Here is a 72089-nt window from a genome sequence, read left to right as displayed (position 1 = left end):
TTCACATGCGGCCATGAGCATTTGGGATGCGGAAGATCAAGAGCCGATTTCAGGAATGAGCCTGGAAGGGTGTGATCGCATCGAAGCTACAAAAAACGGAGTAAGGCTGGTCTTATCCACCGGCCTCACAGAGTAAAGGAACAGGAGGCAACATGTGGTAGCGGAGTCATAAAGGCCGGTTCTTGCAATCGGCCCCGAAGGAACGAAGTTGTAAATATAAATGTGTTTCGTAGGCGTTATAAAATGGCCAGCATTAACAGCCGGCCCTGTTCTTCTTACAAAAACTTGGAAAGTAAGGAGATGTGTGGAACGGCCGATCTTAACGATCGGCCGAGTTTTTTTATGTTGTGTCCTTTCTCCATTTGCAATGTTGATCTAATGGAAGAAGAAGGGAAGTTAGGATATGGTTTCACATCGGCTGATGAACTTGAGGAGATAGACATCGGTCCGGGGGATAAGCCACGACCAACATTCATAAGTAGGAAGTTACACCCAGCACTACGAGAGCCGATGATAGCATTGCTAAAGGGATATGCCGATTGCTTCGCATGGGATTACACAGAGATGCCTGGATTAGATAGGAAAATAGTAGAGCATCGGCTTCCCCTCAAGAGTGGGTTTCGACCGTTCCAGCAACGAGCACGACAGATGAAAGCCGAAGTTCTGGTCGAGGTGAAGAAAGAAATAGAAAAGATGCTGGAAGCCGGATTTATCAGGACTTGCAGGTACGCCGAATGGATTTCGAGCGTCGTGCCTGTACAGAAGAAAGATGGCCGATGGAGGGTGTGCGTGGACTTCAGGGATCTTAATAGGGCCATTCCAAAAGACGAATACCCGATGCCCATTGCAGAGACACTAATCAACGCTGCCGCCGGCCACAAGATTTTGAGTTTTATGGATGGTAATGCAGGATATAATCAAATCTTCATGGCCTCTGAAGATATACACAAAACTGCGTTCAGAGTGCCTGGAGCAGTGGGCTTGTTCGAGTACGTGGTTATGACTTTCGGCTTGAAGAATGCTGGTGCTACATATCAGCGGGCTATGAACCATATTTTCCATGATCTGATCGGTAATCTAGTAGAAATTTATATCGACGACGTTGTGGTAAAGTCAGCATCGGTCGAGGGACATTTAGACGACCTGCGGCGGGTTCTGGAACGAACTAGAAAGTTCGGGCTCCGGATGAACCCAAAGAAGTGTGCTTTTGGTGTGTCGGCTGGGCAGTTCCTGGGATTTCTAGTTCATGAAAGAGGGATAGAGATTGGCCTAAAAAGTCAGGAAGCCGTACGCACCATGGTGCCACCCACCACCAAGAAAGAGCTCCAGCAGCTCATTGGTAAGATTAACTTTGTCAGGAGATTTATTTCTAATTTGTCTGGACGGATCGAGCCTTTTATGGAGTTAGTCAAGACTAGAACGACTGACGAGTTCCGCTGGGGGGCAGACCAACAGCGGGCATTTGAAGAAATCAAAGAATATTTGTCGAATCCGCCTGTGCTGGTGCCACCACAACAGGATAGACCGTTTTATATATATCTATCAATGGGCAACACTTCTATTGCTTCAGTGGTGGTACAATTGTATGATGGCAAAGAAAAGGTGGTCTTTTATCTCAGCAGAAGATTGTTGGATGCGGAAACAAGGTACCCCGACATGGAAAAACTTTGTTTATGTTTATTCTTTACATGCACCAAGCTTCGCCATATCCTGCTATCGGCTGAAGTGGTCGTCATCTGCAAATCGGATGTCATAAAACATATGTTATCGGCTCCTGTTTTGAAAGGCCGATTGGGGAAGTGGATGTTCGCGTTATCAGAATTTGATATCCGATATCAACATGCAAAAGCAGTTAAAGGGCAGGCGTTAGCGGATCTTATCGCCGAGAGGGTTAACACCAATATCGCAGCACTGTCTATACGAGCCTGGGCCATGTACTTCGACGGATCAGTTTGTGGGGATGGATGCGGCATCGGCGTCTTACTGGTATCGCCTCGGGGGGCAACGTATTCTTTTTCGATCAGATTACCTGTCGCCTGTACCAACAATCTTGCAGAGTATGAGGCGGTACGAAAAGGTATGGAATTGCTTTTAGAGGCCGGAGCTGAAGCAGTGGAAGTTTTTGGGGATTCAAAATTGGTAGTTTCCCAGCTTACAGAAGAATACAGGTGCGAAAGCGAGCTGCTGTTCCCAATGTGGGTCCAATGCCAGGAGCTGATAGCCCAGTTCAGGTACATTAATTTTTATTGGATACCCAGGGCTCGGAATGCCGAAGCCAATGATCTAGCACAGTTGGCTTCAGGGTACAAGCCGATGGGTCAGTTCATCAGGTATACTTTCTGGACCAGGGAGATTGGAGAGCCGATATCTTCAATTACTTGAAGGATTCGGCCTGGGGGGCACCCAAGAGGATACGATACAAAGCTATGAAGTATGTTCTCATAGGGGATGATATGTTCTACAGGACCTTAGAGGGGTTACTGCTTAAGTGTTTGGGGCCAGTGGAGTCCAATCGGCTCCTGCATGAAGTTCATGAAGGAACGTGTGGGACCCATCAATCGGCACACAAATGAAATGGCTAATTAGGCGATCAGGATATTACTGGCCCACCATGCTTGAAGATTGTTTTAAATACTATAAAGGGTGTCAGGCATGTCAGAGGTTTGGAAAAATCCAGATGGTACCAGCGTCCGTTATGAACCCCATCATTAAACCATGGCCGTTCAGAGGCTGGGGTATGGACATGATCGGCAAAATTAATCCCCCATCTAGCAAGGGTCATCAGTTCATCCTAGCTATCACAGATTATTTTACTAAATGGGTGGAAGCGGTTCCGATGAAGTCAGTGACGTCCAGGGACGTTATTCAGTTTGTCAAGGAGCACGTCATTCACAGATTCGGAATTCCACAGACTATTACAACGGATGGTGGCTCGGTTTTCATTTCAGAAGAATTCAAGAAGTTTGCTGCTGATATGGGAATCAAGCTGATTAGATCATCTCCATATTATGCTCAGGCAAATGGACAGGCCGAAGCGTCCAACCAGAGTCTTATCAAGTTGATCAAAAGGAAGATTGATGAGTACCCTAGACGTTGGCACGAGGTCCTATCAGAAGCACTTTGGGCGTACCGCATATCATGTCACGGAGCGACAAAAACTTCTCCTTACCACTTGGTCTACGGGCAGGAGGCCGTGTTGCCGTGGGAGGTTACGGCCGGATCAAGGCGTGTAGAATTCCAGAATGATTTGTCCGCTGAAGAGTATGCTACCCTGATGAGCGACAATGTGGAAGATCTCACGGAACTCAGACTATGGTCCCTAGAGAAAATCAAGGAAAATAAGGCTAAAGTGGCCCGTGCATATAATAAAAAGGTTAAGCCGAAGGAGTTTCAGGTGGGAGATTTGGTTTGGGAAGCAGTATTGCCATTGGGAACCAAAGACGCGGCTTATGGCAAATGGTCTCCAAATTGGCATGGGCCGTACAAGGTCGACCAGGTCCTACCAGGGAATGCGTACATGCTTGAAGAATTGGACGGCGTTAAGTTCCCAGTAGCAGTCAATGGCCAACACCTTAAGAGGTAATTGTGGGCTAATGAACAATGAAGCCGATGATACCCATCAGGCCACAAGCCGATGCGACCAGTAAGCCAAGTATAGGAGACGAAGAAAGAACAACAAGTATTGATCGACCCGATCAGATTAGAACAGCCGATGCGGTGCCACCGGCTATAGAATTGTGCTTATGGTAATCAGGCGTCACAGGTTACCAAACAGCCGATGTGCCACCATCGACTTTAGATTCGCTACATAAAAACACTACAGGTTTACCACATAAACACAAAGTTTATCTCGGACAGGGCTGCAGAAGGAAGGCGTCGATAGCGGCGATAGCATCAAGACGGATGCGGTCAACCTCATCAAGCACTGCTTCGTCCTCTTCGTCTGCCCCGGCACCACCTGTTTGTTCAAGCTGTTCAGCTGGGCCAAGTCCGTCTTCAGTTCAGTGGTTAGGATTTCTGCCTCCTGCTTGGAACCCGCGATGAGATTCTTCTCCTCTTGGATGCGCTGTTTGGTGGCCTGGACCCTAGCTTCAAGGTCTTCCAATTCTTTCTCCAAGAGGTGGAGCCGATGGGCGGAAGCAGATGTATCGATCTTGGCATCGAGTGCGGCTTTCTTCTTGTTGATCGACTGACACATTTCGGCGATAATGGTCCTCAAGAGTGATTGGGAACGCCGGGTCTCGATCCTGCGGCGAGCCTCTGCTACTTTCGCTTGAAAGGAAGAAAGGTACCCTGCTGGCAAAAGCTTGACCTGGAGGCTGACAGGGAGCTGGGAGCTAACCTCGTCGAGGATCTGCTTGATCGCACTAGAATCCTGGATCAAAGCAGAGATAGGGCCGACAGAAGATCCTTCACACGGAGAAGTTGATCGGCAGCGCTGGTTGGGCCTGAGGAAGAATCATCGGCCTCCAGTATGGTTGACCCAATCGTGGCAGGGTCAAACGCAAGGAGCTCTGAAAGATCCAGGTTCTGAAGGAGAAGAGAGTGAGACAGGCATTACGAAAAAGACCAAAATAGTTACAAAGAGAAGATATACCTGTCTCGAGGAGGAAGCAGCGATGGCCAACGAAGGGGTGATCGGCTCCCGGGAAGGTGTCCTCCGAGGAATGAGCGGTGGCGGTAGAGGCCGCATGGATTGCACCTCCAGAGGGAGGAGCGGCAACCGATGGAGCAGCAGTCGGCTTTACAGAAGCAGCAGCCGATGAAACGGCGATCGGCTCCGTTGGGCGTACCTCTCGTGCAGGGGAATCAGCAATAGCCGAGGCGGGGAAGGGCCCTTCCAGACAGGAGTCAATGACCTGCAGACCTAGCGGAGCAGTTGAGGCAGCAGCCGATGCAGAAGGGCCTCCCGAGTCTGTCACACCAGGATTGCAAAGGGTGATCAGGGCCCTGATGGGTACGTCCACGCCCTCCGGCGTCTCCACAGACGAACCTTTCTGACATGGGGGCTCCTCCCCGCTGGAGACTTCTACAACAGCAGGCTGCAGGAAAAGAGAGTGTCACTAGAAGGGGGATGAACAAAACCCGATTGCGAAGCGGGAAGAGGGCCAACCTGGTCGGCGACTGGCGGTGGTGGATTAGGAGAGACGGCGCAGTTTCCTTCCGGACCTTTCTGACAAGGGTCTTCCTCATCTTAGCACAGACACGGGGGGCAGCAGCCTCAGAAAGCCGTTTCCGCTTGGGGGTCAACTTGGCGGTACTCGGCTGGATCTGCATTACACTCTTCGAGGGAGGGGGTGCATTCCTGCCAAAAGAACCACGGGAGCAACCGCCTGGAAGCAAAAAGGGGATCCATCCTCGTTTTATTGGCTCTAGGCATCTTCTTGCTGCAGCCGTAAGGTGGACTCAGGAGGGATCCAATACAATTTAAAGAAAGAATGCTAGTCCAGAAAGGGGTACCTCTCCATCGGGGATGTCATATTCAGGGTCGATCTGTTGAAGCATCGGACCAGGCTCCTCGGAAACATGAGTTTTCCACATCGTCCACCATCCATCGAAGTCAACAGCCGAGGAGGTGAAGGTGAAGTTGACAGGAACAGACAGGGGAAGGTCTGCGAACAGACTGTAGCACCTCTGGGCGGTCAGAGCATCGGGGAGTCCACCCTGCTGGATGTTAGCAGATGGAGAAGGAAGTGGGGAGGCACCTGCGCAAGGCCAAATTGCCGGGCTGCTACGACCGGCTGGTAAACTCATAACCGGGTTTAAGATCCGGTTAGAGGTGCTCATGCCGACTGGGAGAAGGCAAGGCCGAACCATGATGGAATAAGATGCCTGGTGTCAGCATCATCGGCAATATCAGCCAAACGGAAGGTAGCTGGGTTCTCAAAGAGCTCAGAGTCGGCATAAGGAAGGAAGTCTGGGTTATCGAGGCCTTTGTAAAAATCTTGAACCAACGGGAAGCATCTGGGGGATTCAGTTTCCCGCCAGGGAGACTGTATAGGGCCTGCCAAAGCTAGTACATCTAATTTGTCTCCCGCTCAGATCAGGGAAGGAATTACCGACCAAAGAAGGGAAATCAGGATCAGAATTATGGAAGTAAAGACGAGCCCACACTGAATGAACCACCATGGGCCACCAGTTCTAATCTTCTTCTGGGTAAGGAGGCTGGAAATCATCAGATGAAGATAACGGTAGAGTTCCCCAGAATAGTCTGCCGAGGCCAATGGGTTGACCCTTGGCCAATTCATAAGCCAGGAAAGATAGTTTTTGGTCGGGGCAAGGGAAGGGCCACAGAAGAGGAAGTGTTCAAGCCATAAGTTCAGGAAGGCCGTATGCTCCTTTTCCGACACAGGGCCTTTGCTTTTCTGGTGTTGGCTCAGGTATGTGCTCCAGTTAGTGCATTCAGTTTTTGAAGACAATTTGTAAGGGACCACATGGAGACTGTAAGCAGAAGGACAGGCTGAAGATATGTTCAGGCCAGTAATCATCACAACATCTAACAGTGTTGGTGCTAATGGGCTATGCCCAAGAGGAACAATTCAAGGCATCAGACAGAAATAGCCGATGGTCTTCAGAAGGTTTTCATCTTTCTCAAGAGGGAGAGTGACAAGACAAGGCATCGGCAATTCCAATTGATTCCCATAAGGGCTGATAGGTGTTCGCTACCTATTATACCAAGCCATCCAGCCTTCAGGAGGGTTTGGCCAGGCGCGGAGGCTATCCGACCAAGATTCTAGGTCTACATCCTGGCTCACAAAGGGGATCCGGTTGGCCTCACACGAGATCAGATCTACGGGTTTCTCATAGGAGCGAGGTCCAAGGCAAAAGGAATCGGGGGAAGAAGGATGTGGCAGGAAGATATCGGAAGCCTGAAAAAACCCCAAAAAAAAATCAAGATCGCCGGGGGAAAAGTCATTTAACTGCGCAGTAAGAAATGTGCGGACGCAGTGTTAGATTAATGGGGGTCGGAGTTTACCTTCAGACCAAAGGCGGCGGTGGCGGTACGCGAAGATCCTGCCATCGGAAATTTGGATCAAAACCTTGGAGAATGAATCTAGGGTTGGTGGCGCAAGATTGAGTGTGTGTCTCAAGGACTAGGGGAGATCTTGCGGCTAGGGTTTGCGAGCGAAAGGGGATCGGGAATCGACTATAGAGGTTTGCGCTGGATTGATTGGCAGAAGGTAAAGTAAATTGAAGAGCGGTTTCAGATCCGGGGTGGTATACTCTAAAGCCGATGCGATGCCATCGGCTCTTGAATAATTGTTGTGCATAATAAGAGGGATTAATACAAAAGCAGAGTGTATTCATAGCAAGGCAGTAAGAACGAAGAGGAGCTAACTACTCCTGGAGATAACCTAACGGGGGGACTACAATCTACCACCAGTGCACATCAGAGGCTTTGCGGCGCTTGGACGGTGGAGCAATGCTGGCGCCGCTGCTGCTGCTACCGTCGCGGCCATCATCGTCAGCATCGTTCCCATCGCTGCCACTAGTGAAGCCGTCATCATCGTCGGTTCCTCCGCGGCTATCGGAAGTGTCGTCCGATGACCTGTCAAAGAGAAAGTTACCTGCCATCGGATCTTCTTCGGAGGAGAAGGAGTCGGATTCTTCATCTGAGAAAGAAAGGTCTTCTCCCAAAGGACATCATCTTCCTCTTCCTCCAGCTCGGCTCCGAGGAGGAGAGTGAGATCCTCGCCGTCAGTCAGAGAGTCGTCGTCTTCAGACTGGTAGTCGAGTCCCACCCCACTGCGTCCCAATGCAGGGGGGCACGGACCTCATAAGCAGCGATTGGGTCATATTCTGGAGTAGGTTCTCGTGTTGTTCCGGACTCGTAAGAGATAACAGAGGAAGCAGAGGAAGAAGAGGCCATGGCGAAGGAAGAAAGGGAGTCGGCGATGGTTGTGAGAGAAAGTGGGTAAAAAAGGTGCTGGAAACAAGTTTATAAAGCCAACGAGTGGATGAAATGAATCGGCACCGTAACGGTTCCCCAGGAGGCCGTGCAGAGCAGTCACGTCCATCGGGAGCCGAAAGGGCACGGTCGTACGGATCGGAAGACGAAGGGTCAAGGTAGTGATGATTTCGGAATTTCCATTACCGAAACCAGGGGGGCATGTGTTATCACCGTATTTTGACCAGGTCAAAAGTGGGCCACGGAGCAAGATGGGCTTGGAAGGCAGTCGTGACAAAGCTTGCGAATCGGGCCGTGCGGAAGATGGAGGCTATAAGGCCGTGTAAATTAGGAATAAACAGTTAAGATTCGTGTCGTGTTAGGTTAGGGTTAGTTAAAGAGAACAAGTCTACGGACTATAAATATGTACCATGAATAAACAAGAAACAGAATCAATCATCATCAACTCTCGGCGTATCGCCTCCCCTGTTTTAGGGTTTTTCATCGGGTAAGTGCCACGCGACCCCGATCACGTCTTGCGTGATCGGGGTAGCGTCACCCTTGCTCGTTCGTTTATACGTTGCTCGTGCTGAAGCCTTGTAGATGGCGAGTAGCGTTATTTATCCTGGCATGCGTTGAGTAATCTTTTCTTTTGGTGCTTTCATTGTGCTTTATGTGTTGCTCTCGCATGTTTGATCATCGTACCCGTTCCTGGGTATGATGGTTTTATCTCGTTTCATAGTTGTCAGTAGATCCAATCTGTTATGGCTAGTTTCTATGTATTTAGAAGCTTGGTTCAATATGTGCACGATTAGGCCTTGCAAACGAGTTGAATGATCCGATAGAATGCTCTGTATCGGCTTTTTGCCTGAATAGAGGTTGTTCGGGAATCGGCTTTTAGTTGTTCTCTTGCTCTCTGTTTAGATCGTCTTGTCGATGCTTTTGTGTATCTATTAGGCTCAATTACGTGTAGGATGTTCCGATCGTGTAGTGAGGGCTTAGTTGTTGTGGATTGGATTAGATTGTTATTTATGAGGCAAGTTTTATTTAAATATATATGTACGTACCAGTTTCTATATTGCCTGTTCCAAAGATCCGATCCGGTATTGACGCAATCGGCTCTTCATAGCCGATACCGGGGAGGAGGTAATGAGCCGATCACGGCTCGGATTAACTTTTACACATGTCTGTGTATGCAGGAGTTCGACACGTCACACCTTCCTGATCGGGTGTAGGATCAGGTGGCACGCCTAGCGACTCTCAGCCAGGGTGCGCGCCAGATCACTGGGCCGTTGACCGAGGGACCAGGGCCCACCAGCCGTCCCGGAAGCCTCCCGGCTCCTCGTGTTGCCTGTCGCTGCCCGCCGGCGGGTTTTGACCGACAACAGAACCATTGGATGCCGATGCCTGGCTCCACATCATTGAATCGAAGTTCGCTCTTCTGACCATACTTTGTGCGGATTCTAGCAAGGCTTCTTTTGCTGCTCAACAACTTCGTGGTGCTGCTAGAATCTGGTGGGACAATTTTTATGCCATGCAACCTGCAGGGCATGTCATCACATGGGATGAATTCCGGGTCGCTTTCAGAGCGCACTATATTCCCGCAGGATTATTGGAGCGAAAGCTTAACGAGTTCCTGGCTCTTACACAAGGTGCCAACACAGTTCTGCAGTACGCACAGAATTTCAATCATCTGTGCCAGTATGCAGGGTATCATGCAGATAATGATACCAAGAAACAAGACCGCTTCCGTTGAGGCCTTAACACCAAACTCAAGGAACGCCTGAACCTTGTGAAGGCAAATACTTTCAGTGAGTTGGTTAACATGGCCTTAACTCAGGAAGACTGCATTGTGGCGCATTATGCCGAGAAGAAGCGGAAGAACCCTGCTGGACCCTCGAGTGCTCAACCACCGAGGTATCGGGTTGTTTCTAATACGCCGCCCAGAGCACCACAACGCAATGCTCCAACGGGAAGATTGGTTTTTAGGCCGCCCCAGCAGCAAGGCAGGTACAGACCCCCTGTGCCCCCGCAACAAGCACAACCATCTGGCCAACGGCCAAATATTCAACAAGTGCCACAGAAAGGCAGTAATTATCGCTGCTTCAATTGCGGGAGTGCGGACCATTTCATCCGAGATTGTCCGCGGCCCAAGAAGCCTAATCCCGGGCAAAGCTCTACTCAGGGGAACCAGAACAAGGGCAAGAAGCCGGTGATGCAAGTTCGTCAAGGACGGATTAACTTCACCACTCTGGCAAAACTTCTAGATGGAGCTCCCGTCATGTCGGGTACATTTTCTATTTACCATAAGCCAGTTGTTACTTTATTTGATTCCGGAGCAACACATAGCTTTATTAGTAACAACTGTGGTACCCGGCTAGGACTTGAATCTTGTTCTATCCAGGGGTCATATATGATCTCTACCCCTGGAGGAAAAATCACCTCCAACCAAATGAGTAGATATGTGCCAATTCAATTAGGTAGTATAGAAATCAAAACTGATTTGGTTTTAATAAGTTTGGAGGGTATTGATATTATACTTGGGACAGACTGGATGACTAAACATCGAGTCCGGTTAGATATTTCTTCCCGAGTTGTTGAAATTGATTCACCATACTATGGGATCACCACCCTTTATCTGCCTCGGTCAGAGTATCTACACCCCTGCACTTATGCTATCACAGATATCAAAGTCAAGGATATTCAGATAGTATGTGAATTTCCCGATGTCTTCCCAGACGACTTGCCTGGAATGCCCCCAGATAGCTAGAGACATCGAGTTCGTCATTGAACTTCAACCGGGCACTGCTCCAATTTCCAAGAGGCCGTATCGCATGCCTCCAAACGAATTAGCAGAACTAAAAATTCAGCTCCAAGATCTTCTTGATAAGGGATATATACGTCCAAGTGCTTCACCTTGGGGTTGTTCTGCTCTCTTTGTTAAGAAGAAAGACGATAGCCTGAGACTATGTGTCGACTACCGTCCACTCAATGCGGTTACCATCAAAAATAAGTATCCCCTTCCCCGCATTGATATCTTGTTCGATCAATTAGCTGGAGCAAAGGTCTTTTCTAAGATTGATTTACGCTCCGGTTATCATCAGATCAAGATCAGGCCTAGTGACATTCCAAAAACAGCCTTCTCAACCAGATATGGACTTTATGAATATCTGGTCATGTCATTTGGACTTACAAATGCACCGGCATATTTCATGTATCTCATGAACTCCGTATTTATGCCGGAACTTGATAAATTCGTTGTGGTCTTCATCGATGATATTCTGATATACTCCAGAACCAAAGAAGACCATGCTAATCATTTGCGTGTCGTTCTTCAACGACTACGGGATCATCGCCTTTATGCCAAATTTTCAAAATGTGAATTCTGGCTGGATAGTGTGAAATTTTTGGGACATACTATTTCTAGTCAAGGCATATCGGTTGATCCAACCAAAGTTCAAGAAGTTATGGACTGGAATCCTCCCACTTCCGTCCATCAAATACGAAGTTTCCTTGGATTGGCAGGATATTATCGCCGATTCATTCCAGACTTCTCCAAGATAGCTAAACCCATGACTGAGCTACTTAAGAAAGAAGTTAAGTTCCGTTGGGATGATAAGTGTGAGGAAGCATTTCACACTTTGAGAAAACTTCTGACGACTGCTCCAGTACTAGCTCAGCCAGATAGTACCCAGCCTTTTGATGTCTACTGTGACGCTTCTGGAGTTGGCCTTGGTTGTGTTCTTATGCAAAACAACCGGGTTATTGCTTATGCATCCCGAGCACTTCGGACTCATGAGCAAAATTATCCAACACATGATCTTGAATTGGCAGCAGTTATTCACGCTCTCAAGATCTGGAGACATCATCTTATGGGTGCTAAGTGTAACATTTACACTGACCATAAGAGCCTCAAGTATATTTTCACTCAAGCTGATCTAAATATGAGGCAAAGGCGTTGGTTGGAGTTAATCAAAGATTATGACCTTGAGGTACACTATCATCCGGGCAAAGCTAATGTGGTTGCGGATGCACTTAGCCGCAAGTCACATTGTCACTGCTTAACCATATCCACCTTGAATGACACTCTTTGCCATCAAATGAGAAGACTCAATCTTGAGATTATTCCCCAAGGAAGTTTAAACTTGATCTCCGTTGAGTCTACTCTGCGGGATAAAATCGTCATGTCGCAGCTACATGATGAGGGTGTCAAAATTATCAAATCCAAGCTATCCCAGGGAGAAGCTAAATATCAGTGTTTTCACACTGATCATCAAGGAGTCCTATGGTTCAACGATCGGATTGTTGTGCCTAAGGATCATCAACTTCGTAAGCAAATCCTCGATGAAGCACATTTGTCCAAATTCTCTATTCATCCTGGTAGCACCAAGATGTATCAAGATCTTCGGCAACATTTTTGGTGGACCCGAATGAAGAGAGAAATTGCCAAATATGTATCCGAATGTGATACATGCCAGAGAATTAAAGCTAGCCATTTAAAAGCCTCTGGTACGCTTCAGCCATTACCCATACCGTCATGGAAATGGGAAGACATTAGCATGGATTTCATTGTTGGTCTTCCCAACACATCTCAAAAGCATGACTCCATATGGGTAATCATTGATAGACTCACAAAAACAGCTCATTTCCTTCCTGTGCATACTACTTACTCTGCTAAAAAGTATGCCGAAGTCTATCTGGAACAAATCGTTCGATTGCATGGGGTTCCAAAAACCATTATATCTGATCGAGGGCCCCAATTTATCGCACGTTTCTGGGAGCAGTTACAATCAGCTTTAGGGACCAAATTGATTAGAAGCTCTGCATATCATCCCCAAACTGATGGGCAGACTGAGCGAGTTAACCAAATCCTTGAAGACATGCTCCGAGCTTGTATTATTCACTATGGTACAAGTTGGGACAGGTGCCTTGCTCTAGCTGAATTTGCTTATAACAACAATTATCAAGCTAGTCTTCAAATGGCTCCTTTCGAAGCGTTATATGGTCGCAGATGCCGAACTCCTTTGAGTTGGTCAGAGACCGGTGAACGCAAAATCTTCGGACCAGACCTAGTTATTGAAGCCGAAGATAAGGTTAGGATTATCCAATCTAATCTTAAAACTGCTCAGTCTAGACAGAAGAGCTACGCAGATAAACGGAGGAAACCTCTGCAATTCCAAGTAGGAGATTTTGTATATCTCCGAGTATCACCTACCAAAGGCGTCCAACGCTTTGGCATAAAGGGGAAGTTAGCACCTCGATATATCGGACCCTTTGAAATTCTCAACGTTTGTGGCCCAGTGGCATACAAACTTTGCCTTCCATCTCAATTGGCGGCTATTCACGATGTCTTTCACGTCTCTCAACTTAAGAAGTGTGTCAAAGTACCCACGAAAATCGTTGAGACATGTGCCATTGAGATTGAACCCGATCTATCGTACATCGAACAACCTCTTCAAATCCTGGATACCAAGGAAAGACTCACCAGAAGAAGGGCAGTTAAGATGTATAAGATCTTATGGGATCATCACACCGAAGAAGAAGCGACTTGGGAAACAGAGTCCTATCTTCAACGGAATTTTCCAGACTTTCTTCAAGCCAATCCCCAAATCTAATCATTCGGTTCTATTCAGCTTCGGAATCTCGGGACGAGATTCTCTTTAAGGGGGGAAGGCTGTGATATCCAGGTAGTTAGACAATTAGATACTAAGTTTGGGTATATAATATGTAAGCATGTTATAGTGTATACAAGTTGTACAAAGCAATAAGGGTATATTTGTAAATTATGAGTTTTATAACTTCTCATGTGCAAGTATGTGAAAATGTTCTTAAGTGTCAAATTTCAGATGGCTATAGAAAAGAAAAGATCAAAAGTTAAATAAACACTAAGGGGAATAGACTTTATATGAAATTAAGGACCTTTATGTAATTAATACAAAGATATAAGGACTTACATGTGAAATGGTAAAAAGATAAAAGTAAAACTTAGTTTTACCTAAGGACTAAAGTGTAAAAAGAGCTAGTCATGATTACTGCAGAAAAACTTACCAAGAGACCCCAAACATTAGAGCATTTTGTTTAAATTAACACATAAAGTTTATAATTTAAGTTGTGTTCAAAATTTCAAAATAAAATAGTACCCTTTGAGATTTTGAACTCGAGCTCTAAAGCATTCTTATAGGATTTGAAATTCTCTACAACTTTGCTTTAGACATTTTTCTCATTAGGATTTTGTATCAATGGAAAATTTTAGTTTACAGAGGAATTCCTGGAGTTTTTGGAAATCACAGACTAGTCCTTCTGACTCCAGTCTGCTTCGTCTTCCTCTGACTGCGCCGCTTCCCCCTTCTGCTCCGCCCTGCCACCGCCGCTCACCGCCGGCGCAGACCTCCAGAGCTCCACCTCCAGCTGCTACACCCTCCACGCGTCATCTCCCCTCCGTTCCGGCCGCTTCCCTCTCCCTTCCTGGCTGCACGCGCGCGCGCCACGACATCCCCGAGCTTCCTCCGGCCGCCACCTCCTCGCTGCCGTGGAACGCTCACCACAGAGCCTTAACCTTCTCCCTCTCGCGCGCAACAGCACCACTTCAACACACATGGCCTATTCTGTTACTTCCAGAGCCCAATTTCGAGCGCCCGAGCTGCATTCCGCCGCCGCCGTCTTCCTCCGCTCCGGCCGCGCACTGCACGCCCGTGGGCAGCACCACTCAAGCAGTCCCGAGCCACCACAACACCATAAACAGCACCACATCATCACCCTGAAGCTGTTCGACCTATCCATTGGCTCTCTAGTGCACCACAGGATTTTCCCGACGCTCGCCGGCGTTTCTCCTCACCGCCGCCGCATCGGTCTCCGTCGATTCCCCTTGATCCAACGTGTTTTCATTCAATTAGTTGCACGTACACGTTCCCCAGGACTCACTGGTTCTCGTGCGTAGGATCTTGGCCAACATTCACCACCGGAGCTCCACCGTCGACGGTGACCCCTCCGCCGTCACCTCGGGCTCGAGTCGAACTCCACTGTTCCGGCCATCCCCGCCTACGACAAGTAGTGCAACTAGACCACAGTAAGACCCTGAGCTTTTCCCTGCCCTTGGACCTCACCGCCGGTGATCACCGTCGCCGGAACATGACCGTCCCCACCTTACTCTGTCTGGTTCACAGTCAAGGACCTCGGGTTAGAAGGAAACGAAAACCAGGGGGTTAAGTGCGTAGCCTTAGACTCAAAGGAATAGTAACCGAAGGACCTTTTGTGTAAATTAGGCTGTCAACTTAGAAATTCTGTATCTATTCGAGGAAAAATCATAAAAATGCAAACTAAATTTTGTTGGAATCCTTAAGTCAAATTCGACTACTTTTGTTTAGGAAGTTTGAGCAGTAGGTGTATATTTTCTGATGTAGATTAAATATTAGAAAATAAGTGTTTTAATTATATCTCATGTTGTAGGCATGTGTTAAAGCTGAAATTTGGATCACAGATTGTAGGTGCTATGTATAGCACTGTGTAAAAAGTTCGAGTACTTTACTGTTCATTTTCTTAGGTTTCGAGTACTTTTTGTTATATGTTGATAAAAGTTACTTAATTTAATTCCAAATGTGTCCCTTCATATTTAGGGCTGAAAAATTTATCTTAGCTTTGTTACAACAGGAGTAATTTAAGATAAAAATTTGAGAAACAGAAACCTAATATAACTTGAGTTATAAATTTCAAACTTAAATTCAAGGTAATTCATAAGTAAAATTGTTATGCATGAAAAAAATATGTTATGGTTCTGTTTTGTATTATTGCAACATATTATTAAGTTTTCAACTAGGAATTAGATGTTAAATAAATTGGATATAATATAATGGATTTATAATGTAATAGTAACTTAAAGTTCATATAAATAATTAGTGAGGTTAATTTATAAAGCTCTTTAATATAAATATTAAGAACCACCCCACTTGTTGCTTCATACTACTAGTTAGTTAATTAATGTAATTCACCCTGTTGTTTAAATGGATTTAGATAAAACATATAATACTCGATAAATGATTGCCCAGTACAGGGTAACTAAGTTATCTATCGAAATATAACATCCTTTACATGGAATTGCAACTTTATCGTGACGTGAAATAGAAATGTATGCATCCATTAAACTTCATCTTGCATATCATGTAGACTCGACCACTCTCGCTGACAGGGACTATCAGCTGATTCCGGATCAAGAAGGAGGTTATTCTGAAGACTCCGGGAATCTAGTCGCGGATTTCTCTGAAGCCCCGAACCAAGGTTCGGAAGAAAATAGTTTGACTAACCCCAACCCTACCAACGAAGGCAAGCCCCGGACATAACCCCTACTTTATTACACTGCAACCTATACTATTTACGTATATCTCTATGCATTAAGTTCTTAGGAATTGTTTGGAAACTTTAGTTGCATAACTCCAGGTACCTATGTATTGAACACTAGAACTTGAGTCCGATTAGCTGCTCTGCTTGTAGGACCGGTAGAAGTCGAGTGATTTCCTGTCACTCACGCGATATAGGAATTGAAATGTTTACATTCCTGTTATCACTATAAGGATACCGGACGGGTATTTATGAAGTATCATGGTCAAGATGATACCCGTCTGTGTTGATAAATTTGATAAGGTCGCAGTGTGTGGTAGCGGTGGTTAAGCGTTTGAAAGTACTAGCCACATGCCGTGAAATATGGTAAGCGGTAAGCTTAGTAACCGATCGGCCCGAGGAGTGGACATACCCCCCACCACATGTATTTGCTTCTTTGGGTTACTTTGTTCGACGTGTAGGCATACGTGTTGCTGGGCAACCAGGAGTACGGGTTTTGTAGTCGCGCTACAGACGTACGTCCTGCACTTTGGAAGTGCGTATGACCTGCAGTCGCTTGTGGTGGATCTGATCCACGAGTCGGAATGAAAGGTAAACGGTTGCTTCGGAACGACCCTGTGGTGTTCCAAGCGTGTGTGTTAGGTTTACCTTGCAAGGGTTGAATCTCGATTCAGAATCGTCCGCCTCTCACGATGTATGAGACTGCTTATTCCCTTTACCACATAGAGTAACAAGAGTAATTATGTGATTATCTAAGATGATGTTTGAATAAAGATTCTACCATGTTTGACTAGTTATAGGTGCTTACCTAGAATGGTTAATCAACTAGAATCTGAAAGTTAAAAGTTGAAATTAAGGATCTACTCTTTGATGCTTTTCAGCTGAAAACCCTACCCAAAGCTAAAAGCCATCATGAGTCTAGTTATGGGCTAAGGTATACCCAATTTCGGGTAAGTCTTGCTGAGTATTAGTATACTCAGCCTTGCTTTTGTTGATTTAATCCAGGTAATCTCCCTGATGAGCCAGCTTTCATTACTCCGTGGCCCTACCCTTTGCCTGATGGTTGGTCCGTGGAATGGGATCCGTCCCCGGCCAACACTGATTCCGCCGAGTGATATTATGCCAGAGCTAGCATAATATCTGTAATGACGACGTGTATAATAACTACGCTTTTCAAATTCCGCTGCTTTGACTGAAAACTACAACCTGTCTTGTAATAATCTCTCCTCTGTGGGAGCTAATAATGATTTGTATATTTTTGAAATGTAACTGCCTGTGGTGTAAGATATTTTGGCATTGTATCTCTGGACTCACCTTCGTGTGAGGTACCTTGTTGGATCCTGAGTTCGGTGGTTTATCGGGACGTTACCCGACAGACCAATAGTTTTATACCATTTGAAGTACGAGGTAGCCCTTCGGTAAGGACTCGCGTACTTGAGCCGGTGTAATTCAGGTTGGTTCTGCCACAATCCGTCCCCGGCCAGCACTGGTGATATCGAGTGATGTCGTGCTCGGGCTTAGCATGACATCCGTCTTGACGACGTGTTGTAATCATCGCGTATATTCTCCGCTGCCAAAAACCATAGTTTTAACAGTTTGTAATCTTTTCTCTAAATTTGAAAATTCATACATCTTTTGGAAACCCTTGTGATGTAATTCTCTGTGATGTAAAATGTGATGGTGATTGTATCTCTGGACTCACCTTTGTGTGAGGTAACCTTATTTGATCCTGTGTATCGGTGGTTTATCGGGACGTTACCCGACAGGCCAAGGGATTATACCGTTTGAAGCACGTTGGAGCCCTCGGAAGTGGACCCGCGTACTTGAACCGGTATAATTCAGGTTGGTTCTGCCACAAGCCCGTTACAAATGCCAGTTACACGTAACGGGCGCTGAATCGAAGCCCCGTTACCTTTGGACCATATCTGTAATGGTTCTTTCACTATGTATCGTGCTTTAGTTAACGCCCGTTACTCTCTGATCTCACTATGTATCGTGCTTTAGTTAACGTCCGTTACTCTCTGATCAGTTGTTGTAACGTGTTTTAGTTAACGCCCGTTACCTATACGTAGGCCACCCCTACAGTAACCAGGCTATTTTCTGGTTGCATCCTAGTACCAGCCAGGATTTGGTAGCCACCAGATCATTGGCTGCATCCTGGAACCAGCTAGGATTTGGCAGCCACCAGCAAGTAGACATCACAAACACATTCTCATCGCATATATACACAAGCAAGTAGATATCACGTATATACACAAGATCACATCAAGTTCCTCATCAGACATGCAACAAGTTTGAAGCCCTGAATGCAACAAGTTTCAAGTTTCTGGCAACAATAAACTCACGGTGCATCATAAATAGAAGGCACTATAAAAGTTGCCCTTTGGGTCGAGGGTCTCCTTAAGAATGAACTTGCACAGCATCTCCCGGACCGGCTTTAGATCTTCTATAGAAACTGTTAGGGCAGCTTTGAAATCCTGCAAAATACTATCATTATGAGAATACAAGTACAAATCAGTTTCTAAAATCAAATGGAAAATATGAGCAGAGACAAGGCTGAGCAGTATATACTTACAGCAACCTTTTTCATTATAGTTATGTCACCGACTAGTTTTAGCATATTGAATGCCACATAGAATCCACACAAAAAAGTCCCCAATGGTTGTTGAGCGCACTGCAAGAAGGTACCAAAATGACAAGTTAATGCAGCACCAAATAGGTATGAAGGGACCATAAAAAAACCTCAGTCTTACATTAACATCTATACTATGCATGAGTTTAGGTTTGGTTCTTGGCTTTCTCTTATTTGCTTTCATCATTTTTTCCATGCGCGCATCAAAGGCCCTGCATGATCAGCAATACCGATTAGAAACACTAAGAGATTGATTTTTTGTGAACAAAACCTACAAGATACTGACCAGTTCATAATATGTCGGACGTCCGTGAACTTTTGACCGGGAAATAGTTTAGCAGAATCTAAATACCAAACATCTTTGTACTTTATAGAGATGATCACTGTTACCCAGTGGCCACCGGTGTTGTAGGCACCCACCACATAGTCGTTCTTCATAGCATTTTTAATTGCTTGTGTTACAGTGCTAGGCTGGTGAGAAATCACTGTGGCCATGAAATCCTGTGGGTCCAAAAACCCAACACTGCACTGCATCTCTACTGCATTCTCCATCATTTTCCTACAAATAATCCAATTGTTAGCATGCATGAACTTTGTGGTCAAAATTAAAGAAATATATTTTTTGGTTTGAAGGGACTTACAATGTCCACAACCTCAAGAAGCTAACATCCAGAGCATCCAGGGTTATAAGGTCATACACGTCATTGAATGCAACGTTTAACATTAAATCACCATCACCTTGAAAGTAGGCTTGAGCCACCTTTGCTGGAAAGCCAAGTTTATCCTTACTGTGTTCCATGACGTAAGCATGCAACCTAGCACAATTTGGTCCAGCAGCCTCTAAATCCGCTTCTGACAACATAGGCACACCAGGCTTGTATTTTGGATTCTATTTTGTCCAAATAGTGTTAACAAGCCCATCTTTAGGCAGAGGTTTCCTGGCCTGCTTCTCCTCCTGCGGTGACTGCTGCTCAGGCAGAGTTGGCTATGCTCTCCCTCCTTCTGTTGTAGAGGCTCCGATTGTGGCTGCTGCTTAGGCGGAGATTGCCTAGGCTCCTCCTGTCGTCGAGGCTCCTATTGTGACTCCTGCTTCTCCTGCTGCTGCTGCGTAGTTTTGCTGATCTGCTGCTGCTGAGCCTTCTCTTGCGGATGCTGAGCTGCAGTACCTGCATCTGATGCTGTACCCCTGCTACCTGATGCGGTTACAGAGTTGGGCTATCTGGTCCTGGGTGGTATAAGGATCCTGTACTTTGACCATTGGATCCTTGTATCGAGAGCCTCACCTAAGGTTGTTATCTCATCCCCCCTACTGGCACAGGCAGATGGAAGTGACTCGCATTGGACCACACATAAGTAGGTTGCACCACTGCATACCCTTCCTGCACCGGTACACAATGGCAAGTCTCTTGATATGGATAGATAGTGGCTACTGCGAGCTCCAAGTTATGCCCGGTGCCATCCAAAAGGCTGCACTTGGTTGGCTCTGTTAGCTTATCTATTGTGTCTAGCATAGATGATCGACTATCACTGTGTTGTACATTCGCTTCATTCTCATTGACATGCCCATGCTCTTCCTCGCTGCCACGCACATCTTCTTCCTGATGAGGACATCACTCCTATGGATATACAAGAGGTTCTTCCACTAGACATTCAAACCATTCAAGGTCCAATCACAAGAGCTCGCGCGCGACAATTAAATTTAGAGGTGAGCTCGCTCCTAAGCGTTTCTATTAATCATTGTGATAATAGTTTGCTATCTAATTTTTACAATGTGATTAGGAACCAAGGAGAGGTCCAGGGAACACATGGAGAGGAGCATGAAGGTGTGGAGGAACAGCAAGGGCCGCCAAGCCACATGGAGACCCAATCCAATTTAATTTCGAGTCCACCTAAGAGTCCAGGAGCAGCCTGATGTAAATTGGACGCCCAGGCCACATCCATAGTCTGAATTAGACGATCCACATATGGACGGAAAGATAATTTCATGGAGCTTCTATTGGCGTTGGTTTCAGATCCAAACTCCTTCTGAGTTGTCGGAAATTGTCCGAGGAAGTTGGCATCCAGATTCTGCCCCGGTGCTGCGACATCGTAATTTGGCCTTTGGGTCGTGTATCTTCGTTGAGCCCATTAGGGGCGCGTCCAGGGGGAAGCCACGCCCCTATTCCCTATATCTTAGTAGCCGTCACCCTTATTAGGGTTTGGGTTTTGCTTTAGATTAATATGTCTTTGAACAGTCGCCGTCTTTCGGTTTGTAGAACCCCAACTTTCGAGCTTAATCATTCATCTGCAGTTGTCACTTCAATTTGAGTGCTGTATTTCTTTTGAGTTCTTGCTTGTGTTCTTCGTTTCGCATGCAGAGATTAGCCTTCTCGGCGAGGTCAATCGGATTGTGACTACAGTTGATAACCAGAGGAGTTGTGGTGCTAAGATTGCGGGGTTCGAGTTGCTGACTTGAAGCCGGATCGGTGCGTCGCATTCCGACCAAAACGAGTTTCTCTTCACCTGACGGAAGATCGGGAACCCCCGTTCATATCAAGTGGTAATCAGAGACTCAGGTATTACCATCAGGCTTACCTTAGTATAGTTTGTTCCATCATCCTATAACTCCAGAAAATTGCCATACAAAAAAATATTCCGCTGTCCTCGAACCCTTGTTTAGATCAGGGTGATATGTCTGTTCAAGAGTATTATGCAGAGCTTCAAAAGGGCATGGTTCGATGTGGTGTAGTTGAGGATGCTAAGGATAAAGTGTGTCATTTTTATGGCTGTTTGAAACATGAAATTTAGGACATTGTTGACTATAAATCTTTTACTACCACCAACCAGTTGTTCCAGCTTGCTATGCTTGCAGAAAAAGAATCGCAGGGATGACAACAACAGTAGCAACCACCTCAGAGCAGGAGCTCCTCCAACAGATCCAACATGCCCAAGTCTTTTACTCCCAAAGGTGCTTCCACGGCGGTGTCACCAGCTCCAGCAACCACGCCCGCCGATGGTAAGTCTCGTGTGCAGGAACCGACCAAGAGTGCCTCACCAGCAGCATGCTCTTCCTCTGGCATTCAGTGCCATCGTTGTCAGGGCTTTGGCCATGTGATTCGAGAATGCCCAAGCAAACGGACATACATTGCCACTGATGATGGTGGCTACATCAGTACTTCGGATGCTGAGGATGACACTAAGGATGACCCACCTTCTAATTGGGGTCTTTCATTGAGTGCGGGTGATGCGGGCTCTCAGCGGATTTGTATTGTCCACCGTGTCCTCAGTACACAATTGGGACAAGCAGACAAGATGCAACGCCATAATTTGTTCCAAATTTTATTTGTGATCCACGATCGGCGTGCACGTGTCATCATTGATGGAGGCAGCTGCAACAACCTGGTTAGTGCTGATTTGGTCTAGAAGTTGGGTTTAGCCACACGTCCTCATAAACGTCCTTACCATGTTCAGTGGCTAAATGACTCGGGTAATGTTAAGGTAAATTAAACTGCACGGGTGCATTTTTCTCTTGGTCCATATTCTGATTATGCAGATTGTGATGTGGTACCCATGGACGCATGTTCGCTTTTGTTGGGTCGTCCATGGGAATTTGATAATGATGCTATCCACCATGGTAGAAGTAACACATACACACTTATGTATAAGGGCCAGAACATCACTTTGCACCCAATGACCCCTGCTGAAATTGTACAAGCTGATAAAGAACGACTTGCTTCACCTGATGTTGCTGCCCCAGTTGCAACCCAAGCCGCTATTAAATTGAAAAATCATAATATGCTTGTAACCAAATCTGATCTATATGATATGGATGTTTCTACTGTGTGCTATGCTTTGATATGTAAGGATGCTTTATTTTCTATTCGTGATATAGCTAGCACTTTGCCTCCTGCGGTCGCTGACATTTTGTAGGCGTATGAAGATGTGTTTCCAAATGAGCTCCCACCGGGGTTGCCACCTTTGAGAGGTATTGAGCACCAAATTGATTTGATTCCGGGAGCGTCTTTGCCCAACCGAGCAGCATACAGGACCAATCCCAAGGAGACTAAAGAGATTCAGTGACAAGTCCAAGAACTTTTGGACCGCGGGTATGTGCGTGAGAGCCTTAGTCCTTGTTCTGTACCTGTGCTTTTGGTTCCTAAGAAAGATGGTACATGGCGCATGTGTGTAGATTGTAGAGCCATTAACAACATAACTATTCGCTACCATCATCCTATACCTCGGTTAGATGATATGCTTGATGAGTTAAGTGGCGCTATAACTTTTACAAAGATTGATTTGCGTAGTGGAAACCACCAGATTCGCATGAAGTTGGGTGATGAATGGAAAACTGCATTTAAGACAAAATTTGGTTTATATGAGTGGTTAGTGATGCCTTTTGGTTTAACTAATGCACCTAGCACTTTCATGCGTTTGATGAATGAGGTTTTACATGCTTTCATTGGTAAATTTGTGGTGGTTTATTTTGATGATATCTTGATATATAGCAAGTCACATGAGTAACATTTGGATCAGCTACGTGCTGTTTTTGATGCCTTGAGAGCGGCGTGCTTGTATGCTAACCTTGAGAAGTGCATTTTTTGCACCAATCGAGTTGCTTTTCTTGGCTATGTTGTGACTCCTCAGGGCATTGAAGTGGATGGTGCAAAGATTGATGCCATTAGGAGCTAGCCTACTCCTCAGACTATTACACAGGTGCGAAGTTTTCTTGGTCTTGTAGGGTTCTATCGGCGTTTTGTGAGAGATTTCAGCACCATTGCCGCCCCACTACATGAGTTGACAAAGAAAGGTGTTTCTTTCCATTGGGGCCCAGCACAAGATCAAGCTTTTGATACTTTGAAAGCACGGCTTACTTCGGCACCTTTGCTGCAACTTCCTGATTTTGGTAAGACTTTTGAGCTTGAATGTGATGCCAGTGGCGTTGGCATTGGTGGCTTGTTGATGCAAGGAGGTAAACCTGTTGCTTATTTTAGTGAGAAATTGAATGGGCCCACTCTGAATTATTCCACGTATGATAAAGAATTTTATGCTCTTGTTCGTTCTCTAGAGATGTGGCAACATTATTTATGGTCTAAGGAATTCATTATTCATTCTGATCATGAATCACTTAAGTACCTTCGCATGCAAAATAAACTGAACCGTAGACATGCCATATGGGTTGAATTTATTGAATCTTTTCCATACATCATTAAACACAAGAAAGGGAAAGATAATGTTATTGCTGATGCCTTGTCTCATCGTTACACCATGTTGTCTCAACTTGATTGTCGCATTTTTGGACTTGAGTCGATTAAGGGACAGTATGAACTTGATGCTGCTTTTAAAGATGTGATCCTGAATTGTAAAGAGGGTCGTGCTTGGAATAAATATGTGCTGAATGATGGGTATTTGTTTAGAGCTAACCGCCTATGCATTCCAGTTGGATCCGTTCATCTTCTCTTGTTGCAAGAAGCACATGGTGGAGGTTTGATGGGCCACTTTGGGGCCACAAAGACGTTGGATGTGTTGGCCAACCATTTCTTTCGGCCACAGATGAGGCGAGATGTTTAGAGGTTCGTGAGTTGCTGCACTACATGTCAAAAGGCTAAGTCACACTTGAATCCACATGATTTGTATATGCCTCTTCCTGTTCCTTCTATTCCTTGGGCGGATATTTCTATGGATTTTGTGTTAGGATTGCCTAGGACTAAGAGGGGGAGAGATAGCATTTTTGTTGTGGTGGATCGGTTTTCTAAAATGGCACATTTTATACCATGTCATAAAAGTGATGATGCTGTTCATATTTCTGACCTCTTTTTCCAAGAGATTGTACGCTTGCATGGTGTGCCTTCTACTATTGTTTCAGATTCGTGATGCGAAGTTTTTGAGTCACTTCTGGCGTACTTTGTGGAACAAGTTGGGTACAAAATTGTTATTTTCTACCACTTGTCATCCGCAAATTGATGGACAAATGGAGGTGGTGAACCGTACCTTGGGGACCATGTTGAGGGCTGTTTTAAAGAAGAATTTGAAGATGTGGGAAGAATGTTTGCCTCATGTGGAGTTTGCATACAATCGAGCAACACATTCTACCACCAAGGTAAGTCCTTTTCAGGTGGTGTATGGTTTTAACCCTCACGCTCCTATTGATATTTTACCTTTGCCTACTAGTGAACGAATTCATAGTGAGGCTAAAGAACGTGCTGAATCTATATTGAAAATACATGAAACAACTAAGCAAAATATTGAAAAGATGACTGAAAAATATAGAGTTGCTGGTAGCAAAGGTAAGAAAGAATTAAAGCTTGAACCGGGTGATCTTGTGTGGTTGCACTTGAGAAAAGAACGTTTTTCAGATTTGAGAAAGTCTAAGTTAATGCCAAGAGCTGATGGTCCATTCAAAATACTTGAGAAAATTAATGATAATGCATACAAACTTGAGTTGCCTCCCGAGTTCGGGGTTAGTCCCACCTTTAACATTTCAGATTTGAAACCTTACTTGGGAGAAGAGGATGTGCTTGAGTCGAGGACGACTCCGATTCAAGAGGGGGAGGATGATGAGGAAATCACTCCTATGGATATACAAGAGGTTCCTCCGCTGGACATTCAAACCATTCAAGGTCCAATCACAAGAGCTCGCGCGCAACAATTAAATTTAGAGGTGAGCTCGCTCCTAAGCGTTTCTATTAATAATTGTGAGAATGGTTTGCTACCTAATTTTTACAATGTGATTAGGAACCAAGGAGAGGTCCAGGGAACACATGGAGAGGAGCATGGAGGTGTGGAGGAACAGCAAGCGCCGCCAAGCCACATGGAGACCCAATCAAATTTAACTTCGAGTCCACCTAAGAGTCCAGGAGCAGCCTGATGTAAATTGGACGCCCAGGCCACATCCATAGTACGAATTCGACGATCCACATATGGACGGAAAGATAATTTCATGGAGCTTCTATTGGCATTGGTTTCAGGTCCAAAATCCTTCTGAGTCATTGGAAATTGTCTGAGGAAGTTGGCATCCAGATTCTGCCCCGGTGCTGCGACATCGTAATTTGGACTTTGGGCCGTGTATCTTCGTTGAGCCCATTAGGGGCGCGTCCAGGGTGAAGCCACGCCCCTATTCCCTATATCTCAGTAGCCGCCACCCTCATTAGGGTTTGGATTTTTCTTTAGATCAATATGTCTTTGAACAGTCGCCGTCTTTCGGTTTGTAGAACCCCAACTTTTGAGCTTAATCATTCATCTGCAGTTGTCACTTCAATTTGAGTGTTGCGTTTCTTTCGAGTTCTTGCTTGTGTTCTTTGTTTCGCAGGCAGGGATTAGCCTTCTCAGTGAGGTCAACCGGATTGTGACTACGGTTGATAACCAGAGGAGTTGTGGTGCTAAGATTGCGGGGTTCGAGTTGCTGACTTGAAGCCGGATCGGTGTGTCGCATTCCGACCAAAATGAGTTTTCCTTCACCTGACGGAAGATCGGGCACCCCCATTCATATCACTTCCTCACTGACACTCGCATCTTCTTGCTCGCTGCTACCGATGTGTGTTGCTTAGGTAGGACACAGAGCATCCGGTATAACCATGCCTGCTTGTATTAGCATGTTGATAACTTTGATGGCTGTTTCACCAACTATCTTTTCCTTCTCCGCATCAGACCTCTCCTTCCTCTTCTTCCTGTACATTCCAGCAAACTCTTCACCAAACCCTTTGCCCTAGCCAACTGAACTAAACACGCCTCGAACCCGACCTTGATGCTCTGGATTCTCAAGTGCCGCAGTGAGGATATCATTCTCCCTAACCCCAGTGAAAGAACCATTGCTAGCCTTAGATGCAAGGTCTTTCACCTTATTTGCTAGCCCCACCACTGCAGGGTTACTGAATGTTATGTCCCCACTTCCTTCACTAGTGCCTTCACTAGTGGTCTTCCTCTTCGCCGCCCTTGCCCGCAGATATGGCCTCGAACGTCCAGGAAATTGGTCCCAAGGGTTCTCTTTTCCTTCTCTAGCTAGCTTTGCATCCTCCTCCTCCCACTCTTTCCTTTTACCATGATAATCTTTTCTTCCCGTCTTGTCCGGCTTATTATGCAATGCTCTATTATCTTTCATCTCCTGGCTCACTCGTTGAAAAAAAAGGAGAATTGGTTTCCTGCACAAACACCTCCTAGTCTTCTGGCTTCAAAAAGCCATGCTTCTCAAAGGGAGACTCCTCTTGCCTCACATAAGTTTATCTTAAATGGGCCTTGAACCGCCGTTGCAAGGTTGCAATCTCTGACATAGTTGCCTTAATTGCCTTGTTGCGAACAGTTTATTCCAGATTAGCTGGGTACTCTAGCTTTTCCAGTAAAGCTTTGAATAGCTGTTCCTTCTGAATTGGTGAGAGATCCTCAAGCTTCCTATTGATTGACACCCTCTCCCGAGCAATGAGGCCACAGACCAATACAAATCTTTCCCTTGCAGCATCAAGTCCAGTTGCAGTCAACTTGTCTTCTGGCCATTTGGTTTGTGTCCTTGACCCGCGGGATCGAGTACTACTCGCAGCAGTCTGCGCTGAGTGAGCCTGTGAAGAAGGTTCACCATCGTTGCGCTGTGATGATGCACTACTGTCACTATAGGAGTTTGTTGTTGTGGGAGACTGCATAGATGATATGTCAGGTTGTCAGTAGAGCAACATAAGCAAAACTGAAAATGTAAACAAAATAGCTAATATTAGACTAGAAATCAGTACAAGTCCTAAATAAAATCAGCATAGACGTACAGGTCATATTTTACTTAGCATACAGGTTGGGGATAGGTGCTAACCATTTTAACAGGGTGAAGCAATGCTTATATATCAAAGCAGAAACTAAGTTCCTTCAACTGCTTCCTTGTCCAACTTCAGAAGCAATGAATTGTAGGTTCCATGTGTACATGCAACAAGAGGATAAAGCAATCAATTAGTATGATTATCACAGAAAAAATAATGTACACTCGAAATAAGCTACAAACAATTCCATGGCCTGATGATTGAGTGAACCATGTAGTGCCACCATGCCGGGGATTACAAGGCATGAGCGATACGAAAGAAAATCGCCCATGCCCAAACCACTCAGGTGGATTTTTGTTGGCTATGCTTACACGGTTCAACCGATCATTAGGCCATGGTACCATCGACAGCTTGCATAGGAAAGTCTAGTTATCACTAAATTATAAACCACTGCGATATATTTCGCACTGACATTATGTGGCCATCAAAATTCATCCATCAAATCCACAGTCCATCAAATAAAAATGAACTATTAAGGCATGCTGAACTAATGCAGGCAATTCCAGGAGAATAATTCTATGTGCATTGACCCTAAACAACAGCAAAGTAGCATATCTCCCTAATCCACCTTGACAGGAAGAGCAGATTGGGTGGCCGAGCAGAGAGAGGGCGTTGGGGGTTCAAGCAGCAGTAACCTCTGTCGCGAATGGTGGTTGGGAGGGGTTGGATCCGCGTCGCCTCGTTGCCTGAGGTGGCCGGCTCGTCATCGTGGCTGGAGATGCCAGATCGGGGTCAAGCCTGCCGCGCTTATGGGTAACCGGCGCCAAACAACAACCGTTACAGATGTTGCGACTTGTAACGGGCCACAAGGGTCCGTTACAAATGTTGCGTGACCGATTTGAGGTTTTCACGTGGTGGAACATTCTATTGGTCCTATTCGACAAACGGATGGGCGTGTACATATTTTACCTCAAAAATTTGAGGCATCAGGGGGAGGAAGCAGACACTGCAACTGAGGGCGTCGGTGTCCGCCACTATCGGCCCCCCAAGTGCTGCTCTCTCCAAGCGCACCCGAGACGGCGACAATGGTGGCGCGACTAGACTGGAGGAGCCCTTATTCTCCTTGCGTATGGAGCCGGCACCTCTATCGGCGGCTTCAGGAAGCAAACATTGCAATTGAGGGTGTCGGTATCTACCACCGACAAGCCCTCTAGCGCAGCCACCTCTGGGCACACCCGAGGTGGCAGCGGCGGTGGTGGCACGGGTGCACGGCTAGAGCGTAAGGGCCCTTCATCTTCTTCTTGTGTAACCTAAAAGCCTCACCATGGTTCACCTAGGTGGATGTCTTAGGAACGAAATGCTTTACTTTTCGTAGATCAACAAAATATAAACTAAATTTACCAATTTACTCGTCATCAAATTAAAATATTAAAAATAAAAATTGTTACCGATCCCACCATATTTGGTACCGGTCTCACCATTTTAGTACTTCTTAGTACTAACCATTGGGTTGCTCGATGGATGGCTCATATTTTTGCAACAGCCATAAAATTTTTCTATTTTTTGAACTAAACAAATTATAATTAAAGCTAATTGCATCAAAATATTTTTTATAACAACATCTTCAAAAAAAGACAATAGTTAACTATTTATTGATAACTTTTAGTTTGCAAACTTATAATGTGAGTGCGGAATATTTGATAAGCCAGAACAACTGTTCTAGTTTTATAAAAAATTTGTTACAGGTTCAAAAAATATTCTAAATAAATATCATACAAATATAGTCATGTGTGATCTAGTTTTGAAGTTCTCTCTATAAGTAACACAATTTTGCAATTGAAATTTGATTTAAATAAATGGTTTGTGAGCTATGAATTTTTTAAGGAACGTTTACATCAAAAATCAATACACGTCAGCATTCGTGTCAGGTTCCTGCTTTGGCCTTGTGCGATGCTTAATCGGCTGTTCTCACGTGCCTCCAAAAATCGATATTAGATATTAGATATCAGTAAAGTGCGCCGCCGGCGAGGCCAGCTCCGGTGTCCACGTCAGCCAAAATTATTTAAACCTTCCGGTCGCGATCCAACGGCCAGTGATGAAACGTTGCCGCTGATATTTTGCGTTTAGGCCCCGCGTTCCCGCAAATAAACCCGCAGTCCTTACCTTGAAAATATCTTGAGTGAATTCTCTCAATGCCACAAATGTTTAGATGGATTCCTTGTATCCATAAAATTTTTTGATTTTCCTTCACTGCCATAAAAATTTTGATTTATCCCATCAATGCCATTCCGTCAAAATTCCCATCTATATGTTATTAAGTGTGAATGAAAACACAATTTTGCTTTTCGAGCCCACCTGTCAGCGCCCCTCTATCTTCTCTCTTTTTTCTTTCTCCTTCATCTCCCACCGGCGGCGCAGCCTATCTGTACCGCCTGCACGTAGCGGCACTCGGTTCGCCACCCCCAGCTCCCAGCTGGGGAGCAGGAGCTCGGTTCGGCCGACCGATACCACTCCCAACGCCATCAGGGAGATGAACTCGTCGTGGCCGCGCGCCGCCAACGAGGGAGCTTGCCCGGCCCGCGCGCCTGTCGGAGGATTTCTCCAGCCGGGTGGCGGAGTGCCTCTGCCTAATCCTAGTTTAGGATGAGTTTGGAAAAGTCAAGGAATGCTAGATCAAGAGGTGTATGAACATGGAAAGCATACAAGGGTTTAGAGTGGTTCAGGCCGCCGGAGCGTAAAACCCTACGTCCACTGTGTGTTGTATTGCTTGTGCGTCTGAGAAACTTGTGTGTTGGTGGAACCTGAAAAAGCTTGGGTTCTAACGTGCGCACTCTCCCTTTTATAGTCTCAAGGGGAGCGCGTACACTGAGCGGGGTCCCGACAGGTGGACCCGGCAACATATTAAATAAGGTACACATTGGAGCCTTAAATACCACAGATTCGGAAATCTTCCTCTTCGGCTCCTGTGCATATCCTCTACGAGGGTATGGTCATGTGCTGTCTCGCTGGCACAGGGTCCGCTATTAGTGACATGCGTAGTGAGAGATGTGCTGTCACTGTAGGGTCAGTTCCCGCTGACAGACGAAGAGCCTATGTTGACCTGCCGTGTTGTAGCCTCCGCGCTCTGTAGCAGCGCACGGCACGGCCCTCCTGCAGCAGGTCATAATAACCCTTCGCTCATGCGCGCGGCGCTGTGATGTGACTACACGCCGCTCGCCCGCGCACGTGGTGCGGTGATGCGACGCGCCGCCTCGGTAACTGGCGGGGTTACCGTGGTGTCAGCATACCTGCCCAACGTATCAGTGGGCAGCCCATGCCCCACACGAACCCCGACCACCCACATTTAATGTAGTAGTTGGCCTACCTTCCCGCAGAAGGCTGGCTGCCACCGGACACGTGGCGGTGCTGGTTTAGCGGCCGCTTCCCCAGGGGCACATGGCGGCACCGGACCTCCTCCCCGGTGGGTAGGGAGGTCCGGGCCGCCCTGGCTAGCATAGGGTCGCTGGCCCCCTAGGGGTCCGGCTTCCACACGTAGGGGCCCAAGACTACCCCGCGGTGGTCCGAGCCCACAGTAGCCGTTCCTGAGGATCTTGTCCTCGTGGGCATGTGGAGGCACCGGACCTGCTAGAGTGCGGGGTGAGGTCCGGAGACCATGACCCCAGCTGTCAGGCCCGGGCCGTACACCACGTCACTCAAAGGCTTACTGCGACGTTACGGATAACCTCTTGCCCCTCGGGTTGGACACACTAGCAGAAGGTACCCCTGTCTGTATGTACCGACAGCGCCGCAGCCACTGGGAGGGGAGCTCGACCATGCCCATGCGCCGCAGCTACTTGCGGCGGGGCTCACCCAGGCTAGCGCGCAACCGCCGCTGGCAAGGAGCTCTCCCGACCACGCGCCACCACCGGTGGGGAAGCTCCCCCCGGCCCGACCCGTGCGCCGCTCTGCTAGCGGGGGAGCGCGCCCCGACCCAGGCGCCACAGCCATCGCGAGGGGAGCTCACCCCGGCCCAGGCACTACAGCCACTGGTAGGGGAGCTCGCCCCGGCTAGGGCCCGAAGCCAACGGGAGGGGACTCGCCTCGACCCTCATTCCGCCGCTGGTAGGGGAGCTTGCCCCATCCACGGAGGACATGAGGGAGAGGACGTGAGAGAAAAAAGAGAAGAGAGAAGAGAGGAGTGCTAACAGGTGGGCCGGAAAGGTAAAATTGTATTTTCCATAGCATATAGATAGAAATTAGGATATAATGGCATTGAGGGGATAAATCAAAACTTCTATCGCACCAAAGGAAACTTGAAAAATTTTATGACATACAAGTAATCCATCCAAATGTCTATGGGCAGCGACTGCTATGCAAACAGAGCATAAATGCAATCATGCAATCAACTAATCACCGCCATTAGATCTTAATCCAACATCATTAGGCTGTTTTGCAGATCAACCCTCCCACCATCCGGACTGTTTTGCAACTCGTCTTGGCCCAGAGCCGAATGGGGGCCTCACGAGCCGAGCCGTTCCCGATCCAGAGCCTACGCAACCATGGAGCTCGTGGCCTCCGGCGATCCCCAAGCCAGGGCGTTCGATCTGCGCACACATCAGGGTGGCACTGCAAGCCAGGCCGCGGCTCCACGTCAGGGAACCAGGGAGCTCGCCGGCAGGCCGCCGCTCCCGAAGCCAGGGTGATCGATCTGTGCGTCCTTCCTCCGTTGCTCCAAGGCAGAGACATGTCAGGGCGGTGTTTCAAGCCAGGCCGTGGCTCCATGTCAGGGAACTAGGGCAAGGCAGGCCGCGGCTCCACGTCAGGGCGCCGCGCTCCAAGGCAGGCCGCCGCTCCACCGATGGCCGCCCTTGGGTTCGTAGCTGGCCTAGTTCAACGCCGTTCAACATCGTCTCCTTTCACGCCCACGTACAGAGGTACGTACGCACACCGTGTCCTCATTATTGGCGTTCTTGTTTCGCTGCGAGAAGTCACGTGTGGGATGGCTTCAACTGAATTTTTTTTATTAATGGCCGCCGTATGTGCGTGTTAATTTGGTGATACAAGGAAGATGGCTCTCGATGATCCCATGGAACTCGATGATCGACGAGGCCAGGAGGTCGTCACCATCGTCGTTGAACTGACGAACATTCAGGAGGTCGACCACGTTGACATGTCTCTTTCCATGCCTCACAACGTGATCTCCGTAGAAGAGGTAGATGCACTGGGACTCGTGAATGCTGATTTTAACAGTGAATCATCGCCTGTTCGTGAAGAGAACTTCTTGTGTGAAGGTAGTTGTTGGCTTCGATGAACAAGTTTTTTACGTATGCGTATATGTGTATAAGCTGATCTAATTTGACGTCATGTCTTTCATTAGATAATGAGACTACTATCAAAATGAATGATGCATTTAGAACACCAACGAAGAAAAAACAACATGTTCTTGAGGTGACATATTTGTATCTAGAAAATCATTCATTACAAATTTGTTCAAATGCTTAAAGGCTAATATGTTGCATTTTTTCAGAAAGGGATGTTGTTTGATGACGTGGAAGCGGCTCATAAATTTTACATGGAATATGCACATAGTCTTGCTTTCTCTATTCGTATAGGTCAACAGAAATTAGATGCTAATGGAGTGGTTATCTGGAAGCGGTTCTTGTGTGCAAGAGAAGGGTATAAAACAGAAAAAGAAGAAGGCGCTAGCGGTTCATCATCAAAGGGTCACAGAAGTAGGGAGTCGAGATGTGGATGTCCAGCTTATATTTATGTTAAACGCACTCCTGAAGGCAAGTATGTCATTGCAGCACTATATGAGGAACATAACCATGCCTTTGTGACACCTAGCAAACGTCACATCCTTCGATCCAACCATTCTGTCAATGAGAAGGCAAAAACTACTCTTTTCAATTGTCACAAGGCTAGCATAGGAACATCACAAGCATTCAGGTTACTTCAGATTGGTGCAGGGGGTTTGAGTATGTTGGATGCACAAAAAAGGATTTGCAGAACTACTACAGTGATTTCAGACACAAAATAAAGGACGCAGACGCTCAGATGTTTATTGAGAATTTACATACACTCAACAAGTTGGACCACAATTTCTTATTTGAATATGAGGTAAAGGATGGTCGGTTGTTTCGAGTGTTTTGGGCTAGGAAGAATTATGTTCATTTTGGTGATGTGTTGTCTTTTGATACTACCTACAGCACAAACCAGTATGACATAAAATTCGCTCCTTTTACTGGGGTCAATCATCATATGCGTTCCATTTTCTTTGGTGCTGCTTTCTTAGCTGATGAGAAGATTGAGAGCTATGTATGGTTGTTTAACACCTTTCTTCGAGCTATGAGAGGGAAGACTCCATTATTTATTGTAACATTTGAGGATGCTAGCATCAAGGCTGCTATTGCCATCGTTCTTCCTTACACTATACATAGGTTGTGCATGTGGCACATTATGAAAAAGTTTCCTGAGAAAATTGATGCCAACCTTCTGAAAGATGATGAGTTTAGGAAGACGATCAACTTATGTGTATGGGGTTCAGAAACTATAGAAGAGTTTGAGAGCAGATGGCAAGCATTGATTGCAAAGTATCACTTTGAGAACAATGAATGGTTAGTTGGAAGGTATGAAATCTGCAAATCATGGATACCTGCATACTTCAGGGAAATATGGCTTGGAGGTATACTCCGAACAACCTCTAGATCAGAAAGTGCTAATTCGTTTTTCGGTCGCTTTATTGGTCGCAAGCTTGCACTTGTAGAATTTTGGATAAGGTTTGATACAACATTAAAATGTCAGAGGCAGGATGAATTGATCGATGATAACACTTCTATGCATACCAACCCAAAGCTTTTGACATCGTGGGAATTAGAGAGATATGGTGGTGCCATTTTCACACATGAGGTTTTTAGAAGATTTCAGAATGAGTTGCTAGCAGCAAGAGAGCACTATGATGTACAAACCACAACTGAAATGGAGGATAGAACAATTGTTAAAGTGGTCGACAACTCCAACAGACCAAGAGAGGTGATTTTCTTTAATGCCGATCAGGTACATAAGTGTTCATGCATGTTATTCGAGCCCATAGGAATACCATGTTGCCATATTATACGGATGCTAAGATCTGCAAGGATAAGTGAACTACCCATGCACTACATCACCAAGAGATGGACCAAAAATTGCAAAAGGTACCTTCTACTAATATAAATCATGTACTTTTGTAGCGTCACAAACATTTCTTATAAACTAACATCCTCACATGAACTAACTTTCAGAGAAGCAGCATTTGATAGTGAAGGAAATTGATTAATTGAGAAGTCCATTATGTCTATGGAAGATACTACGAGAAGAAAGATGGCAACTGCCCATAACAAATTTGAAGATATTTTCCAAATGGCCAAGACTTCTGAGGAAGGTCTGGACATTCTTATACAGAATTTGGAGAGGCTCTCCTTATTATTTGAGCCTATATCTCATACAAGATAGGAGGAACAAGAAAGTTTTATTGGGATGTCCATTCTGGAAAATGTACAAGTACATCCACCTAGTGACATTCGTTCGAAGGGGAGGTGTAAGAGAATAGTAGGCCATGCTGATAAACACAAAAGGACTCAAAGTTCAGGTCCGCGTAAATGCACATCATGCAAAGGCGTTGGACACGATAAGAGCAATTGCCCAAATAAAGATTGTAACATCCAGGTATTTAGAATTTTAAACACTAGATCTTAGTGTTAAGTGTGCATGTTTGATCTTGTTTATGTATGTTCAAATTGAGGTGCAAAGGTAAAAAGAGTGTTTATGTAATTTTGAAAAATGAAAGCCCTTTAGTGTTAATTGGGTAAAAAGGGAGGTAGCATCAAAACCTAGGAAAAGTATAACACTAGGTGTCAAATTTATATCACCAAAGGAAAGAAAGTGCAAAAGATATGCTAAATCCTGAGAAAAATAGGTCTTTGTGTGAAAACAGGGACCTAGATGTGATTAAAACAAAAATCATGGGTCCTTTTATGCAAAATAGTTGAAATATAAGAGTAACTTTCAAATTTACTTAGGGCCAAAATGTAAGAATACAAGTCATCATGACATTGCATGAAAACTTGCAAAGGAGTCCAAAATTACGTGAAATCTACCTCAGTAAGGACAAAACCTATTCAAATTCCACCTTTGCTCAAAATTTAACATGTAAAGCTATAAGCTTTGGGTTTTTGAACTTGAACCCTAAATAAATGTTTTAGGGTTTGAAAAACTCTACAACTTTTATTTTGGGAATTTCCTCATTAGACCTCTAGATCAGTGGAAAATTTTGCTTTATCGAAAGGTCCTTAGAATCTCTTAGTTTTGCACATAGGTCCTTCGGACCTCTTCCGTCTCTTCTTCTTCCTCGGGCACGTGCTGCTCTGTTCTGCCCCGTCTGCCGCCGGCGTAGTGCTTCACCCCTGGCCGCCGCTCTGCCGCCGCCGCCGCTCCACCTCCTGCTTGGATGACCCCCACGCGTCGTCCTCTCCCTGCCCCGGCTCTGCTCCCCTCCCCTGCTGCCCTCCTCCACACACGCCAGCTCCTACTTGCACCCACAGCACCGCTCCTGTCCTAACACATGCCCAACGGCCGCTTAGCGATCTTGTGCACTCATTCCCGCACTTCTTTCCCATGGCATTCCCCTTTCCCGAGCTCATCTCCTCACCGGACTTCCACCGCCACTCCTGGCCATCGTCGATAGCCGCTGCTGCCGTCGCTCAGCCCCAATCCAGTACTCCCATAGCACCACGACAGCCCACCGGTGCTCTCCAGCCCATTCAATTTCATCCTCCTGCGTCTGAGCCTAGTCTTCCACAGCGCCGGCCAGCACGAGCTCCACCGTCGCCTCCTGCTCATCGTGGACAGGCCGCCCTAGTGTGACGCCCTGAAAAACTCGCCAAATTAAATCGCACGCTAAAGTACTTCGTTCGTCAAAACCCTAGCCCTAACCCCTTCAGACCGACACTGGGCTTGACCACTGTCCAATTCCGCACCGCTCGGCGGTCCGAGGACCGCGCGCGACCGCTTTCCGCAATTAACGCCAGCGTGATTCTTTTCTCCTCGCGCAGCACGCGAACGACGCGCGCGCGTGGCCGACCGGCCGCGGTCGCCGCCGCGATCGGCGCCGACGCGCCTCTCTCTCTCTCCTTTTCTCTTTTTCTCTCTCCCATTTCTTTTTTTTCCCAATCTCTCTCCTTCTTTCTTTCCTTTCCTTTCTTCCCTTTTTCCTTTTTCCTTTTTCCTTCTTTCTTTCTTTTCCCTCCTCCCTTCTCCTCCCTTCTCTTCCCCCTTTCCCTGCTCCTGAATGCCGCCCGGCCCCTGGCTCCCCGAGCCACGCCGCCCCTCCCGCGCGCGCACGCCCCCAGGCACGCGCAACGCGTGACCGCGCGATGCGCCGTGCCCCTGGCCCGCGCTTCACCGCGCCTTGCGCGCACACACGTACTCGCCCCTGAACGCAGCTGCGCCGCCCGTCGTCGGCCGCGCCGCCCGCCGCTGTCCCCTGCCGCACCCCGCGCGCGCGCCCGCCCTGTGCTCGTACAGCTCCTTCCCCACGTGCCCGACGACGCCTCGACGCCCTCGCCGCACGCCGCGTCGCGATGACAACAAGCGGCCGAGGCGCCATTAATGGCACCCCGCACCGGCCACCGTCGCGACCACCCCTCCACCGCCTTCCCCGGTCTATAAATAGGGTCCCCGCGTAGCCCCGACGACCACCATTGCCCTGGCCACCGCGCGCCCTCCTCCCCCAGCTCGCAGCGCCGCCGCCGCCTCTAGCTCTACCGCCGCCCGCCGCCCGCCGTGGGCACACCTCCCTGCTCCACCCCAGCCCGTGGTGAGTGGGGGAATCGACTCCCCTCCTTCCCCTCTCCCTTTCCCCCCCAACCCCGAGCCGCCCCGGGCCCCGGCTGCCGGGATTTGGCCGGCGCCGGACCTCCCCCTCCTCTCCTCTGTTTCCTACTGGCAAGAGGAGGAAGAAAGGGGTAATTTTGCCCTTAGGCCCCTCCCTTCCCCTCTATTTGTTTAAGAACCCCTCCACTCCCTTACAACTTTGCAAGATGAGCCCCCTCCCTTTGCTATTTCCAGAACTAGACCCCTCCACTATATAAGCTTATTTCCAAGTAGATCCCTCACACTTTTGCTGCGCCTCTAATATTTCTAGGATTCGCAATTAGGTCCCTACTCTTTTTGGATAATCACAAATAAGCCCCTAGGCCCTTGTTTAGCCCCTGAAACCCCCTTCGCCTCGTCATTTTATGTGCGAATCGATCTCCGATCAACCCAAAACTTTACCACGCCCTTTCTAGTATAGTTTTAACCATGCCATTAAGAAACCACCCGAAAATATTACCCCTAGCTCAGTAACTGAATTATTTCCGATTTAAGCTCAACGATAAAAGCTTTTAGTCCTTTCGCTTGATTGTATGCCTGTTTGTTTGCGTCGTAGGACACGGAGTGAACGAAGAAGTTCCCGAGCGTGATCAAGCGACCGAGGACCTGTTCTGCGACTCCGAACCCGAGGGACAGTGCTTCGATCAGGACCTCCCGCAAGGACTTGACGATGGCAAGTTCAACTCCACCCTTTGATGCATGTTTCTATCCTAGTTTTTATAAACACAACCCAGTGGCCTGTTTTATAAATTGCATGGTTTTGCTTACTGAAAACATGGTAGGATAGCCACCCTTGTTTGTGATGACCATACCTTGACCACCTGGTTTTATAAAGAAAGTGTGTGTGTGGGAAGGGATAAAATGTGGTTTTGAAAGATGAGTCAGATGGGATGGATGGCATTTCTATGTGATTTGCCGTTGGTGTGCTCGTACCTGTGTGGTTGAGCGAGGAAGGGAGATATCCATCTTGTCACCTCTAAGGACCGAGTTGATGTGTCGTCTCACCTAGCTTCCTGTCGTGCAAACCACTTGACCGTTGTATGGGCAACGGCTTAGCCTAACCCCACTAGTTAGTCTGATAGCCATCAGGAGAGCTGGGAGCAACGGGTGATCAAGGAGACGGGATAAGCTCTGTGTGACTTATGCCCCGGTTAAACCTCGGTGATAGGTCGAATGACCCCTTGATAGATCCCGTGGTGGCTAGCCAGGTCTAGCTAAGGTGGGTAAGGGCTTTGATGGGATCTGCACCGGCACTAAGGTGTTCGTGCTGTGGTACCCCACCTGTGGGTAAAGTTGCACACCTCTGCAGAGTTGAAAATCTATTCGAATAGCCGTGCCCACGGTATTGGGCAAGTTATGGTGTGGTCACATAACTAGTGTTTCTCTCTGGAATGGTTGGGCTGGTGTGAGTTGTTTGGAAAGTATCCGGCAGTTGAGTCGGGTGAGCTACGGCGGACGGGGAGTCCGGTAGCGGTTTAAAACTTGGATCCTGTGTGGACCAACAGCACGTACTCCTTGGCACTTGAAAACTTGTTTTGAAAATGTTTTAAACGAACTTTTGCATAAAACCGAGTTTTTTTCGCGAATGAACCATAACCTTATCCTTGGATTATCCTGTGCATTTAATTCTGTTATAACCCCCTCCGCGGGTGTGATTGGACTTGCTGAGTACGTTCGTACTCACCCCATTCTTACTTTTACAGTGGAAGATCCAGACTACATCCCCGAAGACGTCGAGTAGGGTTCCGTCCTGCACCCAGTCTTGCCTGTGGGTGAGGTCACCGTAGGAACTCCGCATGGCGCAAGACTCTGATGATTCCCTCTTCATAGCTAGTGTAGTAGTGTGGGTTTTAGTTGTAATCCTCGCGATAGTGGTGCTTCACTGCCCATTACCGCGAAGAGTTGTACGGTGATGTACCATCTGATGTAATAAAAGTGTTATCAGCCTCCTGGGACTGATAAAGTAACACTTTTAGGTCTTCCCTGATGGGGGGACGCTTCACCTAGCCATCCCCGCACCACGACAACCCCTCAGCCAGTTCCCTTGTGACCCCGTGAAGCTCTACGACCCCTTAATTGGTCCCCCAGTGCATCACACCAACTCCTCGACATGTGCCGGTGATCTCCACCCGCCGCCGCTCGGCCTCACCGTCGACACATCGCCAAAGAGCCCCTCAGCCTCCACCAGGGGTATCAGCAGCACCACCTTGTCCAGCAGAAGCCGCTCAGCCGTCCCTTCACCCCCCCTCCGGCATCCCAGCTACCGAAACAACCTCACCGCCGTCACTCCCTTCGCCGGTGAGCCTCTATCAAGTCGAACTCTCTCCTCCGACCCTTCTCGACCCCAATAAACTCTACCCCGAGCTTCCCCACACCGCCGTGAAGCTCCTCGACTACTTCCTCGCCGCCCCCGACCGCCGGAGCACCGTTCCCGCCATTCAACTCCGTCGCCGGCCGCACTGCTTCCATCGCGCCGCCGCTACAGGTCACCCCGACCCGATCCCGACCGCCCCTAGATGCACACCGACGTGGTGATGCTTCCCCACCCCTCCACCCTCGCCGCCGGCGATCGCCGTCGCCGGATTTGGCCGGTCAACCATCGCGCCCCCTCTCTGACCATGGCCAGGGACCTCGGGCTAGAAGATACAAAAGCTCGAGGGGCTGTCTGCAAAGCCCAAGACTCATAGGAATAGTGCCATAAGGGCCCCCTTGTGTTATTTTTGCTGCTAATTTTGAAATTCTATAACAATTCAAGGAAAAATCATAAAAATACAAACTAAAATTTTTTGGATTCCCTACTCTAAGATCTACAACTTTGCTTATAGGATAATTTTCAGTTTCTGAGTAATTTGTGCTCTAATTAAAATGTCAAAATTAAGTAGTTGTAAGCTAAGAAAATGTATAGTAAATAGCAGAAAAATGGTAAAAATGTGAAACCAATTGTGTTAGTTTTGCTTTGACATGTAGTATTTAGGAAAAATAGTTAACCTACTGTTTATATAATATTTTAAACATGAATAAAGCTTAATTGATCTTATGTAATTAATATATGCAGTTTTAAATGTTTAAAAATCATGAAATTATTTGGAAATGTTAGACTTGAGTAGTATAACCTATGCACAAAAATCTAGGCTAAAGTCTTGCATATAAATATAGATCTAAGTAATACTTATTAAGTTAACTCTATTATTAATTATCCTTGTGGCTTAGTTTCTATAGAAATAAAACATTGATAACTTTGCAATGACTTGGACATAGCTTAATCTATAACTAATAAAAATTTTAACCCAATGCTATAGTAGTTTATTTGGGCATGTTGCCTAATGAAGCTAACTAAATTAATTTACACCCGATAAATGACTGCCCAGTAGAAAAGAAAATGATATGTGTGATAAGAAAATCATTTTTCCATTGGATTGCAACTTTATTGTGAAATAAAATGAGAATATATGTATTCATTAAATTATATCCTTGCATATCATGTAGACTCAACGACTCTCGCCGACGGAGATTATGAACTAGTCCCGGATCACGGAGTGGAAAGTTCTGAAGACCCCGGGAACGTCGTCGAGAATTTAACTGAAGCTCCGAACCAAAGTTCGGAAAACTTTGACCCTACTGCCCCCAACCCCACGCAACAAGGCAAGCCCCGGACATAACCCCTACTTTATTTACACTGCAATCTATATTTATTTATACTTATGTATGCATTACGTTCTTAGGATTTGTATGAAAAACCCTAGTTGCATTTCCCTAGGAACCAATGTATCGAATATTAGCACTTGAGTTCGAATAATTGCTATGCTAATAGGACCGATAGAAGTCGGGTGATTTTCTGTCACTCGCGCGATATAGGAGTTGCAATGTTTACATTCCTGTAATCACTATAAGGATGACGGATGAGATTTGTGAGAGGTATCATGGTTGAGATGATACCCCGTCTGTGTTGATGAATTCGATAAGGTCGCAGTGTGTGGTAGCGGTGGTTAAGCATTTGAAAGTACTAGCCACGTGCCGCGAAATATGGTAAGCGGTAAGCCTAGTAACCAATCGGCCCGAGGAGTGGACATACCTCCCACCACTCGTATTTAGTTTTTCCTGTTACTTGATTCGATGTGTGGGAATACGTGTTGCAGGGCAACCAGGAGTACTGCCGTGTAGTCGCTCTAAAGCGTACGTCCTGCACATTGGATGTGCGTATGGTCCTGCAGTCGCTTGTGGTGGATCTGATCCACGAGTCGGAATGAAAGGCAAACGGTTGCTTCGGAACAATCTCTGGATGTTCCAAGCGTGTGAGTTAGGTTTACCTCGCAAGACTGAAATTCGATTCAGGAATCGTCCGTTTCTCGCGGAGATTGAGACTGTTTGATCCTTTACCACATAGAGTAACAAGAGAAATTCTATGGTTATCAAAGATAATGTTTGGCCAAAGATTCTACCATGCTTGATTAGTTATAGGTGCTTATCTAGAATGGATATTCACATAGAATTTGAAAGCTAAAATTTGAAATTAAGGATCTACTCTTTGCTGCTTTTCAGCTGAAAACTTTACCCATAACCAGTAAAGCCTTTATAAGTCTAGTTACATGGCTAAGTATACCATGAATGGGTAAGCCTTGCTGAGTATTAGCATACTCAGTCTTACATTATGACTTGTTATTCAAGGTAATCCCCCTGACGACTCTGCTCTGCCTATGCTATGGCCTTACCCGCTGCCCGATGGTTGGTCCGTGGAGTGGGACCCGTCCCCGGCCAACACGGATCCTACCGAGTGATATCATGCCAGGGCTAGCATGATATCTGTACCGGCGCCGTGTACAGAGTCCGTATTTTAAACTCCGCTGCCATAACTTGAAACTTAAACTGTTTTGTAATAATTTCCATCAGTTGGAAACTGATGTTACTTTTAAGCACTCGTGTAATATATACCTGCCTGTGATGTAAAACATGATGGCAATTGTATCTCTGGACTCGCCTTCGTGCGAGGTACCTTGTTTGATCCTGCATTCGGTGGTTTATCGGGACGTTACCCGACAGGCTAAGGGATTATACCGTTTGAAGCACGTTGGAGACCTCAAGAGTGGACTTGCGTACTTGAACCGGTGTAATTCAGGTTGATTCTGCCACAAAGATGCAGCCCCACTATGAGTTCTTAAAATGTTGTAATTTTCTTTTCAAGAGTAGTGGACTAATATATACTTTTAATTATTTTCTTTTCAAATAGACATCTGCTGCTTGCACATTGCCTTCATGGGTGTCACATCCCCTTCATGGTTCACTTTGATAGTTAATTCAGAGTGTTTTGATAGTTAATTATATATACTAACACTATTGGCATTCAGGCTTCTGGAGAAGAGTGCACTAGTTCCTATTCACTAACACATTACAAATTACAAGCAGTTTCAGACTTCTGGACATAGCTGCTGTCAACTGCTGTTAAAAAAAATTACATTAAGACTAGTTCTCCATGCTGTTCGAAACGAACGATTGGAAAACATCTCCCTGGTCGCTCAATGGGAAACCTAAGCTGGAACTTTCCAGTGAGAAGACTGAACTCGCTGAACGGCCACAGGCTTGGAACATCTGCAGTTACACGTGTAGCAGCATGCATACATAAGTACTAGCAGGCTACTCATTTAGTATATCACAAGACAAGCCCAGAAGGAGATAGTTAAGCTCACATCTTTCTATAGGAGATTAGGCTGGTTGAAAGCTACTCATTTAGTATATCACAACACAAGCTACTCATACCAGGTCTGAAGAACAGAGACAGCCATGGACAAGAGTGCACTAGATCCTGATGCTAGGACATTATAAATTACAAGCAGTTTCAGACTTCTGCCATTACAAATTACAAGCAGAAACAGGCTTCTGCCATTACAAATTATAAGCACAAATAGGCTTTTGGCAATTGCTGCTTGATGATACTAGGTTCCTACCATGCAATGCAACAACGAAATTCAGTGCTCATGTATTCACAATTGCAAACAAGCATCTCTGAACACCCTAACCAAGAACAGAGGCCCTAGAAGCCTTCTCCAGTGGCTGAAACGGAGGGGATGCGGCTGGGAGCTCGTCCTGGGCATGCTAGCCATTGAGAGGCGGCGGCCTAGGCACCCTATCCCTCGCCTTGGAACGGAGGGGATGCGGCTTCATATCCTCCCTGCGCGCTTCAGGCCCCTGGAGCGGCGGCGGCCTGGGCGCCCTCGTCTGGCGCGGTACTGCTCCCGGAGCTCGCTCTGCGGGGACCTCGCCCTGGGGACCTCGCCCTTCGTTGGTGCCTGGGAGCAGCGCCCCCGGATGGCGGCCGGGCCGGAGCTCGCATCGATCCAGCGCCTGGGAGCAGCGGCGCCCCTGGATGGCGGCCAGGCCGGAGCTCGATCCCCGAGGAAGGTGCAGGCTTTGGCCCCCCCCCCCCCCCCCCGATCGATCGGATCGGCTCGGCTCGTGAGGCCCCCAATCGTCTCTGGGCCAAGACAAGTTGCAAAACAGTCTGGATGGTGGGAGGGTTGATATGCAAAACAGCCTAATGATGTTGGATTAAGATCTAATAGCGGTGATTAGTTGATTGCATGATTGCATTTATGCTCTGTTTGCATAGCAGTCGCTGCCATGTCTATAGCATCAAGTGAATTGGCTCAAATATCTTCCCCTCCATCCTATCCTGCTTCCCACCCCACACCGACAGCGGCGGGCGAGGCGCGGGGGTGAGGTGGTTGCCGGCGCGGTTGTGCCGCAGCACTGGGCCGCGTGGCTCGCCGGCGCGCGCGCCCGCCGTCCCGCTCGTTGCTGGCCGCGAGCCCGCCCTCATGCCAGCGGGCGAGCCGGACACCGTCGACCTGCCGGACCTGAGGACCAGCCGCGTCTGGCGCCGTCGTCCGCGTGTCGGGCGACGCGCGGGGTGAGGCCGCGGCCGGTGCGGGCGGCTCCCACGCGTTGTGGGTGCTGCTTCGAGGTGCCCGGCCCCGCGGCGGCTGGCCAGGCGCAGGCGGCCTCCGCTCCTGGTAGCGCGGCGCAGCGGGCCAGGGCAGCAGACCGTCGCGGGCGGCCTCCACGCACCCGCCGGGGTGAGCGGCGAACAGGGCAACCAGTGGCCGGACGCGGTGGCTAGGGCGAGTGGCGCCTATCTGGAGCCCGGGCCGCCTCAACCCCGCCGCTGATCCCTGTCCTCCACCCTCTGCTATTGGCCGTTACGGTAATTTAACTGGTGCTGACCGTCGTCTCGATGGCTCCGGCCATTACTTGGGCCTGCTCGCGGGAAAAGCCACAGGCCCACAGCGGCTTTGGCTTCTTTGGCTTTGGCACAAGGAGAAGCTGCAGGCAGACGGCTGTGGACATGGCTAAGCCTCGGCCGGCCGCCCCTCTACGCCCTCCTCTCCCTGCATCACAATCGCTGCCTTCTCCTCATGCTTTACTTCCAGAGTTCCAGTCCTCATGATGAGTGCTAGGTACGCTCTCTTTCGCATAGAGGAAGAGCAGCTGTCTCTTCACCTCGCTTGTTTAATTCTCCAACAAATCTTTGCTTCTATTTTCTGCGAGAATAGGTGTTGCTTGAAGTGAGTGGTGCATCGCAGGAGCTCATTGGTGAGATCTAGATTGCAGCTGATGGATTATAAGCGCGCCACTTTGCCAAGGTCATCATGCCTCCAAGATGTTCGATGAAATACTAGTAAGGTGCATTTGAATGAGAATAAACCTGAGATGAGAACTCTATTGTTGGAATCATGATTCTGTCATATGATAACAACAGGTGGGTTCCTCTGCCGCAGGTGGGTTTTGTGACTTCTTTCTTGGTCTGAACAAGAGGACCTACAAGATGGCTGGGGAGGATATGGAAGGCAACGTGCTGGGGGAACTACAAGGAGCCCTTCATTGGCTGGATGACCGCTGCCGTCAGCTTCGTCATGATTGTTGCACTGATCCCTCTCAGGAAGTTCAGTGAGCTAAGGCCCCTCTATTTGATTTTAATAACTGGGAGACACTGAGTTATGTCAACCAAGTATGGTTTGATAATGACCGGTGATGAAAAAGGCACGAAGCCACCTATCACTACCGGAAACGCGGTCTTTGCCGAGTGTCCGCGCCTTTGCCGAGTGCTAAATATCGGGCGCTCGGCAAAGAGATTCTTTGCCGAGTGTTACACTCGGCAAAGAAAAACACACGGTAAAGTAACCCTTTGCCGAGTGCCAGGCGCTCGGCAAACCGAAACACTCGGCAAAGACTACTTTGCCGAGTGTCGGGCACTCGGCAAAGCGCGACACTCGGCAAACGAGCGCCACGTAATTAACGGCGTCATTCTTTGCCGAGTGCCTACTCGAAGACACTCGGCAACGAGGCATTTTGCCGAGTGCCTGGGAAAAACACTCGGCAAAATGTACATTTTTTTCTCTATATTTCGTCCAAATTTTTTTATATTGGCATCCTACATTCTCCTTAACAACATATATAATTTAGGTTCATTTCTCAAAGTGTCTGCTATATTTCGTCAATTTATTTTATTTTATTGAATTTCTTGAATAATTCAAATCTGAACCGCGTGGTCATTCGAATAGTGGAAAAAATGAATGAAAAATTATTATTTATATCAATGAGCATGCTTTGATGCCTTATCGAAAACAGGACCTGAAATTTTAAAACTACTATTCACAAAATATGGCGACTAAATTGTGTTCGAACCGTATTTAAATTGTATAAAAGGCAAATTTGGTTAGAAAATTATGAAACTTGTCGAGATGTCATTTTATGATGTGAGGATATTGTGATAGATTTTTTATAAGGTTTCGTGAAAGTTTGCCATCTACGATGTTTAACACCTAATCGGTCTATATATAAAATCATACACCTATTTGGAAAACTTTCAATTTGTAAGCATCGTATATTGTAACTTTAAAGAAACCTCGTCAGATTTTTATCATAGCTTCCCCATATGATATCATTACTTCTCGAGAAGTTTCATAATTTTCGGACCATATTTGCTTTTTATACATTTTAAATACAACTGAACAATAAGTTCGTCGTCATGTTTCGTTGACAACAAATTTGAAATTTTTGATTTTTTTCTCGATAAGATCTCAACGCATGCTTGAATAACATGAATATCATTTTTTGATTCATTATTTTCCATTATTCGTATGACTTGTAGTTCAAATTTCAATAATTACAAGAAATTCAATAAAATGAAATAAATTGACGAAATATATCAAACACTTCGATTAATGGGCACAAATTGCACGTACTGTTGCACAGAATATAAGTATCACAGCAAAAAAAGTTTGGTGCCAAATGGATGTAAAAAATTAAAATTGTTTGCCGAGTGCCTTTTAGGGGCACTCGGCAAAGCCTCCTCTTTGCCGAGTGCCTTCGATTTTCGACACTCGGCAAATCCTCCTAGTCTTTGCCGAGTGTCCCGGATCTGGGGCACTCGGCAAAGAGTGGATATATACAGTCCTGCCCGTTACCCACGCGCTTTTCAATTCACAGTCGCTTCCGCGCCCGCGCCCCCGCCCCCGGCCCCGCCGCGCCGCCGCCGCTCCCCCGGCCGCGTCCCCGGCCTGCGCCCCCGCCGCCGCCACGCCCCCGGCCTGCGCCCCCGTCGCCGCCGCTCCCCCGGCCGCGCCCCCGGCCTGCGCCCCCGTCGCCGCCGCTCCCCCGGCCTGCGCCCCCGGCCTGCGCCCCCGCCGCCGCCGCGCCGCCGGCCCGCGCCCCCGCCGCCGCCGCGCCCCCGGCCCGCGCCCCCGACGGCGCCGCGCCCCCGGCCTGCCCCCCCGCCGCCGCGGCGCCCGCCGCCGTCGCGCCGCCGGCCCGCGCCGCCGCCGCGCCCCCCCTCCCGCGCCCCCGGCCTGCGTTCAATGCTGAAGGAAGTCAGGTAATCCTTTTTGCTGAATTAGGCCCGACCATAAACAGATTGTATTGTAAGTAGAAGTACGTAGAGCTAGAGCCTTTTGGGAGAGAAAGTTTTGGGCTGTTCTAGTGGTAATTTGCATGAAACTATGTACCAGGTAATTAGGAGGTAGATCACAAGGGCATTAAACATCGATGGCAAGAGAGGTCCATGGCCCAGAATATGATCCCACCACAGAGGATCTCGACACAGAGATCGTCATGAGGGTCGGAGGAGGTAAGAAGAAAGGAAGGTACTGGATTGCCGATGGCGCAATCGACTCGTCCTCTACTCCTACACTTTCTCAGATCCGAGCAAGGAGCACGAGTGCGAGCCCAGCCATACGACCTCGGCAGGACACTTCATGCCATCAGATACAGGCACTCCAGGTTATTCCTTCTTTGTCCGTCGCTCGTTGATTATTACATACGTTTTGTTTGCATTATTGTAACATTAGCGTGAAAACTGTGCAGGGCCAGCTGCAAGAAGAGACAAGGAAACGACAGGAGTTGGAGCAAAGGATGAGTGCTCTACTTACTTACATGCACGCTGCAACGGGTGTACCTCCGCCACCTTCTCTGTTCGCGCAACCTCCACCACCTGATCCGTACTCTACTCCAGTAAGTATAAAAAATATAAAATATAGATTGTTTTAGCAAATTTAAATATATAGTCTTTGCTATACATTTAGATAAACATTGTTAGTATATGAAAATAGCTTTTCCTTAGTCAGTTGCAGACAAACTTTAGCTTCTTTTCTTTTAAAAGGCTTGTGATTGTCCTTTTATGAAATGGTAGGGCACCTTTTTAAAAGATTAGAGGGCACCTTTTTGTCCATTTATGTTTAACAGCCACCAGGTGCTTGTGTCCCTTGGTGATCTTCTCCCTAAGGCGCTTGACAGCCACCAGGTTGCCGTGCTCGAGCGTGGCCTTGTACCCCCTGTCAGGCTGCCATAGTTGGGGAGGATATGCTTAACCCGATAATTTAAAACAACATCAGAATTTGTTAGGAGTAACTCATATTAGTCCATGTGGAGCTCTGTAAGAAACAAAGGGTTTGATGGCAAAAGCATATGTCCATGCCAAACCTCATGCTTTACTTTGTCTCTGTTGTTCTCTGTAACTACATTTTGCAACCCTTAGTTTGTCACTTAATTAGTAAACATATGTTTGGAGAACATTCGAATATTGTGAAAACATTACGTAACTATTTAGCTAATATCCATGATGGGAAAAAGTCAATCAGGCAGACATATATAAAACTGTTGCTGTTTGTTAGCTTAATTTATGTACGATCGTCATTTATCTTGTCTCACTTGCAATCTCTTCTTCTCTGTGTAGAGACAATCGGCGGCGTCAAATGATCCGCATGCACCATCATCTCCAAATCAGGCAACTCCAAATCAGCCATCTCGAAATCTTCATTTGTGACATTTGAGGTTGTGTGTGGTGAGCTTGTGTGCTGAACATGTGTGGTGAACTTGTGTGTTGAACTTTAAATGAACTTTTATCGTTGTTAACACTTATGTGAAAAACTTGTGTATGTGATATTACTTGTGTGTTGACGAGACTTTGTTAAATTTGGTTGTCACGATAAGACTTGCGTCAATTTGGTTGTGTATGTGAAATTTCAAATAATATGCCTGTGTGAATATATAATATGCTTGCGTCAATATGTGCCAGTGTAAAATGCCACGAAAAAAACAAATTAAAATCTTTTAAAAAACCTCTTTGCCGAGTGTATAAAAAAAGCACTCGGCAAAGTGACCTGAACTTTGCCGAGTGCCACGTAACAGGCACTCGGCAAAGTGACCTAAACTTTGCCGAGCGCCCTATATTTGGCGCTCGGCAAAGTCTGCCCTTTGCCGAGTGCCACGTCACAGGCACTCGGCAAAGAGCCAGCCTTTGCCAAGCGCCAAACAGAGGGCGCTCGGCAAATATTAGGGTCTTTGCCGAGCGCCAAACCGAGGGCGCTCGACAAAGAGCCGTCACGGTCCGAACGCCGTCACGGCGACTTTTCTTTGCCGAGTGCCTAATCTGACACTGGGCAAAGCCTTTGCCGAGTGCCCGATAAAAGGCACTCGGCAAAGACGTCTTTGCCGGAATAATCACTACCGAGTGCCCTTTGCCGGGTGTTACACCCGGCAAAGCCTTTGCCGAGTGTTTTCAGGGCTTTGCCGAGTGTCGTAGACACTCGGCAAAGCTCCTGAATCCGGTAGTGTATGTTGTGTGGCACTTCTTTATATAGAGTACTAACTGCTTTTCTTGCTGTTTGATGTACATCTTTCCAAATGCAGTTGCAGATTTTAAAAGGCGAGGAAGTTTGAATAACAATTTAACTTTACCCAATCAGAAGCATCACTAATAATATCAATGTCGTTATGCTTGCCTTTGTTTTGGGAATAAACAAATTCTTTAGACGGAATACATCGTATTTGCATTATCACAGCCATAAGTTGGCAGAATAAAAAATTAAAAAGCAGCATAACTCCACCACACAAGGGTGTAAATTGATAACCTTGGGCACAAAGTTGATTGATAACCTTGAGCACAAAGTTGATTGCTAAACATATGTGTTATCACCCTTTTGAAAAGGGACCTAATTTTGTTCTAGATATTAATCAATGTAAATTATCTTTGTGTGATATAAGATTGAGTTTTGAAGATCATTTTAGATCATTTGCACTTCAATTCTTATTTATACTTAAGGTACTTCTTTACCCATATTTAGAATCACCATGTAGAACTCTTGTTTATCCCTTTTTCAGGTCATCATCTGACACCAAGAAAGCTTCCTCAGAAAAATCTGGAACCTCCAAAACCCCTCATTCCCAAAAAAACAAATGAATTTGGTCAGTCTTCCTTTCTTACTCAAACATTAATATCAGAATAAGCAAAAAAAAAATGTTAACCATGCTACTTTGCTTCATTCATTTTCTTACAGGTTGCCAATCAGATACTACTGCTTCTAAATGCAAGGCTTTTATTTTGTGGCCATGTTGAACTGCCATCCTACTTATGAACAGCAACTATATTTTGTGGTGATTATCAAACTTCGTCCAATCACCAATCATCACCAGATTTTATGATGATTACTACTACTTCCAAGTGCAAGTATTTTGTTTTGTGGTCAGCTTGAACTACCATATTACTTTTGAACAGCGACTATATTTTGTGCTGACCATTCATGTTTGTCGAAGCACTAATCATGATCAGACCTTGTGGTACTTTTTCATTGTACTACTTGCAAGTGCAAGTTTTTTGTTTTGTGGTCACCTTGAACTGCCATATTGCTTTTCAACGGCGACTACATTTTCTGGTGACCATCCATATTTGTCAAACAACTAATGATGGTCAGACCTTGTGGTACTTCTCATTGTATATATAATCATCTGTTATGCATAAGACTCTAGCTATGGCAGCAGAATTATAGTAAATCCATTTCTTCTGAATCAACTAAGCAGTTATATTGTATTATAGACAACTTTGCAGTGTATATATATATATATATATATATATATATATTAACTATGGATTGTATTATATGTACAGTCATCTTCGATGTATGCATAGTCATCTTTGTAGTGTTTTTCTTACTGTAATATATACAATCATGCATTGTAATATATGTACAGTCATATTCCAATAAAACCAGTCTTAATATTCATCCTTATCTTTTCTTGCGCGCATGGGCGCGCGCCAACTACTAGTGACAACAAAATGCAGCAGCGGGAGCCTTCTTCGACATTTTTGAAACAAAATGTTGCATTAATTTTTGCTAAAGTGTTGAAGTAGTTTTCTTTAAATGCTGATTCAGTTTGATAAAAATGTTTAATCTACCATTTCGTATTTTGTTTGCACAAACTCCAACATCATCACCTGTTGTTGTTCTTAGACACGTGCCATATGAGGATGCTGGGCCATCAAATGCAAAAAGTCTGCGGCCGGGAAAAGAAGAAAAAGAAACAGCAAAGCGCTCTCTGCGACATAGCCGCTCGCAGTCGCGCGCGACTGCAAACATTGGCGGTGTGCGTGACCTTAATATCAGATGGTTGAGGCCTTTTTCCGTTTTGGTACGGTGATGGGTGGGATATCTATTTATAGTGTGATTAACTGCTGTATCGTCGCACAGGTTCACTGCAGATAATAATATTTTAGAATAAAATAAAATATTTCAGAACAAAATAAAAGGTTGGAGATAACAATATTTTTATTTTGTTTTGAAATATTTTATTTTATTATGAGACATTGCTATTTTCAACGGACACGTACGATCGTAGGATGACGCTTGTGGCAGCTGCGATGAATAGATGTGCCTTGATGTCGCCTAGGGTGGGCCATTCTGGAGAATCAAGAAAGCGCTAGCCGTGCTGCCTTGCTGGGCCGGGAAAGAGACAAGGACATGAACAGAGCTCGACCGGGAAAAAAGACCGGAGGGAAATGGAGATAGGCTAGGCTGAGAAAGATTTTTCTTGAACTATGTTTTGAAAACAGGTTTTAAATACGAGTGGGTTTTTATTCAAATATTTGGACCTTACACAGAACGAAATATATTTCTGAATTCGTATTTTCTACACCAATCACACATGCATATGTTATCAGAAAACAATTTAATTGGAAAGAAATGGCTGGAGAAGACATAAGTACTCGAAGGTACGAGCACCAGCTAGCCTTGTTTCCTACAAGCTGGAACTTGATGGTCTTCGTCGGTTCCTGGCACGAAAATTCAAACTAACCCAACTTCAATCACATCGTGTTGATATGATCGCAGAAAGTTCAAACGGTAAACATGCACTAAGTCACATAATACTGACTATTGGATGGATTTATAGCCATTAGTGGAGAGGCAATGTATATGCCAATTTATTTCATCTTCAGCAAAAAAATGTCAAATCTTAAATTCGCTAATCAAATATATATATATATGGTTAGAAAGGAAACATTCGCTGTTTCTTCTCAGCTGGCATGTGCAACTTTTGGTACAGGTTACATCTATATATGAAGTGCCGTGCAAGATGCAAGATGAACCTGCATTATATGCCGTTGACAGGCCAGTTGAAGTCCTTTTTCTCTGCTAATATTATTAGCCTATTCACTATAGCTGAATTTCCACTGAATTTAGAGGACGCCTCTGGCACAGTTGATTTCGACTACTCTCGTCATCATATGGAAAGTTTTTTTTCTCTCAACTGATTAATTAATTAATTTGACAACAAATCTCAAGTTAATATATTCTGAACAAGTCTGTCATATGGAAACCTGAAACTTCTGCAAATATGCGTCTGTACTCCTGATAGAGAAATAATACTATCTGCATGTGCAGACAGTCCATATGGCCAGCCTGGACCAAGGTAGATATGAACTCCAATGGTCACCATGTCAAGCCATCGAACCAATCGAACCCTACCTAGTCTCTTCCTCTCTACAAAATACGTGTGTTCTGTGCCTGATTTCTACACGCTATATAGGTTCACACGGTCTGCATTAATTTGATTTTGACATGGAAAGTTCAAAGTAAAGATATACTAGCTACATACACATGTTCTTCGGCTACACCTTACACGTACGTTCTGACTTTCAGAGAACTTAGCTACGATTGCATGTCAGTTTCTGAAAGCTCAACTAACGATTCATGTCTGTTGAACTTAACAACGATAAACTTCTGCGAAGTCGCAGATTACAAACAACTTGTACATCGTCTTTTGTTTAATTCAGGAAGGAAGCAGGAGAGCATCAACTCCTGGTTTTGTTGTCATCCTCCTATGTATAACCCGGTGTAAAATAGGAATAGTTCTTTCTGTTCAATTGTCACCTTGCACATGAATATAGCACGGTTATTAGATGGTTTCGCAAAAAAAACACAGTTACATGAAATACTGAATGAAACTATAATTTGCGACATTTCAACAAGTCGCATCAGATCGTTATATCAAATACTGATTTTCGCAAGATGAAATAGTTAAGGCATGATTAATATATCCATAATTTTATGGATTTGACCATTCAAACAGCATGCATAAAGGCTCAGTAAATACTTTAGGTAGCATGCGCAATCCTCAGAGACATGGCCGGGCAAACGTGAGAAGCTTGAACAAACATATTGCTATGCATGGTTGCCTATATCCAAAAATTGTACTGTCCTTGGCGTCACAAACTGGTATTCTTAAAATAAAAATACAAACAATATGCATTAGATATTTCGAATCGCATCTGCAAATAATCTTCGACGAAAGTAAAATCTGGTGCTGCCTGAACCCCTTCCACGGTGATCTTGGATTAATTAAAGAAACAGACGGGGCAGAGACTACCTGACACTATTTTCATTGGCAGTCATCAGATTTTTCTTCATGATCTCAGTTTTTATTACCCATCCTATTCCAAAACGTATGTCATTCTAATTTTATCATCATCCTAAGTCAAGATTCTCTAATTTTAATCGTAATTAATTTGATGCTATATATGTTGGTGTATTTTCTATAAACTTGATCAAAATTAGAGAACTTTAACTTCTAGAAGAAAATTAAGACAGCACCATATTTTGGAATAATGTAGTACTTGCTTACCAATTGCATTCATATATATGTATGTAAGAGAGTAGATGAAAATTGCATCTTAGTGCCAGAAAGTGGAACTTCTGAGTTACACGGAGTACTACTCTATCCCAACCAAGAATGCAATTCTTGGTATGCACCTGGACGTCATATTGTCTAGATACGTAGCTAGAATTACGGAGCGAGTATACTTAGTATCAGTATTGGAGAGAACATTAACAACTAATTGAGTCTTACATAGGAACTTTCAGTTCAATTGCGAACTTCGCACATGAAAATAGCATAGTTAGATGAAATACTGAAAAGTATTTATGATAGCTAGGTGCCAGCACGTCACATCAAGTAGTAGTCAAATAATGATTATGGCAAGAATGAATAGTTAAGACATGATCAATCCATACGCTGAAATTTGATGGAGATCGTACAATTCAAACAACATGCTTGAAGGCTCATCGATCAGAAGACTTTACTTAGCACATGTATACCTCAGTTCTCTCACAGGCTCACACAAGGATAAATTAACGTTAGAATGCTTGAAGGAACGTATTACTATGGTTGCCTAAATCCAACAGATAAGATGCATTTAAAATCTCAACTGATATATATACACACATACATATATATGTTAAATAAAATTACAAACAATGATCTTTATTATATATATACATACCAACTGATTGGATTATCTAAGAATTAAGGTAGGCTGTACCGTGATGTTATTAAGCAGCAGGGAAACACGGTTTGGGAGAGAGGAAACATCATTTTCGTTAGTAGTTGTTAGATTAATTCGTTGTGCTCTGAGTTGACCAAGTACTGTTACGTGTGTACATGATTAATTCTCGACAGAGTTGATGGAACGGCTGAGTTATACCGAGTCTCGGAGTATGACTTCTGTAACAGGACGGACACCTATATTACATGGAACAGGGACCGGCAAGAAGAATTATTACGTTTGGCATACATATATAAAAAAAACAAGAAGTCAGGACAGATTGACCAGATGAAATTTCCATGATTATACCATATCGTCCAACTGCTATATAAGACGTGGGCATGCAACAGATTGAACAGAATAGCCAAAGCAAGACGATCAAGCCAAACCATTAAGGATAAAGCACACTTCTGCAGCAACGACATGCCGGGAGGTAGTGGTGGTGAGCAGTCCTCCATCTAAATCCTCTCCGGATCGGCTGATGCAATACACACTACTGCCATGCATCCATGGGTGCCCTAACATCACTACCGGAGAGCCATGCTTTGCCGAGTGTACAAGTCTTTGCCGAGTGCACTATTTCGAGCACTCAGCAAAGAGCCTCTTTGCCGAGTGTTACACTCGGCAAAACAAAACACTCGGCAAAACAAAACACTCGGCAAAGAGACTCTTTGCCGAGTGTCGGGCACTCAGCAAAGAAAAACACTAGGCAAACAAAACATTTGCCGAGTGCTTTTCTTTGGCACTCGGCAAAATATATTTATTTATTTTTCTTTTTTGCTCTCAAACTTTTTCTGTTGTGATGTTACATTATCTTTAACTACATATGCAAATTTGGCTCATTACTCGAACTGTTTGCTTGTATTTAGTCAATTAATTTCATTTGATTGAATTTCTTGCGATAATTGAAATATGAACTGCAAGTCATGGGAAGAATGGAAAAAAATGAGTGGAAAAATGATATTCGTGTTATTAAGCCTACTTTGACACCTTATCCACGAGAGGACTAGAAAATTTCAAACATCTTGATCATGAAGCATGACGACGAACTTGTGCTCCAATTGTTTTTTAATTGTATAAAAAGCAAATGTGGTTAGAAAATTATGAAACTTGTCGAGATGTCATGATACCATATGGAAAGACTATGATAAAAATTTAAAAAGGTTTCATGAAAATTTGTCAGGAACATGCTTAACACCTAATCCGCCTTCATATGAAATCATGAAACTTGTTTGGACATGTTTCATTTGTAAGCATCGTATGTTACAAATTTCACGAAACCTTATCAAATTTTTATCACAGCCTCCCCATATGATGTCATGACGTCTCAACAAGTTTCATGATTTTCTAACCACATTTGTTTTTTATACAATTTAAAAACAAATGGACCGCAAAGTTTGTGTTCAAGTTTTGTGAACATGATGTTTGAATTTTCTGGTGTGTTCGTGGATACGGTGTCAACGTGTGTTCAATAACATGAATACCATTTTTCCAATCAATTGTTTCCATTCTTTGAATGACTTGCAGTTCAAATTTCAATTATCCTTAGAAATTCAATTAAATGAAATAAATTTACTAAATATAGCGAACACTTCAAGTAATGAGTCCAAATTGCATATGTAGTTCCAAATAATGTAGGATTATAACAGAAAAAGTTTGATGATAAAAAGAAAAAAATATATATTTTGCTGAGTGCAAAAAAAAGCGCTCGGCAAAGAATGTCTTTGCCGAGTGCCAAAAAAAAGCACTCGGCAAAGAAAAGGCGGGAGCGGGTGAAATTTTGGAACCAACCGGCTGGAGGGACTGAAAAAATCTACTTTACTTATCCCACTCCCACTCATCCTCTCGTCCTCCTCCCTCTTCCCTCCTCTCTCTCTCTCTCTCTGGCCGACGGCGACGACGAGCTCCCCTGGCGGCGCGGCCCTCCCCTGGGCGCGGTGGACGGCAACGACGAGCGGGCCTGGCGGCGCGGCCCTCCCCTAGGCACGGCGGCGCGGCCCTGCCTCCCCTGGGCGCGGCGGCGCGGCCCTGCCTCCCTTGGGCGCCGCGGCGGCAGCGCGGCCCCCCTCCCCTGCGCGCGGCGTCGGCGGCCCTCCCCTGAGCGCGGCGGCGGCGGCGCGGCCCGCCCTCCCCTGGGCGCGGCGGCGGCGGCCCTCCCCTGGGCGTGGCGGCGGCGGCGCGGCCCGCCCTCCCCTGGGCGCGGCGGCGGCGGCCCTCCCCTGGGCGCGGCTGCGGCGACGCGGCCCACCCTCCCCTGGTCGCTGCGGCGGCGGCCCTCCCCTGGGCGCGGCACAGCCCGCCCTCCCCTGGTCGTGGCGGCAGCGGCCCTCCTCCCCTGGGCGCGGCCCTCCCTCCCGCCGGCGGCGCGACAGCGAGCAGCAGCGGCTGTTTTTTTTATTTTTTAAACGGGCCTTTGCCGAGTGTGGAAAAGGCACTCGGCAATGCCTTTGCCGAGTGTCCGAAATAAGGCACTCGGCAAAGAGCTCTTTGCCGACAAAATTTTTGCCGGGTGCTCTTTACCGAGTGCTACACTCGGCAAAGGCTTTGCCGAGTGTTTTCCAGGCTTTGCCGAGTGTCTTGGACACTCGGTGAAGGGGGCGTATCCGGTAGTGCATGATGATGGACATACATGCGTGCAGGGATTTCTAGTACTGTGCCTATCCAGAATGCATCAGGCCATCGTTCGTTGTTCAAACCTCCTGATAAGACTAAAGGACCAAAGCCAGCACCCCCAAAAGGTTAGTCCCTTGATCAAGCAGCTGGTGCATGGACTCTTCCGTTGGATTTGTTCCCTACTTTTTGCTTCCTTCATGTTCTATAATATTCTTTATTATTCATTCATTCCACTTCGTTAAATCCTTTTATTTGCTTTATTTCCCACTTGGCAGGGGAAGTTTTATATATGGAGACCAGCTAGCTAGTGCCACGAATATGGTCGATACATTCATGTCGTCCCCCTTCATATGACTAATATACTAGCCCTTAATTTGGTTTTTTAATGTATATGGCGCAGCTCCATCGGGCTTGTCGCATGGTGTACATCCAATAGTGGTCCTAATAATGGACAGGCCAAACGGCCCTTCGAACATGGTCAAGGAGCTCAGAATAAACAAACAAAAAAAGTATGTGTACGGTAACTCTACCACCTGCTGCAGCCATATATATAATTTATACGTACTTGCATGCTTCCATGCATTCACCCCTTCATCTTACACAGTAATTATTCTAGCTCGAAAAATACTTACGTCCTCATTTTCTCTCCAGAGAATGGTATATCCGGGAATGTGCCCGCCAGACGTTAAGCTATATATATAAGGAGGAGATGGAAGCATGTGTGTTACAACTGCTACTTGTGTAATTTCTACAATAACGATGGTCTAGCCATACTGTAGAAGGAAAAAAATAAACTTGTTTTATTGATGTATGTCATAGGTTTGACGCATTGGTTGTTTGTACAGTCATGTATATTTGACAGAAAATTAATATGTACATCTCATACGTTCATATTTTTGAGGGATGAAATAATGGTTTCTTAAAGAAATTTAATATGTATAGGTCATGTGCATTTCATTATTGCCTGGGGATGTCTCGTGAAAGAGTTACATTTGATGCAAAATGCATACATAGTAATAAAAAAACTGGCTCACCACCACAATGCTTTTTAGTTTGTTTCATTAAATGAAACACTAATTTGTCCATGAGAAGTGTCAATGAGGAAACTGCACTGTGATTCTCTTCAATTTCGCAATAATATCAAGAATCTCACCACCATTTAAACGAGCTAGTTAGCTTAATTAATGCGCAATAGCCTGAGGTACGTATTTTACCCGGCTTCGATGTCTGCCTTGTCCACAAGGACATAAGATATTTCATGTATGTGCTGAACCAGTGTGAAGGTCTTGATCGATTGGAGAACGGACAAACATTGGAAATACGTGTCCATGCCAATTAATATTTTTCGTGTGCCCTAAACCATAAACATGCCACGCATGTATTAGGCGCTCTGTTTCTGACACCAAATAATACTAGAAGCACCATCAATTATTTTTTAAAAAATTTCCCTGAAGATAATATGACAAACAAAATTTTCAAAACCCCCTACAATGATTACAAACGTTTCAAGCATTTTTTCTAGCAAAAACCGTCTATGAACATGATGTACAGCAGTTGGTTTTTAAAAACAATGTCTAATGTCACTACACCACGATTGGCTTATGGTAACTTGCGATCAGTTGGTAAAAGCGCTTGCAGCAACTTGCGATTAGTTGCTATAGACTTTTAGCAACCGACACGATCTGTCGCTGTAAGTGGGGTTGCTAAAAGTCTTTAGCAACCGACCATCTCTTTAGCAACCGAACCTCCATAGCTGCTCTATATCTTTACCAACCGATTGTACAACCCATTTAGCAACCAACAGTAAGTTATGACGCCTGATATAATCTGAATAAATGGCACACTAATAACAATTGTTAATTCAGAGCTATTTGTCATGGAAGATTCAAAATGCCAACTGAGTAAACAAGCAACAAATCATCACAAATGACTTGTATCAAGTTAATGACTTCATTAAGCAATCCTTCACATGCTCATAAGTTACCATCATCTTTCCAAATCATCCAACTAATTAACTAGCTAGCTAGTTTTGTCACAAAAGCAACCACTGCACTTGGTTTACATCATAATGTTTGCATGTTTACAAAATCATTCACAAAATACTTCCATGTCATCTACTTGAAACGGTCCCGCACAAAGTAGCTTTTTTCATCCAATCCTCCAACACAAACTTATCAACATTCTTCAGCCTCTATCCCTTCCTGGACACTAAGAGTATACAATGAGTTAGTTATCAAGTGAAAGCAACGATGACCAAACAAAGAAAGTGCCAAACTCAGTTATCAAATCAAAGCAACGATGACCCTAACAAAGAAAGGGCACTGATCATAGGCAATTTTAACTGAATACAAGAAAGTCATAGGTTGGTTCAGCCATTTAGTTCTTTCTTGAATTGCTTCAATTGTTATTCCTGCTAACATTGTTACAGAGTGCTACCCTAAAAACAAACAAAAGTAGTTCCAATAACATGTAGGCACCAGGCTATTGCATAGTTCTGTCTCTATCCAGCATACGAGTACATGTTAAGTAGCAATGCATTGCCGGCGGAAAAAAAAATCAGAACACGAAGGCATGCAAAAATCATGGCAAAACAGCAACATGTTTATTTTTCCTGTTTTCAACCATGCGTAAAAAATTAAAAGACAAGAAGTGCTCTAAACTGGCAGCGCTTAGGGACATCTTTATTGCAGTTTACATGAGTACAAAGGACTCAACAGCGGATGCAAAACATGTATCTACATCAAGTTTGAAGGCTGCCAAAACAATCATATTTTTTGGAGACAAAAATGCAAGTAAACTACAGCAACATTGAAGGCTGCCAAACCAAGCAGATTTCTGTTGCAAAATAGTCATCTTTCTACCATGTTAGCACCAGAAAAAGATCAATAGCTAGGAGACTGAAATTAAAACTTCCCCATTCACCTACAAGAATACCATGAAACCACACAATCCTCATAGTAAAAATAAAGATTTCTAATTGCAAACTTATGAGAAGGCTGGTGCATTTGTCAACAAAAATATATACCTAAACCAGCTAGTGCCTTGTTTGTAACCTTCAGTTGTTAACATTACGAACAATTATTTAATAATAGTCACACATATGAATCAAAATATAAACAAGCTGAAGCATATCCCATTACCTTCTTGTATGGCCATGCAAGCCTTCTCAACCTAGTATCGTATGGACAAGGAAGAACTTCATCTCTCTTTAGCACATGAGTCACAATAACTTCACAATATTGCCTTCCAATTGGCTCACCTCCAACTATTGTGTCCGGTTTAGTTGAAACAATTGTTCCTTTAGCCATGGGCACATTGGATCTCAACAAGTTATATAATATGACATCTTTTCCAATCTAAACATATGATTAATAAGAACTGAATTCAGTGTCTTATAGGATTATGACCCTATGGAGTAGAGAAATTGTAAAAAAGGATGAGAAAATTACAAGAGCATTATGTGGAGACTGAGGAGCATCAGTCTTTGGTGTTGCTGCCTTTGAACCTTGCATCTCATCATCCTCATCTCCATAAGCATAATCTTTGTCATTACGGTCATCTCATCATCCTCATCTCCATAAGCATAATCTTTGTCATTATGGTCATCCTCAGCATTCCTTGCGCTAAAGAACTGTAGTGTACCCTTAATCAATGCAAACAAGCAAAAACCATAGGAAGGAAAGCGACACCAGCTAGAAAAAAAAATCATGGATAGCACAAAAGCATGGACCTAAAGCTAGACACTTAAAGAACCAGATCCAGTCCTCACTTTTAAGCCATGGAATAGTATTATACCTGATGTGTTGTGTAGTAGAACCATGGTGTGACACGGGCTCTTCACTTGCGCGGTTTTTTTCTGCTCTTTGCTCAATTTCAGCCTCCAGCTCAAGTATACGTTGTTGTAGAGCAGCCTTCTCATTTTCAGCCTTGTTACGAGCAAAAATCTCCATTTGAAATCTAGTTGGCTTATAGGACTTCAATCCTAGAGTGCCAATATCTTGAGGAGTTGGACCCAAACCCAAACATCGGACAGATCCTTTTGGCTCTTTCTCTCAACAAATGATAGCAAATGCATCACCTTTTTGAATTGTTCGATCTTTTATTTCTGGATAGACTTCAAGAATGTCTTTGATTTGATTCTATAAGATATTAGATGCACTATCGGATTCAGACCCTTTGCCGAGTGTCCAGGACACTCGGCAAAGCCCGATTACACTCGGCAAAGGCTTTGCCGAGCAGTGATTTCGTCGGCAAAGACGTCTTTGCCGAGTGCTTTTTGTCAGGCACTCGGCAAATAGAAGCACTCCGCAAAATATAAATCAGAAAAAATTCAAAAAAAGAAATAGGAAAAAAAATTTATTGGGGGAGGCATGCACAGCCAGCTAGTGACCCTTCTAATGGGTTGCACATTTTGTACATTTTTTTCAGCAACTTTCCATAAGTTATCGATGATAGGTTTCGAACTCATGACCTCCTACACATAAACAACTCCCTCTACCACTGCACCATTGGACCAAGTGTGTCAACATTACGTTTTTAATTCTCCACATATTATAATTAACCGGGTGTAAATTATTTGTTTGAGATAGTAAATAAATTCAAATGAAAAGGTTGTTAACTACAAAGTGGCATAACTTTTTGAGATCTACAACTTTTATTTTGGTAGTTTCTTCATCCGAGATCGTTTACAAAATTTGAATTTCAAATTTGAAAACTTGAAACGTATTTTAATATGACACAATGATTTCAAATAAAAAAGTTGTCAACTACAAACTTTCATAACTTTTTGAGATCTACAACTTTAATTTTGATGGTTTTTCCTTTCGAGGTCATTTGCAAAATTCGAATTTTAAATTTTCTAAATTCAGATTTAGTTTTTGTTGACAAGATGACTTCAAATTAAAATGTTGCCAACTGTAAAATCTTATAACTTCTCAAGATCTACAAAATTTATTTTAGTTGTTTTGTCATTTCTTCATCTGACATGATAATTCTAATATTGTTCACAAATCTTATATATCTCTCTTCTAGTTTCATAAACTACGAGAGAGATATATATGTTTTGTGAATAAATTTACATTTATTTTGTCAAATGAAGAAATGTCCAAAACAAGAATTGTGCATCTTGATAAGTTATACAACTTTGTAGTTGAAAATATTTTTATTTGAATTAATTTACTACTTCAAAATATGATTTGAAAATTATCTTTACCTAGTGTTCTAAAAAAACACTCGGCAAAGGGACTCTTTGCCGAGTGTCGAAAAAAGGCACTCGATGAAGAGCTCCTTTGCCGAGTGTCTAAAAAAGGCACTCGGCAAAGAGTCTCTTTGCCGAGTGCCCGAAAAAAAACACTCGGCAAAACACTTGACACTCGGCAAAGATCTTTTTTCCAGTAGTGATGGGTTCATATGTCACAGACATGTTTTGCTAACAAGATATGAGATGGGTTCATGTGACACTAAAGAGGCTTACAATCATATATTCTGCGGACTGTGAAGGAACTCCATCCTTCCTCGTATAGGTCTTGACAAAGATATCATCTCTTCGTGGAGGATGACCAAGTTCCATAGCCTAGATCAATTCTCGTAAGTACCAATAATGTATATAATTTGTAAAGCAAATCGAACATTACCAGATCATGTGCTGAACACGCAAAACTCACACTACCAGTTGTATGGTGCAACTGCACATGTTTCCTATTTTCATTGGCTGTTCGAGATCGATCCTAACACAGAATTAACAAATTTATTGTGACATTCAGGTAACTAGAAAATATGGACACTAGGTTTAATATGATGCCTACTATGGTGTATGTGGGTATTACAAAAGGCTAGGGGTGTATCTGTAATTTCTATAAAATATGGGTCCTTGAATGTAAATAGGGTGAAGTGGAAGATAGCATTAAAACCTAGGGGAAATATAATGCTAGGTGTTGAAAATTATGTTATCATAAGGAAGGAAATGTAAAAAGGTAGATTGAATTCTCAGGAAAATAGCCTTTGAGTAAAGATAGGGACCTATGTGTAAATACAACATAAGTTCTAGGGTCTTTTATGCAAAATAATTGGTGTGTGAAGTAACTTTCATGTTTACTTGAGGGCTAACATGTAAAAGTACTAGTCATCATGACATTCCATAAACTTTTGCAAAAATATCAAAAATTTGATCAAATCCCCTTTGGTAAAGACAAGGGTAATTCAAAATTCTACCTTGTTCAAAATTCAACAAGTAATACTGCAAAATTTGAGTTTTTGAACTTGAGCCCTAAAGCTAAATTGTAGAGCTTGAAAAACTCTACAACTTTCATTTTGGACTTTTCTTCATTTGATCTCTATTTCAGTGGGAATTTCTAAGTTTACCGAGAGGCCCTTGAACTTTCTAAATATTCCAAACCAGTCCTTGGACTTTCCCCCTCTTCTTCTTCCTCTGAACCCCTCTGCTCCTCTGCTTCCCGTCTCTGCCGCCGGCGTAGGACTCCCCCTGGCCGCCGCTCTGCCGTCGATGCCACTGTCCACCTCCTGCTTCTCCTTCCCACGTGTCACCCCGCTCTTGCCCGCCGCTCTAGCCGAGCCCTGCTGTCTTGCCTCGCGCGCGCCACGGTCTTCCCGAGCGCTCGCCGGCCGCCACCTCGCCGCCCGCCATCCTGGGCGCAGCCATGACCACCCCTTTCTCTCATCTTTTCCCTCTCTTCTGCAAACCAGGCGCTACTACAAACCCGATCAAACCCCCTCTCCCTCCAGCTGCTTTGCAATTTCTTCCTCCTCGCGACACCGAGCCGCCGCCGCTGTTCCTCACCGGAATTCTCCCCAACCGCGCCACCCCGCCCAAATTCACTCGACCAGCTGCTTCCCCACCCTCTCCCCCAGCTCCTCGACCTGACCCAACCCAGCCCCCGACTTCCCTCCACCGGAATTGCTCTCACCCCGAGCCGCCGCTCACCGGAGCCGCCCGAGCTCGACCTCATCGTCGACAGCTTCCTCCACTTGATCTCCAGTCCATCCAGGTATACAAACTGTTTCCCCGTAACCTACTGGTGCTCGTGCGCACCTCCCCTGCTCATGTTCACCGGCCCTTCGCCGGGAACGCCGGTGACCCGACGTGGCCGCCGCACTTCCCTGTCGCCGGCCGTGTTCCATCGCCGTTTATCGAGTACACTCTCTTCCAAACCACTCCCTAGGTCCTTTCAATCATGCGCGGTCTGCCCCTTCCCACCGGAGCGCTCACCGCCGGTGAGAACGCACTCGAGCCGATCGGCCGGTTCCCATCGTCATGGTCGGGCAGGGGCACATCTGCAAATAGAAATCCTATCCCAGGGACCTCAGCGCAAGAATACCAGAACCCCCCCAAGTCTGCTGTTATTTCATGTGTGGATGCTGCTGTTTTGTAAAATTCATAGCAAACTATAGAAAAATTCAAAAATTGCAAAACAAATTTTGTTAGAAACTAGATTTTAGACCCTACAACTTTTATTAAATGAGTTTAGTTTGAAACTAAGTATTTTTGAATCTATTTGAAATCCAATGTAAAAGAGTTTAACATACATAGCTTCTACATACTAACTTTGCTACTTATGATTTTTGGAATACAATTTTTATAGATTATGTATGAACTGGTGTAGAATTTTCAAACCTAGTTTTGTTGTGTAGCTTGAGTTCTTTTAAAATTTGGATAATTCAATTTGAATTATAATAGGATTAGTTAAGCTCATCTATTAAAGCTTAATTAATTAGATCTTTTTGCCCTAATCTAATAGGTGGATAATTAATCTATGATTAAATTTTCAAGACTTCATAATTTTGTTTATTTAAAATTTGAATTTAAATTAAGATTTGAATCTAGACTTAAAATATTTTAGTTCCGTTTTCAGTCAATTCATTGCTATAGTCATAGGTTAGATATGAATGATGATTCAAAGCTAGGATCCCTTTTTGTGTCATGAGTTTTTGTGTGCTAGCTTTTTAGATTGCAACTTATCATGAAATAAAATAAAAGAGTATGCATTCCTAATTTTATATTCTTGCATATCATGTAGACCTGAGTGCTCTCGCCGACGGTGATTACGAGCTGATCGCGGACCAAGCCGTGGAAATTCCTACAGACCCCGAGGACGCCGTCGAAGGTCTAACTGAAGCTCCGAACCAAAGTTCGGAAAACTTTAACACTACTACCCCCAACCCTACACAAGAAGGCAAGCCCCGGACATAACCCCTACTTTATTTACACTGCAACCTATATTATTTATATTTATCTATGCATTATGTTTTTAGGAATTGTATGAGGAACCCTAGTTGCATAACTCTAGGAACCGATGTACTGAACACTACAACTTAAGTCCGAATAGCTGCTCTGCTAATAGGATCGGTAGAAGTCGGGTGATTTCCTGTCACTCGCGCGATATAGGAATTGTAATGTTTACATTCCTGTAATCACTATAAGGGTGACGGACGGGAGTTTTGTGAGGTATCATGGTGGAGATGATACCCCGTCTGTGTTGTTGAATTTGATAAGGTCGCAGTGTGTGGTAGCGGTGGTTAAGCGTTTGAAAGTACTAGCCACATGCCGCGAAATATGGTAAGAGGTAAGCCTAGTAACCAATCGGCCCGAGGAGTGGACATACCTCCCACCACTCGTATTTTGGATCTTCCTGTTACTCGATTCGACGTGTGGGAATGCGTGTTGCTGGGCAACCAGGAGTATGGACATGTAGTCGCGCTACAGGCATACATCCTGCACTTTGGAAGTGCGTATGGTCCTACAGTCGCTTGTGGTGGATCTAATCCACGAGTCGGAATGAAAGGCAAATGGTTGCTTCGGAACTATCGTTGGATGTTCCAAGCGTGTGAGTTAGATTTACCTTGCAAGGCTGAAATTTGATTCAGGAATCGTCCGTTTCTCGCGGAGATTGAGACTGCTTGATCCCTTTACCACATAGAGTAACAACAGAAATGCTATGGTTATTAAAGATGATGTTTGGCTAAAAACTCTATCATGCTTGGATAGTTATAGGTGCTTACCTCGAGTGGATAATCACCTAGAACTTGAAATCTAAAAGTTAAAATTAAGGACCCACTCTTTATCGCTTTTCAGCTGAAAACCCTATCTAAAACCTGAAAAGCCTTCATGAGTCTAGTTATATGGCTAAGTATACCATGACCGGGTAAGCCTCGCTGAGTATTAGAATACTAAGTCTTGCATTACACTTTTGGTTCAGGTAATCCTCCTGATGACTCAGCTCTGCCGGTACCGTGGCCCGACCCTCTGCCTGATGGTTGGTCCGTGGAGTGGGACCCGTCCCCGGCCAACGCAGACCCCTTCGAGTGAGGTCATGCTAGGGCTAGCATGATATCTGCACTAACGACGTGTACAATGCCCGTGCTTTAAACTCCGCTGCATGACTTGAAACTTAATCCGTTTGTAATAATTTCCCCCAGTCGGGAACTTATGTTACTTTTGAACACTCATGTAACATAACTGCCTGTGATGTAAAATTTGATGGCATTTGTATCTCCGGACTCGCCTTCGTGCGAGGTACCTTGTTTGATCCTGCATTCGGTGGTTTATCAGGACGTCACCCGACAGGCCAAGGGATTATACCGTTTGAAGTAAGTTAGAGCCCTCTGGAGTGGACTCGCGTACTTGAGTCAGTATAATTCAGGTTGGTACTGCCACAGCTGGTATCAGAGCTAACAAGTGTACACTGGAGATGTGACATGCCTTAAAAATACTTTTAGTATAAAATTTGATCAACCAAGTATTTAGTAAAACCGTGTTGGTTTCGTTAAGGCTTGTGCTTAGTACGTAAAGCTCTAGGGGGATGTTTAAGGGAATTAGAGGTGGCTATGATATATATATATAACTCTAACCACCAGCATTACTTTTCTATTCAAACTTAAATTCATGCACAATTCAACTTTACTTTTTGTAACGACGCCTTCGATAGTGAGGTAAGGAGGTAAGGATCCTCAGCCAACTGAGGGAGCTTGGCCTTCCCATCGGTGATGCGAACCGAACGCTGAATCTCAAGCAGTGGCCTACTTGAGATGCTGCCAATATACCAACCTCGGTTGATTATATTAGGAGTATATGGTTCGGCGCAGGATATGGCGATCGCTGTTCATACCCCCGCATGTTGCGGTACCCCTGTGAATACGTTATTGAATGACGTATGTTAACGTTGTCTGTACGGCGGTAATTGTACAGATGCTGTTTCTATAGTGAACAGTAATGATTGGGGATGCTTTCATGACATGCTGGCATGAAAGGTTCATTGGATATATAATGTGATTTCCTGCAGGTACACTAACCACGATTATGAAAATAGGGCGTATAGGACTTATCGGCTAGTTATTAGAGAGAGACGTATGTGTTATGCCACCGAGATTAATTGCGTAAGTCTGAAGATATTCGGCAGTTGTTGGGTTGTGAGGTCGAATAGAACGTGCATGCATATTTTATCATCAAATATATGTATACAAGGTATGTGTTGATTTTCTAAGGACAGGTAGGGGTGGTATATCTTTAGAATGGGTTAATGGGGTTCTTGTAGTAATGTTGGTCAAGAATCCTAAGTTTTCATCCGATTTCTAGTTCTCGCTGTTATCAGTATCGTTTGTTTCGTTCTATTTACCTTGTGACTTCCTAGCAAGGTAAACATAGCTCACCATTTGCATTCTTGTCGCAGATGGCAGCTCCTTCTAATATCTTTTGGGATCCGGAAGGGCATCTCCACACCAATGCCCTGCATTGGGAGGGTTTCCCTCATTTACTTTGGGAATCCTTAAGGTCATTTCACTGTACAGAACCTCCCCAATATGACGCTGTTGAGTATCAGGAAGAAGGTGTTCACAGAGCTCGAGTCAGAATGACCATTCCGCAACACCCTTTTCATTCTTAGTGGCAGCCCATTGAAGTTAACATGATGGGCTATCGAATAGTTGATACTATCGAAGGAGCAGCATTGGAGGCTATTTATCGTTTCTGTAATCAGCATCCGAAAGAAGTCGCAGGACAACCCATTGGTTTATTTTCAGCGACAAATCCCAATGAGCCAGAATAGAATCTCAGAATCGTCCCTGAGAGTCATAGATTGGAGGGTCCACCGGAAGAAGCGCTTCAAGGAATGATGCGGTTTATGAATGTACAGTATCACTATCAACTGCTCCTACGTCGTGAAATGGGTCAGTTGATTAATGCCGCACGAAGTCACTATAGAGAGGCTGATAGACAAAATACTCAAGTTGATCAGCTTCGAGCTTTAGTGACTCAGAAGGATGAGATCATCGCAGCACGGGATGAGACCATCCTTCACCGAGAAGATCAGATCAATGAGAGTGATCATATAATCACTCAGCGTAACACCATCATTGAGTTTCTTTAGGAACAAATCCATGATCTGATCGTTGCAGCTGATGATACACAGGCTCACCTTGAAGAACTGCAGCAGCCACCAATACCTCCCGTCGTACCCGCAGTACCTGAGGCCGAAGAAGAAGATCCAGAGGAGATTGAGGGAGTCTCGGAGCTTGACTCTGAGCATGGGGACCCTGTTCTTAGTCCCCATCATTCTTCTTCTGGTAGTCAGTCTTCTGTAGGTAACTTTGACGATTTCTAGTTGTTAAATCGTCGACTTCTTTCTAGTGTAATCTGTGAGGAGTGAAATGCCTTAGTTAGTATGTAGTTTAACCAGGCCTTGCACCATTTGTTGTAACATAGATGGCTGGTGTCTGGATCCTATGGATATGTAATGGGGGAAACCATCAAAATCTACGCTGTAATATAAGCTTCATGTTTTATCCTTTTGTTCTTTATCTTGATATTTTGAAATGGGATGATTGAATGGAATATGTGCATTGTTTATATGAATATTGTGTCTTCTGAAATTGGGAGTAAGGTCATGTAATTAATAATAGATGTCTCCTTTATTTCAGATGGTTGGAGCCACGCATGGAACCCCGGAAGGTTTCCGGGCAGAACAAGCTAGTGGTTCTCAACAACCGCCACCACCACCTCCCAATCTAGCTGAAGTGATGGCACGGCAAACAGAACTCCTAAATTTGATGGTACAAGCACAGCAGAACCAGCAGCATCAACAGTTCCGAGGAGGTCGTGATGACCTTCCCCCTCCGGTGGCCAGCTATCAGGACTTCCTTAGTACCCAACCCCCGTTCTTCAGTAAGGCTAAAGAACCTTTGGATGCTGATGCCTGGCTTCATATCATCGAATCAAAGATCGCCCTCTTGACTATACCTTGTGCGGATTCGAGTAAAGCTTCTTTTGCTGCCCAGCAACTTCGCGGTGTTGCTCCTATATGGTGGGATAATTTCTACGCCATGCAGCCCGCGGGACATGTCATCTCCTGGGATGAATTTCGAACTACCTTTAGGGCACATTATATTCCCAAAGAATTGCTGGAGCAAAAGTTGAACGAGTTCTTGGCACTTAACCAGGGTTCCAATACGGTATTGCAGTATGCACAGACTTTTAATCATCTGTGCCAATATGCAGGTTATCATGCAGATAATGATGCCAAGAAACAAGATCGTTTTCATCGTGGCCTTAATACCAAGCTCAAGGAGCGCCTGAATCTTGTTAGGGCTAATAATTTCAGTGAGCTGGTTAATATGGCCTTAACCCAGGAGGATTGTATCATGGCACACCGTGCTGAGAAGAAAAGAAAGACTCCTATTGGACCCTCGAGTGCTCAATCACCGAGGTATCGGGTTGTTCCTAACACCCAGATCAGAGCGCCACAGAAGAATGCCCCGTTTGGCCGATTGGTTTTCAGGCCGCCCCAACAACAAGGAAGGTATAGACCTCCCGTACCTCCACTGCAACTACCACAATCTGGTCCAAGACCAAATGTGCAACAAGCTCTACAGCGAGGCAGCAATTATCGTTGCTTCAATTGCGGGAGTGTGGATCATTTCATCAGGGATTGCCCACGACCCAGGAAACCCAATCAAGGACAGAGCTCCAATCAGGGTAACCAGAACAAGGGTAAAAGGCCGATGATGCAAGTCCGGCAGGGACGAATTAACTTCACCACCCTTGCGGAACTTCCAGACGGAGCCCCTGTCATGTCGGGTACATTCTCTATCCATCACCAACCAGTTGTTGCATTATTCGATTCTAGAGCAACTCATAGTTTTATTAGTAACAACTGTGGTACCCGAATAGGACTTGATCCTTGTCCTACCCAAGTATCATATATGATTTCTACCCCTGGAGGAAAGATTGCCTCTAATCAAATGGTTAAAAGTGTGCCAATTTGATTAGGCAGCCAAGTGATTAAAACTAATTTGGTATTGCTAAACTTAGAAGGTATTGATGTTATACTTGGGACGAATTGGATGACTGAACATAGAGTACTGCTGGACATTTCTTCCCGAGTTATTGAGATTGATTCACCATATAAAGGAGCCATTACCCTCTACTTACCTCAGCAGGAATGTCTATATCCTTGTACTTATGCCATTCCCAATGTTAAAGTAAAGGATATTCCTATAGTGTGTGAGTTTCCCGATGTCTTTCCAGATGACTTGCCTGAATGCCACCAGACAGAGACATCGAGTTCATTATTGAACTTCAACCGGGCACTATTCCTATTTCAAAAAGGCCATATCGTATGCCTCCAAATGAATTAGCTGAACTAAAAATTCAACTTCAAGATCTTCTTGATAAAGGTTTCATACGCCCAAGTGCTTCACATTGGGGTTGTCCTGCTCTCTTCGTTAAAAAGAAGGACGATAGCCTAAGGTTATGTGTTGATTATCGTCCACTCAATGCGGTGACTATCAAGAATAAGTATCCTCTTCCCCGCATTGATATCCTGTTTGATCAGTTAGCTGGAGCTAAAGTCTTCTCCAAGATTGACTTACGCTCTGGATATCACCAAATGAAAATCAAGCCTTGTGATATTCCAAAAACGGCCTTCTCAACCAGATATGGACTATATGAATATCTGGTTATGTCATTTGGGCTTACTAACGCCCCGGCATATTTCATGTATCTCATGAACTCAGTTTTTATGCCGGAACTTGATAAATTCGTTGTGGTCTTCATTGACGATATTCTAATATATTCCAAGACTAATGAAGATCATGCCAATCACATACGTATCGTCCTTCAACGATTACGTGATCATCGCCTTTACGCCAAATTTTCGAAATGTGAATTTTGGCTGAATAGTGTGAAATTTCTTGGGCACACTATCTCCAGTGAAGGCATATCAGTTGACCCAACTAAAGTTCAGGAAGTTATGGATTGGAAGCCTCCTACCTCAGTCCATCAAATTTGAAGTTTTCTTGGATTGGCGGGATACTATCGCCGATTCATTCCAGACTTCTCCAAGATAGCTAAACCTATGACTGAGCTACTTAAGAAAGAAGTTAAATATCGATGGGACGATAAGTGCGATGAAGCATTCCATACCTTGAGAAAACTTCTAACAACTGCTCCGGTGCTAGCTCAGCCGGATAACACTCAGCCTTTTGATGTCTATTGCGATGCCTCTGGGACCGGCCTTGGTTGCGTCCTAATGCAAAACAACCGGGTCATTGCTTATGCATCCAGAGCGCTCCAGAACCATGAGCAAAACTATCCAACTCATGATCTAGAATTGGCAGCAGTTGTTCACGCTCTTAAAATCTGGAGACATCATCTTATGGGTGCTAAGTGTAATATTTACACTGACCATAAGAGCTTCAAATATATTTTTACCCAAGCTGACTTGAATATGAGGCAAAGGCGATGGTTAGAACTGATCAAAGATTATGACCTTGAGGTGTACTACCATCCTGGCAAAGCCAATGTGGTTGCGGATACACTTAGCCGCAAGGCACATTGTCATTGCTTATCCATACCAGCCTTCAGTGACAATCTCT

General features: G+C 45.1%; 1 long non-coding RNA gene across 1 annotated transcript; it reads left to right on the top strand.

Annotated features, from left to right (window-relative positions):
- Window positions 1–44123: 44123 nt before the first annotated feature.
- On the top strand, window positions 44124–50771 carry LOC112897520. Its single transcript, XR_003229674.1, has 5 exons — window positions 44124–44898; window positions 44995–45124; window positions 45220–45383; window positions 50099–50182; window positions 50275–50771. It is a non-coding gene; the product is annotated as an uncharacterized LOC112897520 (long non-coding RNA).
- The last annotated feature ends 21318 nt before the right edge of the window (window positions 50772–72089 follow it).

The sequence above is a fragment of the Panicum hallii genome, chromosome 6, assembly GCF_002211085.1.
Source record: "Panicum hallii strain FIL2 chromosome 6, PHallii_v3.1, whole genome shotgun sequence".
Taxonomy (NCBI): domain Eukaryota; kingdom Viridiplantae; phylum Streptophyta; class Magnoliopsida; order Poales; family Poaceae; genus Panicum; species Panicum hallii.
Note: the sequence above shows the minus strand (reverse complement) of the source record. Positions and strands in the feature narration are given on the sequence as shown.